The 72089-nt window shown below is 43.2% G+C and overlaps 1 protein-coding gene and 1 long non-coding RNA gene across 2 annotated transcripts; one reads left to right on the top strand and one right to left on the bottom strand.

Annotated features, from left to right (window-relative positions):
- Positions 1-19821: 19821 nt before the first annotated feature.
- LOC309548523 (uncharacterized protein) lies at positions 19822-52706 on the top strand. The gene is made up of 8 exons (XM_082248485.1): positions 19822-19950; positions 26017-27867; positions 28225-28669; positions 29099-29252; positions 30715-30839; positions 37364-37452; positions 49450-49526; positions 52065-52706. Exons 2-8 carry the CDS (start codon positions 26017-26019, stop codon positions 52261-52263), a joined length of 2940 nt encoding a protein of 979 aa, XP_082104611.1. The 5' UTR covers positions 19822-19950; the 3' UTR covers positions 52264-52706.
- Positions 27766-28835, bottom strand: LOC309548524. The gene is made up of 3 exons (XR_014224995.1): positions 28736-28835; positions 28232-28381; positions 27766-27877 (listed from the first exon to the last, which is right to left on the bottom strand). It is a non-coding gene; the product is annotated as an uncharacterized lncRNA (long non-coding RNA).
- Positions 52707-72089: the final 19383 nt, after the last annotated feature.

Here is a 72089-nt window from a genome sequence, read left to right as displayed (position 1 = left end):
AACCCAAACTTTTAATGCCCTGGGTTCACATGTAATGGTTCGAAATACACTGAGCTCAATTCAGCCTGGAAGACTGGAGACATCTTGTGATGGAGAAGAAGTACTATGGGACTGAGCATTGTCCCCATTGCATTGTACACTTTCAAATGTTTTTGTTTTAACTAGGTATTAGTGTCGTTATTTTCTCTGTGCTATTTGTATGCCTTACCTTGTAAGTATTTAGCGGCATAGCTGATCAGTTCCCCCATGTTCATGGCCTGTGTTTAGTTCTTACCTGCATAAGCACTATACTGACAGTCCCAGGGACTGTGGGATATGTAGTTTCATCACAGGAAATGCTAGTTCTCACACTACCGACAGAGACATGCATTAACCTGTGCAGTGCCACTCCACATGCCTCATGTTTCTACACACACACACACACACACACACACACAGAAACTTCTGACACAAGAATGTGAGGATTTACAGTTCTATAAGCTATGTGTACAGGACAACAAAGATTATTATGAAAATACATGATCAATGCACAGCCTTTGGAGGTGCAGGTAGGAAGGTTTTTAATGCCTTTAAAGGGAATCTTTGTCTCCCCCCCCCCCTTTTTTTTTCACCCCTGCTTACCTGGTTGCAATCTCTGTTCAGATTCTCACCCATAGGGAGCACAGTACACATGCAGGGAGGTGGTTCAGGACCAGACGTTTTAATTGAAGAAAAGAGTGATCTTTGTGTAACGGAGGGGTGGAGAGGATTTTTCTTTTCGGGGGGAGGATCCTCTTTCATTTTGTCTAAAATTAAATTTAGTCCAAACGCTGGTGTTTTTAGATTTTCATGCAGCTGGAGCTGGCTTTTTCAGGTATTCCGAGAAGTTAATTTATATGTAGCGCTCACCTCCGCAAGAGCCGCTGAGTTGTGTCTCAGGTTCTTCTCCCACTAGTGCAGCAGCCAGACAGCAACATTCACTCCTCTGGCTCAGAAGACAGTCTAGATGTTGACTTTTTAAAGTTTATTGCAGAATAACTTGGATGGGGCCTAGGGAAACTGTAAGATATGCCACAACACTAAACAGGATTGTGAGGACACTCTTTTCTTTGCAGCTACTTCATAACAAAGTCCTTTGAGCAGTAGAACATAACGTGGACAGCACTGGTACACCAATACCAATGTTACATAGTTACATAGTTACATAGTTACATAGTTAGTGAGGCTGAAAAAAGACACAAGTCCATCCAGTTCAACCTATGATGTGTGTGTGTGTTTGCTTTTAACCGTACATTGTATACCCCTGTATGTTGTGGTCTTTAAGGTGTCCATCCAATAGTTTTTTGAAACTATCAATGCTCCCCGCTGATACGACTGCTTGCGGAAGAGAATTCCACATCCTTACCGCTCTTACAGTGAAGAACCCCTTACGCACTTTAAGGTTAAACCGCCTTTCCTCAAGTTTTAGTGAGTGGCCACGTGTCTTATTGTATCTCCTTTCTCTGAATAGTTTGTTCCTTATGCTAGGGTCGCCAGTACAGTATTTGTACATTGATATCATATCCCCCCTCAATCGTCTCTTCTCCAGAGAGAATAGGTTCAGTGCTTGTAGTCTTTCCTCATAGCTGATGTCCTCCATTCCCCTAATTATTTTTGTTGCCCTTCTCTGGACTTTCTCCAGTTCCAGCACATCCTTCCTGAGGACCGGTGCCCAGAACTGGACAGCATACTCCAGATGTGGCCGGACCAGAGTCTTGTAGAGTGGAAGAATAATCTCTTTATTTCTGGAGTGAATCCCCTTTTTTATACAACCCAGTATTCTGTTGGCTTTGCTTGCAGCGGCTTGGCATTGCATGCCACTGCCAAGCCTTTTGTCTACCAGTACCCCCAGGTCCCTTTCCATCCTAGACTCACCCAGAGGTTCCCCCCCTAGTGAGTAGCTTGCTTTCTGGTTTCTGGCCCCCAAGTGCATTACTTTACATTTTTCTACATTAAATCTCATCTGCCATGTAGTTGCCCACCCCGTTATTTTGTTCAGGTCTGCTTGCAAGATTTCCACATCCTGCATAGAAGATATTGGCATGCCTAATTTAGTATCATCTGCAAATACTGAGATTGTACTAGATATCCCCTCCTCTAGATCATTTATGAATAAATTAAACAGGATTGGTCCCAGGACAGAACCCTGGGGGACCCCACTTTCCACACCCGCCCAATCAGAGTACTCCCTATTAATCACCACCCTCTGGACTCTCCCCTGGAGCCAGTTCTCTATCCAGGTACTCACCCTATGGTCCATACCTACCTTCCTTAGTTTGTACAGTAAGCGTTTGTGGGGAACGGTGTCAAAGGCCTTTGCAAAGTCCAGATACACCACATCCACAGGCTTACCTTTATCTAAGTGGCAGCTCACTTCATCGTAGAAGGTTAATAGATTGGTTTGGCATGAACGATTTTTCATGAATCCATGCTGATTACTACTTATAATACCGTTTTCATTACTAAAGTCTTGTATGTGGTCCCTTATCATCCCCTCCAAAATTTTGCAGACTACTGATGTTAGGCTGACCGGCCTATAGTTACCCGGGATATATCTCGGCCCCTTTTTAAATATTGGTACCACGTTGGCTTTTTTCCAATCAGCTGGCACCATACCTGTCTGTAAACTATCCTTAAAGATCAAGAATAATGGTCTGGCAATCACCTGGCTGAGCTCATTAAGAACCCTTGGGTGCAAGCCATCCGGTCCCGGGGATTTATTTATGTTAAGTTTCTCTAGTTTAGCTCTAAGTCTATCCTCTGTTAGCCATGGCGGCACTTCCTGAGGTGTATTATTTAGTTCGGCCTTACAGGCCAGGCAAGCCCTAAAATTAATGCACCAAGTGTTATAAGCAGCAACAGTCACTAGGATCCCTCTCTTTCAGGTCTGAACTCAGTGTCCCTGGGACTTGAATGTCTCCCCCAGACAGTTTTCTCATTGGAGCCTTCAGACTGGATCCTCAGTGAAACCTCTCTTCCAGCTCTCAAAGAATTAGCAGCAGGACAGCCCCCACCTTTCCACAGCTGGAACCTTAATGAGACAGGCAGGATCTATCGCTGGGCTTCCTGGAGCAGCCTTTCTGGCTGGTAACCTCTCCTCCTGGGGAAGAACACTGCTCTGTGGGGCTCCAAACTATTTATACACTCCCCAACCACCATCTGGCAACACCTCCCCAAGAATCGGCTGGAGCTGCATAAATATTCAGGCTGTTCATTTGACTCTTCCACCCACTACAATCTGAAAACTTGCAGAAGAAGTAGGGAGAAGCAATCAGGCTCGCAGCCTGCAGGGCCCACAGCAGCCTAAAGTAATCACCTGCTGTTCTGCTGATTACAGGAGAGCTACAGAACCTAATTTCCCCTAACAAAACCTAGCAGCCTATCTGGGAGGGTGCTACATCTATACAAAAATAATTTACCTCCAAAGCATATGTAAATAAAAGATTAGCTGAATACATACAGGCCAAAGCCTGCTTACCAGTTAACACCAAACACTAAAAATGTTTGGCTTGACATACACTTTAAAACTTACTACAGTAGTATTTAAAAGGTGTTACCAATACTGTTTGAGCCCACTTAAGCTGCTATTTGCTGCTGTGGTTTTTTATAGCATTATAGTGCATCGGAAACCAGTATGCTCACATGCAACATGTTCTACCTTTTTCAGCAATAGGACTTAACCAAATTGTCTTGTTCTAGCTTAGGACTGCATGGGGCAATGGGCCCTTACTGGCATCAATTTCTTGCATTATAGTTTTGCATTGAGTTTAAATTGGTGTTGCAGAGATAAAAAATCGTATCCCATGGGTGCTCAACCTGTGGCCCTCAAGCTATTGGGGAACAAGTCCCATCATGCCTCTTGTTTTGGGAGTCATGCTTGTAACTGTCAGGCATGCAATGCATCGTGGTACTTGTAGTTCCACAACAGCTGGAGGGCCACGGGTTAAGTACCCATGTATATGCAAAAAGAAAGCCTTGTGATCAGGGTAGAGGTAAACCTAAAAACATATATTACAGCTCACCAATCCTTAAAATGATTGTAAAGTCTAATTTATTTTTTGTTTTGCTAAAAATAACAAACATGTCATATTTACCTGCTCTGTGTAATAGTTTTTCACACAGCAACCCGGATCCTCCCCTTCTCTGGTCCCCTGCCGGCGCTCCTGGCTCCTCCCTCTTGTTGAGTGCCCCACAGCAAACAGCTTGCTATGGGGACACCCGAGCCGAGCCGCTGCTCCCTGTGTCCATTCAGACACGGAGCCACGGACCGGCCATGCCCTCTCTCTCTCCTCATTAGCTCACTGACTTTGATTGACAGCAGCGAGAGCCAATAGCGCCGCGCTGCCATCTCAGCCAATGAGGAGGGAGAGTCCTGGGAAGCTGAGACACTCCTACAACTTCGCTGGATTGAGATGGGCTCAGGTAAGTATTAGGGGGCTTATCGGGCTGCTGCACATAAAGAGCTTTTTATCTTAATACATAAAATGCATTAGGATAAAAAACCTTCTGTCTTTACAACTACTTTAAATGTGGTGGCTGCATTTGTTTTCTTCTTTAGGGTTTTTCTTTTCCACTAGGGATCTGGTCAGTAACACTGTCTTAGGGTGTCTCCACTCCAGATGGAGGAGAAATGGAGACACGTTTGGACAGCAGCATTGTCAATCTGGGGGTAGGGTAGTGTTAGATGCAGTAGCAGATTAAGATGGTCTTAACTAACAAATTAAACCTGCCTTGGCAAAATGCTTTAAAATGATATACAAGCCAGCGAGTGGATGAAGCCACAGATTTTCATTGTGCACCTTTACAACCTTTTAGCCACTGGCGTCCCAACAACCATTGACATCAATGGATAAGGAGGATGTTGGGCACCTGCACAGTATCCTTGTTTGCCCCTCCCCTACCCCTCTCCATCAGCACTGGGGTCACATTAGCTGAATGAAGGAGAGATACGGGGAGACGAGAAATGCTGGAATACTAGTCAGTACCAGTGTACAAAGGTGTGTTTGCTTTGGAAGAATAAATCACTTCTAATGTTGGGTGTCCTACGTGTGTGTAAGTCCTGCTTTATGTAAAACTATTAATTTTGTTTTTTGCATTTTGGAATAGGGGACCTCGTACAGAATATTAAAGGGTGCCTTGACTGAAACAAAGGCTGAGAAACATTGCTTTAAATTTATATGAATGTGCCAGAAGATAGAGGGTGCTATTGTTATGATCATAAAGCACTGAGGATGATTTACATGATCAGGAGGCTTTTTACAAGCTCAGGAAAGAAAAATGATTGCCATGTAACACTGATTGGCTTTGAGATAGAGTTAATGGCTTTACCTATAGGAGCTAAGCTACAAGGGGGATATTAATCTCTTGCTACTGAATGACTTCACCATTTGCAGGGAGTCATCTCATTATTCTAAGACTACAGAAGAGACTTTTAGGGCTCATTTACATTTTCAGTTAAGGGCAGTATAAAGTGGATTAGCTGTGTGGCTTAGCCTAATAGAATGGACCGTGCTGCAACCATCCTGCATGCAATGCAAGCAGTTGAAGGGCATTTGTAAGGGCTTTTAGGGGGTAAAACAAGCGGCAAGGAGGCCATATAACATCCCCTATCTGCCCGTCAAACTTCCCCTGGAAAGCGATTCACTTCGGATCGCTCTTCAGAGGGACAACACAGATGTAAACCAGCCCTTAGTAGCTCAGCTGTGCCAATAATTCTCTAGATGTCAGTAGCAATTGGGTCACGTTCGCACAGGCAATGAGGCCTGTGTGCTGTAAATCACATTTTTCTCTGTATCCCGACAGACAGTGTGTGTTCAAGGCCCCTTGTCACATTAGGATTAGCGGCTGTGTCCATGCAGCCACTGCATCCTAATAGACTTGAAAGAGCTGCCTGCATGCAGCAGCTGCCAGCTAGGGAACGCAGAAAAAACAGTCCGTTTACAGTATACGGGCCTCAAAACCCATGTGAACGAGGCCTTGGTCACTAAACAAATCAAATATTGTATATAGCACCCTATGGAGAAAGCTACACAAGTAACATGCAGTTGTACCCTGTAGCAATCATTGTTTTGATTAGAACACAAATTAACACAAATTAAATAAAAAAAACGGGCGACTAGGCAGGATTTTTAATGCAGAAGAGACATGCTTTGTCTCTTCTGGATTAAAATTACTCACCTACCTGTCCACCCCTGTGCAGTGGGCTGTGAACGCGAAGCTCGCTGTGGAAATTTGCCAATACCGAATCTGACTAACCTCCAGCACATGCTCAGGAGTGATGTCATATCAGCCTGGCCAAAGAAAGTGGCCAGAAATTAATACTCAGGAAAGCAGACACTCAAAAATATTAGCAGCCAATGGAAGGGCCCTGGGTCTGGGCAGGATGCCTATCGAGTTCTTCAAAACTCATGCAAACATCTTATTTCCCATCCTAGCTGCTACCTACTCCACCCGTATGGAGAACAATGTACTCCCTCCATCCATGAGGGGGTCCTTGTTATTTTATTCCATAAACCCTCTAAGACCCACCCCTATGTGCATCTTACTGGCCTATTGCACCCCTAAACTGTGACCTAAACATTCTCACAAAACTCCCAAACACTAGAATCAGTCAGCTGTTACTTAGTCCCATTGGCCCTGACCAATTTATTTGCCCAAAAATCTTTGGATATCATTATTCGTAAATTTACAAACATTCAGACACAGCACATTAACACTGGCACCAGGGTTGTAGCATACCTAGATATAGAAAAGGCCTTTGATACTGTGGAGTGGCCTTACTTGTGGGAGGTCTTGAGGAGAATGTGATTTCCTTTGCGTTTCATCACATGGTTACAATTGTTGTACTTAGGGCCTGCTGCGGCTATGCATCTGGGGGGTCGGCTGTCTCATATCAATTTGATTAAAATAAAGGTTTTACCCAAATTCACTTACGTATTTAGAAATTCAGGTGATTTTTGTGGGGATCCCAAGCTCCACGCTACAAAATCTCAACATTGACCAGACCAGCCCTGCAAGGTAGACTAGTCATGCCAGACTTCTATAAGTATTTCATAACCACTCAATTCATTACTACTCACTGGTGGCTAGTGCCAAACCTAAGTAACTCCTCTACTATAATCGAGGCAGCCACCCTAAACTCTTTTTGGGATTTCTCCAGCACCTATTATTTTGTGGTCCTAGAGCCCCTTACTCGCCTCATTAAAACCATGATCAGAGCTTGGTTGGTGGTCTTTAGTAGAAGTGGAATCCCCCCCCCCCCTAACCTTCTGCCCCTTCACCCCACTGTAGAACCACTCCCTTTCCCATTTTCAAATTCTTCGCCAGCCCCCACTGCTGGGCCAAGATTCAAATGAAGACTCTGGCAAATATTTTTTGAAAACGGGTGGCTGATGTCTTTCAATCGCCTTTTGTTAAAGCTAAAACCTTTCATTTTACTACCGTAATTAGTAACCTGCAACCTAGTACAGGCGGTCCGACTTACAAATGACTTCCACTTAGTGAGGTGAAATCTAGCCCTAGGAAATTCACTCCTGTAAGAGTTCTCATGGGACAAAGGTGTCTCCACTGGAACTTTATCACCAATCCTTGTTTCCACAACAACCTTGGGATGCACCTTTCCATCAGGTGGCCTCTATTAGCAACAGGTTGATTCCATGTCTATCATAACCCTGTTGGAGATGTGGTCACCTGGACAGGAATTTTCTCCATATATTTTAGACTTGTCCATTTATTTCTCAGTTTTGGCTGGAAGTTCCTGACACAATAAAAATGGTGACTCAAGTTCATCTCACCCCAACACAAAAGAATATCCCCGTTGGCCTTGGTCGAAGACTTGGCCCTACTGTGGCCAAACGGACACCCCTAGGTCTGCTACATTTCTATGGTAGAAAATCAATTACCATGCACTGAAAGTAGGTTTTCTGTCATCTTGTTTTTCTGTAAACATTTTGTTAACTCAAACGTACCCCTCTACCGGGACACTTAAGAAAATACGGGAAGTAATAGCAAAGTTTGTTAAAGTATGGGAACAAAAGCGCAACGACTCCTCTACTCCTGTGGATTCAGCCCCTTAATGCTTGTCTATGTTTCTTTTGAGCCCATCTGCGTTCCCCTCTATTCCCAGTCCACATGGATACCTCTGATATGAGAAGATGGTTTGCTACACATCCATGGAATTGTGAACTGGTAAATGAACCAGCAGCGAGGATGAGCTCCAGGACACTGCATCCCTCGTCTGAAGGTGAGTATAGTTCAGCTTTAATTCAAGGTGCTTATCAAACAACTTCAGGACCGAATGAGGATCACATGAGAATGTAGCAACATTTACTAAATACAGAAAAAAAAGCCTATTAAAATATATTCACAATGCATGAACTAAAGAACCTATTTACTTTATACTGGAACTACATTAGATACTGGAGTGTTTGTCATGTTGGTTGTCATGGTGATCATGCTCTCCAAGCTTCTTGGTCTAGGTAACAAAGAAAAAAAATGTCCCTTTTGTTCTTTAATAACATCAGAGGACTACACACCTTGAGCCCTTACATTCAAGTGAAACTCGAGGAATTGCAGCACTTTTAAAAATGTGGTGGCTTGTAAGGGATACAGTATAACCAGGTGTATGCCACCTCCTGAATGCATCTTCCTAATTTACTATTTATATTTTTACTGAGCACCAGTGGTACATCTATCACTGTACTCCCCATTCTCTAACAGGAGAGATGTGCTCTGCTACACAGCAGTCACTCTGCCCGCCCCTTGCCTCCATAGGCCATTCACACAATGCTTTGTATCTTGTGAATAGGTTCACATAATTCAGAGTCCTTTGTGATTGGGTAGGAGGAGAGAAGGGAAGGGCAGAGTGGCTGCAAATGGCTATGCAGCTGCAGGCTCAGAGACCCAAAAATCCAGTGTTGGAGTTCTGGAAGTATAACGATAGTTGCATTCTCATCACTCAGTAAAAACGTAAGTAGTAAATAAAAGAGGTAAGTCCACACGGTGGAATACATTGGACTTAACCCTTTATAAACCAGCATATTTTTAAAAGTATTGTGATTTCTGGAGTTTTTTCTTAGCATCAATCTTTTTTAGAACTAACCCCTAATGGAGGCAATATTTCCTAGATCCCCTGCTTCCTGTGCTCATGACGCTGCATGTAGCACCACGCACTGACACACCTGGGCTGAAGGGGCAATATTTTTGGAAAAAATTTGCAATAGCCTAACCATTAAAAAGAAACAAACATTAGTAATTGCTCAACTCATATGTAAAACAATGGCAGCTAAGATAAATGAATGGTGACAACAAATAGACAATAGTTCAGCAGTTTATATTAAACCCTTTGCATACTGTGACATCAATCCGTTTCGCCGTGATTTGTGGCTAGATAAAATCACTTACCAGAACCAGTGGGTCCTATGTGCTTTACAGCACTAGGACCATTCGCGCTTAGGTGCCCCCTGGGCTGGGATGGGTTCCCCCTTTTTCCTCCTATAGGCTGGTCTGGATTAGTAAGCTGGGTCCTCCTCACATCATGGTGGTATGGCAGGAAGATTGTTTAGGTCATAAAAATTGTTATTCATCCATGAAATGACTGCATATTGGCCACATCAGATTTTACGTTCTCTCTCTCTCGGTGATGCTCCTCCGCCGCCTCCTCATCCCCCTTCACACACCACAGCCTGGTGAGAAAATGCCTGAGGACTCAGTGACCACTCGTTCGACAAAAAATTCAGACTCAGAGAATTGGCTAGTTGGTTCTCTGTCACTGGCACATATACTGAATTTAGATCTGTTAGGTGTACCTGAGCTCCTGGTACCCCCTTGCCTCTGGATATACGCTACTGTTTTGTTCAGGTGCATGAGTACACTCTTCTCCCTCAATGAAGGGTCAAAGTTTAGCAAAGCTTGAATGGCAGCTCTGAGTTACAAGATATTTGAGACTAGCCCCTGGGGTTTGAACGCTACGACCCTCGGCTGCCTAGTCCCCTTAATGCATGTCCCAGCCTTCCAGACTGGCGCCTAAAAGACTATCTCTGGTTGATTGATGCATCGATTCTCCATCCCGCTGCGTGAGGAACAAACTACAAAATGTTCTTGTATGCCACTGAATCATTGGGAACATGGCAGTCATTGAGTCCAAAATACTGAGACAAGTTCTGGCAGCCAGTGTTTTGCTCACAAAGCCCATTTTAGTTTGTGGATCAGTGAGCCTCCTTTTTCTTTGGAAATTGAACCATGTTGGCTTGGGTGTCCAGCAGTGCAGCCAGAAAGACCATCCTCTGGGTAGGGCATAGATTGCTTTTCTTCCAATTTATCAGCCATCCAAAGTTCTGGAGAGTATAAATTAATAACTTCCAATGTTGAACAACAGTGCTCCTCGTGCTGGCAAGTAGAAGTATGTAGTTTGTGAGAAACTGAAGATTGCCTGAAGGGCACCAACATTTTATACTACAAACGAAAAAAAGGAAAAAGAACAAGATGAACTTCTAAGGTGCCAGCAAGAACACACCAGTAAAATCAATACATTTTATTATTCCAAATGTGTAGAAAAACATTGTAAAAAACAAAGCCAATAAAATGAACCTACCTCAGGTACTTCCCACAAAATAACAGACACCTAGAACATCAATTAGGTAAATAGTTCACAACTGAATTAATACTAATAAATAAAGAGTCTACTGTGGGTAGGCAGTCTTGCTCAATCTCAACACGTTTCACATGAGTACCCTACTTCTTCAGGAGGTAAGGGGAGCTAAAAAGTAAAGCATAATAAATCACAGTACAAGATTATTAAACATAATTGGACATAATACACACTAACATCATAGTAGTCTCACCAAGCAATATAGATCAAACCACAAACAAGAGACAGTGCGAAACGGTCAGAGGAATGTACTATATCTCCCTGGGGGCAGATGTGGGAGTCAGAGCAAAGCAGCAAAACTCTTATCCTATCACAGCATAAAAAAAGGGTTCCCATGAAGACATTAAAAAATAGAAAGGTAAATCAACGCCAAAATATCAGTGGGTATACAGTGAAAATATAATATCCACATAGCATCAAAATCGATCAAAAAGACCACAAGGAGAAACAGGTTTGTATGTAATACTAAACATCCCCAAAGTCCGTGATAAAAGGATCAAAAGCCAGACACTCACCAGTGAGAAAGATATCTCGCAACTCAGTATGATTCAGTCAGAGATTATCAAGCACTGATTACACAGGTGCAAGTGTTGCAGACTCACTCTCCCAAGGCTGCCAGTACCAAAAGGTAGTCAACAATATCTGTCAGGGAGAAAGAGAGGAAACAGGAGCCCAAAACCTCTAAACTTATAGACGTAAACAAGAAAAACCATAAAGATGGCAATGTGTAGCACCAGTAGTTACACTATAACCAGCCTCACTTTGAATAGCTTAGACCTCAGTGTCTCACTAAGGGGCCAGACAGATGTGACAGATATATCATCTAGATAATAATGGATTCTCCTAATCTTTTGTGGCGTTTCTTCTACCTCCTCCCAACCAATCGCCTCCTTTAACGATTTTGGTGAATGGTTTCAGCAAAGTAAAGTCAAACCCCATGGGATAATTCAGTTTCCTTGTTCTCTGATGAGCTATCCGATTTATGCAGTACTTGAGGGGCTGAAGTAGCAGTGCTTTGGGCTGTTGCATCTAAATCAGGAGCAGACGCCTCCAAGATCGACTTCCTGAAGGACAATCTGATTAATGTCTGCATGCTTTTCTTTGGTTGCTTCCTCAATGCAGGAATGGCAGGCCAGCTTGTTTGGTAGTGCTGGTGCCCTGCATACCCAATAGGCGTTATCCCCCGGGATGGTGGCCACGAAAGGACAGACGGTGATGAGGCAATGGTGACCTGTGCCGAGAGGACGATGCATGGCCAGAATGTTCTCTCTGTTTTGATGTGGAGGATCTTGATGACCTGGGAGGGCTGTCAAATAGTGAGAGCATTAGTAACATGGTTCTCTTTTTCATCCATCTAAAGTGCTTTCTCAACCTCTTACCTTGTAGGCTGAGGATGGTCTACTTGAGCAGCGGTCTGCAAGGGAAAAGGACAGCAACCCCTATATACCTAGAACACATAGCCCGTGAGATAGTACAGGATACCCAGGCTGAAGCACTGGAAGCCACATGCAGGAACATACAAAGACAGACACCTACATGCAGGGTGTCCAGGAGAGTCACAGTAAAGAGGAGCCAGAGAGGTGAACAGTTCCAACCTGCTCGAAGTGAAACTACCAGTGCAGCAAAGGCAGAAAACCTAAAAAAAAAGCTTTTAAAAACACTGCCAAAGTGTCGGAAGTGACACCACCGCCGCGCATCCCCAGAAGCTATACTGCGGCGTCGGGCGAGGATTGTCAAAAGAGAAGTTGACATAATTTCTGGTTGCGCATGTGGGGAAGCCTTCGGGACGCGCCTGCTATTTTTAAAGAGGGAACTGGCAGGAGGAGGACTACAAGTCTCACAAAGGCAAAATAACATAAAAAAAATAAATAAATAACATAAAAAATAAATAAGTAAGGAACAAAAAAATAAAGGAGAGACAGGAGAACCGCTGCAAAAAGATTAATCGTAGTAAAAAGCTTTTAGTGCCTTATTTCAGGCACGTAGATTATTATTGCTCCTTTGGACCTCACAGAATTCCCCTACACCACATATGTGCCTAGAGTTTATGGACATGACATTACGATATGAGAAATTGATATATAAATATTGGGTAACCCACATAAATATGAGAATATTTGGGGAAGCTGGCTAGCTGCTCCAGGTTTGGCTCCAGTGGATCTGGTAATGGATAGACTATTGCTCTAGAGATGCATTTGGTTTATAGGTACAGGGAAGGAGGTGCCCCCTGTATTTACTGTGTATTTGAAATTATTTTGATCTGATGGAGTTGTGAGTGCAGTTCCTTGATTATATCTTTTATTTTTTCATCCATACATGGTATATTTTGAGTAAGCATTTGTGTCTGAGTTTTGTACTGAAGCTTTTTTCTGATTGAAAAAAAAAGGAGCTTTTAGCGATGTTGGCCAACACACCACCGAGACCACCAGATAGGGGTTGTAATGGTATCATGCGTTGGGACCCCAGTTTGTCAGGCAGCCATTTCGTTAAAGCTGTCGCAAGCAACCATTTTGTGTTTCAGCTGACAGTTTTAAAAAACCAAAAAGGTCATTCCTTTACCCGCCCTTCACCCCAGCTCCTTTTGGCAGTGTTAATTAACTCCCGGGGTCACCGAACATTAGTATGCACAGCTTCAAAGCAGCCTTATCTTAACACATTCCGGCCGGGTCGTAAACGAAGCAACCCTTATCAGCACAGATGTTCACTACGGCTGACCAGGCTGTGTGGAATTCCACCAGCCAAATTGATCATTAGGAAAATGACCACAGTTACACACAAAATGCATAACTTTTTACCTGAACATAACATATTAACACAAAGTAAATATCTGAATACTGAATAACATACTGGACGTAACAAGACCACACATGGTCACCTTGTCATACAGGGAATTGGAACGAGCGATAAGATATTCCCTCTGTGATAAAAGATTCTCATGTTTGATATTGTTTGAAAGCAAATGACATGCTTAGTTATAAAATATCAGTTTCAAGAATGTAACCCTTAGATATGTCGAGATATTAAGAGTGGTATGACTCTGTCCACAAAAGTACATTTGAAATGGTCATAAACCACTGGACAGCCCTTTTGCCACTCTGTTGTAATTGGTCAGGGGTGTCCGTCACCGCCCCTTTGATCTCAGAGAAAAAGACAGGATCTCATGGAGCTCTCAGTCTCATGTAACATCAAGGAAAGGAACATCTACCCATTGGAGACCGATCACACATGTTCAGCTTCTGAAACTAAGATAATACCAGGACTTTTTGAATGCAAGTATTTCCATTTCTAATTCTTATCTATTCTTCTAAATTGCTGAATTGTGTCCCTATTTCTTTGTAACTAATTTTTCTGTAAATATTTTTATTTGCACCAATCTTAATCTTTCTTATAATTAAACCTTATTTTGAAAAGTGATAATTTTGTCTCTAAGCTCTTAAACGCAAACTGACCCAAAGAACCTGCCTCCTGAAAGAGTGCTACTGTTTAGGATAAACATCTGAACATTCCTGTCTGAGGTGACAGTGTGTGTGTTACAGATGGTTATTCTAAAGTCATAATTGGTATTTCTAAAATTACAAGCGTCCTCTGGGCTCATTATAACCTAAAGGTAATGGCAGAGAAAAGGTTAATTGTTAATTAGCCCGGTGACAATCGCTCTCAGTCTGCTGGCATCTAGATTGTGGTCCCGCAAGCTGGACAATCTGTGTGTCGGGTGCAGCTGAGAGTGGCATTGTTACGCAAGTGACGGCAAGGTGTGAGATTGCTTGGTCTTTGGTCACGAGTTGGATGAGAAGGCCAGGGGTCTGATACCCGCCACCGTCACAGGGGTTCTCTTCATTTAGCTCATTTAGAGGCTGCACAACACAGGACTTTCACCCAGGAGAGGCTGTACCTTGCTGGGGCGAATGCGTTAAGGGGTACTATGTGATCCATCCAGTCCCAAGCAGGTGAGGACAAAAAAGAGAATGTTGCAGTGGGTTCCGGCAAGAACTTATAGTTAACCAGTCCTATCGGGTTGCAGGGATGGAGCCACAACCCAGAGCAACCCACAAAGCATTGCTGTGTAAAATTTGGGGTACTGAAGTTTGTTGCTATTTCCCAGGTGAATGCAATGATATGGCTTGAAAGTGGGGGATTCTCTCCCTGCACCCGCTGTCACATCATGAAATAGGGTGGCTGTGTGGGGCTCCACCCACACAGCCACAACATAAACATCAACAAAATAATAAATGCACATTTTTTCACCAGCAAAATTCTGTGCATTGATTTATTTTTTAAGCCTTTACCACCTCAGTTCAGACCAATTTTCACCGCTGTCTCACTTTGAATGACAATTGCGTGGTCATGCAACACTGTATCCAAATGACATTTTTGTGATTTTTTTTCACACAAATAGAACTTTCTTTAGGTAGTATTTAATCACAACTGGGTTTTCTATTTTTTGCTAAATAATTGTTAAAACACCAAAAATGTTTATTAAACAAACCATGAGATTCTTTTTGTTAGAAAATTGTGCAAATAAATAATTTTTTTTCACTAATTTAGGGCAAAATGTATGAGATGTACGTTCAACTAACACCCATCATACCATAAGAACATACACTACCTAAAATTTAAAATAAACCCACAACAATGATTGTGGAAAGGTTTAGAACCTTTTATTGGGTTCTAAAAATAATTTATTTCAATGGGTTTAATTGAAAAGTTTTCAGAGTACAAATGTAAGTAACAAAAACATCAAACAGTGGTATAACAAACCCAATAGTCGGCCGCAGTAGCCTTAAAAACATTGAGAATAAATACACCAAAGACCTTTACAGCTTGTCACAGGAGAGATCACAATGTGTTTTGATATCAAAAGCCTGCATTCAGTTGGCTACTTCGGGGCGGCAGCCGGTATTTGGCTATAATTCTTGGTGCGGATGCTAAGGCCAGTTGCCGCCAACTAGCTATATAGTCTGCTGCGAGAGTTCCGTGGTATAAATGGAACAAGTTCTTGTGCAGCAGCATGCAACCACTTAGAATACCTTATGAAGACATTCATCAATAAGGTAAGTATAAGAGAGAGAGAGAAAGAGAAAGAGAACTCATAGAGGATGAAAGAAGTAGAAGTAAGAGAAAGAAGAAGAAGTGGACCCAACCCCGTGCCCCTCACCCCGCCCCCAGACCTGCTCAGACTCCTCAGGTGCTTCCAGTAAGATAGCTGAACCATGGTTCCCATACTTTAGCAAACTTGTGCATTTTATCGTCCAATTGGGCCAACAGACGTTCGTTCACCATAATCCAGGATAATTTGTGCCTAAATTGCTCAAATGGCAAGACAGGACACCTCCACGACCTAGCAATCGTAAATTTCGCTGCTGTAAAAATAAATGTTATGAGCCGTCTCTGTGCTTTCGTTGCCATGTCCACCTTTCCGGCCCATTAAGGCCTGTTGTGGGGACTTGGTTAGCTTAACTTGCGTAAGGAAGTATATAAAATTATACACTCTAATCCAAAAGCGTCTCACCTTGGGGCTTTGCCACCGAATGTGGAACATAGTACCTTCCTGGCCACAGCCACAAAAACACCGGGGAGACGCCTCAGGCATAAAGTTTGCAATCCTTACCGGTACCATATACCAACGTAGTAATACCTTATAGTTGGCCTCAATAATAGAGGTATTGATTAGCGATCTGGAGGCCTCCTGAGCCATATTGCGCCAGTCCGCTAACTCAAAGGTTTCCTGGATATCAGCTTCCCAACGTTCCATATAAGGAAGTTTCAGAGGCGAATCTGACAGCATGCCATAAATTATGGAGATATAGCCCTGTAACTTGTCATACCTGCGGCAGAGATATTCCATAGGAGTCATAGTGGTCATGTCCGAAAGGCGAGACAGGGTGCGCAGATAATGTTCAATTTGAGTGAACCGAAAGTATTCAGATGTAGGCAAAGCATGTTTGTCAATCAACTGCTGTCGCTTAAGGATACCCCTATGATCACAAAAATCAGCTATGCGGATAAGTCCCTTCTAAAAACTATTTTAATTACGAAATGAACTTTAACCTTTAATACCAAACAAAACTGCTGTTAAATATTAACAGACCTACATGTTTAGTCACTAAGACTCGGGCAGGAATATACCAACCAAATAACAGCGTACCAACCACTGTCCACCCACAAAGTGGGTGACATTACCCACATAAAAGTGGACCCTGACGTGGGGAAATAACAAAGGGGGAGGGAGGGTGGGAGAACAGGTCAAAATATCCAAAAGAAAGGCTGAGGAGAATCCAGAGGTGAGTAAAGCTGACAGATCTGAGGTAAATGCTGACTCCGCCCAGTGACAGTAGAGGATATACTGTAAGTAAAAGATTACACTCATTGGCTAGAGATTTCCACTTCTCCATTGTATTCTTTTGTGGCCCTGACATTCTGCTACATTTCTTTGGTAAAAATAATAACCCAAATCAGTGTATATTATTTAGTCTGTGTGAAAGTTATAGAGTCTACAAACTATAGTATATATATTTAACCTCTTCACACCGACAGTACGCAAATATGCGGCCACACTGGACTGAGCTTTTTTCTGTGGGGCCTCATATTTGCGTACCTCCCTTTATGCTGGGAGCGCGCCACATGGCGCACTCCCAGCACGGAGACCGGGGTCTCACCGAGAGCCCTGAGCCCTGTTCTAAAGATTGTGACCGGGAACGGCCGGTTCCGGGCACATGATCGCTCTGATAGCCTCTAATTGGCTATCACAGTGATCAGTCACTGTGAAGCCCACCCCGGTGTCTTCTGTCTCTGTGAATGGTTGAGAGAGATACTTCGTATCACTCTCTGTCCTTGAAGAGATAGAAAAACAAAGCATGTGAAGATAAAAAAAAAAAATAATAATAATAAAAAAAAAACAAAGAAAAAAACCTAGATCAAGGTTTGATCTAGGTCAGTGCTAGGGTTAGTGTTTCGGTCAAGGTCAGGGTCAAGGGTCCAGGTCAAAGGTCAGAGTTATTAATTTTTGGACAGGATTTTTTTATTTTTAATTAGTATCAGTGTCAGTAAGGGTCCTTTCACACGGGCTTTCCACCCAGTGGACTTCGTTTTGCCCAGCGGGGTCGATCCGCCGATCCCCGCTGAGCAGGTGGATGACAGCTCCATCTCTGCTCACTGTGCTGAGACGGACCTGTCAGATCCCTGCTCTCCTCTATGGGAGATCGGATTAAAACGGACCGCCTGATCCTCCAGATGGAAAGTAGGGTTTCCATCCCTCTGGATTTCACGGATCGGATCAGATAGCAGCGAGTATCGGCGGACATGTCACCGCTGACATCCGCTGTTCCACAGGGGTGCATGGAGCATCCGATCAGGTGCGCCTGAAAAACTGACAGGCGTACCTGATCGGAAAGCCCGTGTGAAAGAGGCCTTAGGGGTTTATTTAGTAAAGCTAGAGACGGCAAAATGAGTCACAATTCTGCAGAGAAACCGAGGTTAGAAGGTGATTGGTTTCTCTGCAGAATTGTGACTCATTTTGCCCTCTCTAGCTTTTGTAAATAAACCCCTTAGTGTCCATTCACATTGATCCGACTTGTCAGGCGACTTGTCAGCCTGACAAGTCGCGGTCCTCACGCTCCCACTGTGTAGTACAGGAGCCATTCTAATAGGAGCGACACAAATCGCTCCGACATAGAAAAAGGGTCCTGTACTACTTCGGGGCGACCTGGAGGCGACTTGCATAGACATTCATGTTATGAAGTCTGTGCAAGTCGCACCGAAGACGCGCTGCACGCGACTTCACAGGTCGCCCCCTAAGTCGGAGCGACCTAATGTGAACGGGGGCTTAGTGTCAGTGTCGGTGTGTTTTAGGGAGGATTCAAAAAAGCAAAATGCACACAATTGATTTTGGGCTGTACTACGGGTACAAATAACAACTACCATACACATATGTGGTATTGCTGTAATCGTCAGGAGCAGGAGAATATATTTTGGGTTGTTCTTTGGTGGTAGATTATGGTAGTAGCAAGAAATATACAGTTACATTTAAAAAATATATTTATTTTACTATTTTGGGACAGTTTTCCTTTGATAAAAAAAAAAATCAGGAGATATCCATTACCATTTACCACCAAATGAAAGCCCAATTTGTCCTGAAAAAAAAACAAAAACCAAGGTATAATCCACCTGGATGCACAAAGTAGTTATGATTAGAGATCGACCAATTATCGGCAAAGCCAAAATATCGAGGGCCGATATGCACTTTCCCCGATATATCGGAATCGGCCACCAAGGTGACTGATATTGCCGATATTTCAGGGAAAGTGCTTGTACCGGAGTGATGCCTGCAGCTAGAGGCATCACCCCGGTACCGGTGTCCATAGCCGACGGTTGGCTGTCTTGTAATGACAACTGATGCGGCGGAGAAGAAAATTCCATAAAAATATCCCATAGTTTGTAGATACGATAACTTTTGTGCAAACCAATTAATAAACACTTATTGGGACTTTTTTTTTCCCAAAAGCATGCAGCAGAATACATATTGGCCTAAATTGATGAAGAAATTAGATTTTTTTTATTAAATGTGTTTTATAGCAGAAAGTAAAAAATATTGGTTTATTGTTTTTTTTTTTTAACTTTTTTTGTTTATAGTGCAAAAAATCTAAACTGGAGAGGTGATCAAATACCACCAAAAGAAAGCTCTATTTGGGGGGGGGGGGGGGGGGGGACATAATCTTTATTCGGGTACAGCGTTGCATGACTGCGCAATTGTCAGTTAAAGCAACGCAGTGCCAAATCACAAAATATGACATGGTCACTAAGGGGGATAAATGTTTCGGGGATGAGGCTGTTAAATTTTGTTGTTTTTTTTTTACATTAGGCTGTGGAGGAAAATGAAGGCCACCTTCCATCTTAATATGACAAGTGTCCACAGTAGGACAATTCACTGGTGACAACGTACGATGTGACAGGTCTACATGTACAGTGCTCTATACACATGATTGATAAGGACGGACTAGCGCAGTATCCAGGAGAATAGCCCTGCGCTATCTCTAATTGAATAGCACATACACGGAGCCCCGCCCACTGCAGGAGAGCAGCGAGCCGAGGCGCGGAGCATGCCGGGAACCCCGGGAGTGGGAGGAGGCACATCTGACTCTGGGACTACCGTTCCCGGCATCCTTTTCGTCTTCCGGTGTGATGACGTCAGAGCGCTGTGGCTGGGAATGGAGTAGGCCTGTTGTGTGTTTTTCTCTCTATGGACGTGGTGGCCTGTCGGGGGCTTCTCTCTGGACTCCTCACCTGAGGTAATGTGATACAGCGAGGCCTCTGCTGAGTCCTCCGTACGTCGTGCCATGTATGGGGGGGGCCCTGTATGGGGGGGGGGCCCTTGTTCTTGTATCCATGGAGAGGGGAAACTATGCTGCTAGTACTGGCACTGTCCTGTCATGCTGGAACTTTTAGTTCCACAATCGCTGGAGGGTAGCCTGTGAGCCTCTTTCAGTGGCAGTGCAGCTCAGGTAAAGTGTATCTTCAGGCCAGACATTTTATTTCCAGTTTTGGTTAGAGCAGGGAAGGATTAGAAGCTCTGTCAGGTTTTTCTGCCATTGGAGAGATTCCTTCACTTCCTGTCAGAAAGAAAAGGTGTCCCCAGGACAGGAAATGAGGGGAAATCTCTCTAAGGCTGGGTTCACACTGAATGCGGGTTTAACCACTTAAGCCCCAGAAGATTTTACCCCCTTCCTGACCAGGGCCTATTTTGCGATTCGGCACTGCGTGACTTTAATGGACAATTGCGCGGTCGTGCGACGCTGTACTTAAACGAATTTGGCGTCCTTTTTTTTTTTTCCTACAAACAGAGCTTTCTTTTGGTGGTATTTGATCACCTGTGCAATTTTTTTTTTTGATCATGCGCTATAAACAAAAAGAGAGCGTAAATTTTGAAAAAATAGCAATATTTTTCACATTTTTTTTTTATATGAAATTCCCCCCCAAAAAAAAGTAAAAATCAAAATTTTTTTAACATTTTTGGCCAATTTGTTTTCTGCTACCTATGTTTGGTAAAAAAAATCGCAATAAGCGTATTTTGATTGGTTTGCGCAAAAGTTATTGCTTTTACTAACTAAGGGAAAGATTTTTGTCATTTTTGTTGTTTTTTTTTTTTAACGAGTAATGGCGGCGATCTGCGACTTTTTTTTTTTTTCTTTTTTGCGGGACTGCGACATTGCGGCGGACAGATCGGACCCTTGACTGACATTTATGACACTTTTGGGGGTACCAGTGACAATGATGTGTGATGGGCACTGATGAGGAGGTACTAATATGCCGCACTGATGGGCACTGAGAGTTGGCACTGCTGGGCACTGATGGGTGGCACTGATGGGCAGCACCATCAGTGCCCACACTCTGTGCCCATAGTGCTGCTAGTCAGTGCCCATCAGTGCTGGGGGGCACTGATGGCGGGCACTTATGGCATTTTTTCCCCTCTTGTGTAATCAGGGCACTGGTGATCAGTGCCCTGATTACATTCCTCTGTGTCCCCTTACCGCCGATCGGCTCTGCTCCTTCCTCATACTGCAGTCTCTGTGTGAGGAAGGAGAGCTGGCGATGAGAGATGATCTCATATGTTTACATTTGAGATCATCTCTCATTGCACGGTCCGATCACATGGTAAATGGCCGCTGTGATTGGCCATTCACCACGATCTGTGATTGGCTGTGTCCAAGGGACGCGGCCGACACAGATTTTCCCCGATGCGCGCTCTCGGGAGCGCGCGGGGAGCCTGTTACTGGGAGACCGTTTAAAGACGGCCTCCTGGAAATTAGAGCCCGCGCTGTAGCCGTCTTTCGGCTATAGTGCGGGCCGGAAGTGGTTAATATCCACACGTTGCACATACATGTCCATGACGCATGGGCTTTCTGTGCTGAGAGTGCACGGACTGCACACTCCCAAGCGCAGTGACTGTGCTGTCAAGAGTGTACCATCAGGCCGTACTAATGATTGGGAGTTGGCGGTACTGGCTTCCTATCATGTGACCACTGCGGCAGCCAAACACAGTGGTCATGTGATCGGCCAGTCCCTCCCAACCCCTAGGCATACAGACCCTGTTAAGGCAAAACCTTTTTTTTTATTTTTCATTTTGGATAGAGTGAGGGAGGGTTATAACCCCTGTCTGTTTTTTTGCCATTGGGGAGATTTACCTTCACTTCCTGTCACATAGGCAAAACAGGAAGTGAAAAGAAATTCCTGCAAATTAAAGGAATCTTAGTGGCCCTCCAGGACACCAGAACTAGTGTCCCTATTGGAAGATTTCCTCTCTATTACTTTTCTGAGGACAACCCAAAATTTAAGGGATAAGTTCACCTTTTAGCAAACAATTTCTACACTTTTTTTTTTGCATTTACTATTTTTAGTTTCTGGAGCCTGTAAAGCATTGCAGCAGTGATCAGCAGATTGCTGGCGCAGTGCACGTCTCCTGCAGACCTGTCAGTGTATCTGTGTGCCCATATGGGCAAGCGGATACAATTTTACAGTAAAGCCCCGTACACACGTACCGATTGTCGGCCGAACGATCGGCCATCTTTTGTCCGGTGCTGTCCTGTAGGTTGAAAAGTGCTAACTGAGGAACAATCGGCCGTTCTGGTGTTGGCCAACAAAAATTTATAGCATGCACACCAGATTCTGTTCGGCCGAAAAGTCGCAGTCGGTTGTCGGAAGCATCATACTAACAAGCCGACAATCGGCCGGTGGCCGAATATTTACGGCCGACAATCAATACGTGTTTACGGGCCTTAAGAGAGAATGAACTACTACTGTGGTCCACAGCACCTTGAAAGTTCATTGAAAACTACAAGCCGACATCCGCAAAGGCTGCTGGACCTTGTGGTTTTCCATTTACAGAACATTGTGAATGAGTGACGCGGCTAGGCAGAGCCCTGCCTGGTCACATTTTTATTTTTAAAAATGTGACAGCGAGCAGGATGGAGAAGATCCCTGCTAGTTGTTGGAGCAGGGGCTGGAACTTTTGTAACATGTTACACCAGGGGTGGGGAACCTTTTTTCTGCCAAGGGCCATTTGGGTATTTATAAAATCATTCGGGGGCCGTACAAAATGATGAAATTAAAAATGTGCCTGTTGTTATATTTGGTTAAAAATTTAATTAACTCACCCCTAATGTGATGGCTGCAACTGCTTCTCTTTGGTGAGGTGTGTGATGTTAGCTGGTATTGGTGATGTTGCTACTCGCAACTGGTTTTCCAGGTTTGCGTCGGTCAGTCTGGAGCGCAGTTGACATTGTGGTGTTAAGTTTTGAAAAGAACTGCTGGTGGGTATAGCTGGCTGGTACTGCTGGTGGGTACAGCTGGCTGGTACTGCTGGCTTGTACTGTGCTGTGGGTATTGCTGGCTGGTACTGCTGGCTCAGGCTGGTACTGTTGGCTTGTACTGTGCTGTGGGTACTGCTGGTTGGTACTGCTGTGGGTATTGCTAATTTAGGCTGGTACTGTGCTGTAGGTACTGCCTTGTGTACCGCTGGCTCAGGCTGGTACTGCTAGCTGGTACTGTGGGTACTGCTGGCTGGTACTGCTGGCTCAGACTGGTACTGCTGGCTGGTATTGCTGTGGGTACTGCTGGCTGGTACTGTGCTGTAGGTACTGCTGGCTTGTTCTGCTGTGGGTACTGCTGACTGGCTGGTTCTGCTGTGGGTACTGCTGACTGGCTGGTTCTGCTGTGGGTACTGCTGACTGGCTGGTTCTGCTGTGGGTACTGCTGGCTCTGGCTGGTACTGCTGTGAGTACTGCTGGCTCTGGCTGGTACTGCTGGCTCTGGCTGGTACTGCTGTGTGTGCTGCTGGCGGGAAATGTTGGCTAGCAGCGGTGCCTCGCTGGAGGAAGAGGCGATGCTTCCTGTATTGGTCACAGGCGGAGTGCATTTGATATCACTCTGCCTGTGACTCACTCAGACTGTCAGAACGGAGCCGGAACTATACAGGAAGAATTGGCTCCGTTCTGACAGATCAGCTGAGAGACACAGACTCAGCTGCACGGGGGGGGCCAGACCAAATGACTTTGAGGGCCGCATACGGCCCCCGGGACGTAGGTTCCCCACCCATGTGTTACACCCTGAATATGGTGAACTTATTCCTTATTGATTTTCTTTTACTTTCACTTTAAATGTGAATGATAAACAGGGCTAATAGAGAGGGTGAATCTCCCTAACGGGGACACACAGCAATAAAAATTGACAGGGGTTCTATGCCATCTGTCCTCTACCCAAAACTAAACTGTCTTTAGTTGTACTTCAAATAAAGGGATGCCAGGCAGGAACGGGATTAACAATCAATGCTGCAATCAGGGGTGAACTCAGGTGAATTCAGACACAAGGCTCTCCCATCAGGAAGAGGTCAAAGCAATTCCTCACCCCACAACCACATGTACACGAAATGACCTAGCTGTATTACAAAATCTTTATAATAGAAGAAATTGCATATAAAATTTAAAGTAAGATCAAGAATTACTTTAACCACTTCAGTACCGGCCACGTTCATCGCCTTCCTACCCAGGCCAATTTTCAGCTTTCAGTGCAGTCGCACTTTGAATTACAACTGCGCGGTCATGCAACACTGTACCTAAATGACATTTTTATCATTTTGTTCATACAAATAGAGCTTTCTGTTGGTGGTTTTTCTTTTTTTTTTTTTGTTAAACCTAAAATTTTGAAAAAAAAAGTGGTGATGTATTACTGTTTTATAACATTTTGCAAATAATCTTTCTTCATAAATTTAGGTAAAAATGTATTTTCATTCATTTCTTTGGTTAAAATACCCTAAATCAGTGTATATTATTTAGTCTGTATGAAAGTTTTAGAGTCCACAAACTACTCTCTGAAAATTGATCAGTCCTGATGTACTGTCGACTGTACAAATATCCCCTTTTTTTGGAAAGTAGACAGTCCAAGGTATTTAGTAAGAGGCATGGATGTTTAACATGTTAAAGATTTTTTACATACTATCACCATTGCAGTACAGAGTCATCACATAACTGGTGTATAGGTGATCATGGACACTGACTGGTGACAGTATGTTAAAAAAAGTAAAACAAGAAATAAACAATATTTTAAAATATTTTTTTTCTTATTAAATACTTTTTTTTTTTTTTTTTACAGATACAGTGACCATTTTAACACTGTATTAGCCCCCGTTCACACTGGGGCGACCTGTCAGGCGACCTGGTCGCCTCCCATAGGGAAGCTGCGGACCCGTTCTAATAGGAGCGACACAAGTTGCTCCGACTTAGAAAAAGGGTCCGGAGCTTCTTTGGGGCGACCCGGAGCGACCTGCATAGACTTCAATGTTATGAAGTCCATGCAGGCCGCTCCGAGGTCGCGGTGTGAGCAGCGCGCCGCGACCTGTGAGGTCGCCCGGCAAAGTAGCGTCGCCCCAGTGTGAACGGGGCCTTACTCTACGGAGGTGATCAGTTTTTTTTTTTTTTTTTTAGACACACAATATTGCTTATAACTGAGTTTTACTGTTATTAGCAGTAATTTTTTTCTGAATGAAAACTATTCATTCAAGGTTTACTATTGTGTTTAGCTGTGATTGACCTTTATAGTGATCACATTGTACAGTCATCAATAACATAGCTCATTACAATAGTACACAATGAAAAGCATGAATCAAAGCCTTTCATTGTGTACAATTGTCATGTGATCTGCTGTGATTGACCACAGCGATCACATGGTACCGTCAGAGGGCCGGTACAATGAACTGTCATTGGCTGTGTCCGGAGGACAAATCACGCCGGAGCAATCTGTCATATGACATCCTCCCAGGATAACGGGGCTCCCACTAGGCTGTCATTTATGACAATGGGCTGGGTGGGAGGGGATTAAAGTATTGTAAATGTAAGACAAAAATGTTTTATTTTATTTTTGGATAAAGTGGAGAAAGGTTGGAACACCTGTCAGGTTTTTATTGCTGTCTGTGCCTCCATTACTACAGAGATTCACCTTCTCTTATTTTTCCTGTTTAGCATTATCAGTGAAGGGTAAAGAAAATTCCACATTTTGGATTGTCCCCAAACAGGGATAGAGGGGAAGTCTTCCAATGGGGACACTATTTCTGGTGACCCTGTTTAAACCCGGGATTCCGTCACTTTGAAGAGATTTCATTTGATTTCCTGTTTGGGCTATGGGACAGGAAGTGAAGGGAAATCTCCGTAAGAGGGATACAGATGGCAAAAAAACTTGACAGAGGTTAACATCCTCCCTTACACTATCCAAAATGGAGAAAAAATGCTTTGGTTTTATTTCTACTTTAAGATGAGAATTGATTTAACTCAAAATAAACTGTACTTCTCTTTTAATGTTTTATTTAGATGCCTTATGTTGAAAGGTATTTTGCACAACGACACTTTGATTCCTCCTTTGAGCCTTGTTTGAAAAAGCCCAAACTCGACTATTCAGCATTGTGCAAAAAGAAGAAAACTGAGGAGTTCATACCACTAGATGCACCATCAGAAAAAGAGAGTTCATCAGGGTTCTCAGAGACCAGGCACTATGGATCAGTCAAAGGTCAATGTGAAAAACCAGGAGTCAATAAAGATTTCGTAAATGGTTTAGATAATGAAGCAAAAGGAGGATCATCTAGGAATTACAACTCTGAAACTCATATTAGTAGGAAGGAGTCCAAACTTGACTATTCAGCATTATGCACAAAAAGGAATTCTGAGGAGTTCATACCACTGGGAACACGGTCAGAAAATTCGAGTCCGTCAGTGTTCTCGGAGAACAGCTACTATGGATCAGACAAAAGTGAATATGGAAAAGAAAGAGACGGTGAAGATGTCCTAAATGGTTTTGGCAATGAGGAAGAAACAGGACCATCTAAGAATTACTCCTCAGAAGCTCGTTATTCTAGGATAAAGTCTAAACCTGACAATTTAGCCTTAAGTAAAAAGAGGAATAATGATCAGTACATATCATTGGAAACACAGTCAGAAAATCAGAGTCCATCGGGGTCCTCAGAGACCAGATACTATGGACCAGATAAAGGCGAACATGAAAGATCAAGATTCGGGGAAGATTTCCAAATTGGTTTTTACATTGATAAAAAACCAGGACCATCTAAAGATTACTCTTCTGAGCCTCCCCTTAGTTGGAGAGAGGACAGCAATAAAAACCAGCAAATCTTGGGACTTCCTAAAACAGACAAATGGCAAAATAACAATTCTGAGGCAGCATTTTCAGAAACCAGTACAGCTTTTATAGGACCACTTTACCAGCCCCCTCCTCAAGTTGATACTGTATCAAGAACCACCAATAATGAAAACAGTAAGTCTCCCTCCTTTAGGATTACAACTGTGGTATCGGGGAAAGAAGCAGGTAGAACAAAAAGTGAGGGTGAGATGGATTATGAGATGCAGCAATTTTACAAAGAACTTCATCAACTTGAAGCTGCTACTGATGACCATAATGTCATTCAGACAACTGCTAATAGTCCACAGAATTGTAGCTCCCACCAGAGCAATGCACCAACAATCCAGGAGGTCAGAGATCATCCTAATCAAAAACCTTCCTCGCAACTTTGTAACCCTTTACCTTGTAAACCATCAGCTCTCAATCCTCCTAGTTATCCTACTGAAGCTCCATTCTCACCAGCTGAGTATCCTACGTTACCTCCTTTTAATAACCAGGATTCTTACGATAGACCAGTGCCAATTGATAGAACCAATTCTTCTTTTGTAAGCCGGTCATTGCCACCTCCATGTTTTCAAGGTCCTCCTCCACCTGCTTTTGATAGAACAAATTCTTCTTTTGTAAGCCAGTCATTGCAACCTCCCTGTTTTCAAGGTCCTCCTCCACCTGCGTTTTATAGAACCAATTCTTCTTTTGTAAGCCAGTCATTGCAACCTCCATGTTTTCAAGGTCCTCCTCCACCTGCCTTTGATAAAACCAATTCTTCTTTTGTAAGCCAATCATTGCAACCTCCATGTTTTCAAGGTCCTCCTCCACCTGCATTTGATAGAACCAATTCTTCTTTTGTAAATAGGTCATTGCCACCTCCATGTTTTCAAGGTCCTCCTCCACCTGCCTTTGATAGAACCGATTCTTCTTTTGTAAGCCAGTCATTGCAACCTCCATGTCTTCAAAGTCCTCCTCCACCTGCCTTTGATAGAACCAATTCTTCTTTTGTAAGCGAGTCATTGCCACCTCCATGTTTTCAGGGTTCTCCTCCACCTGCTTTTGTTGGAAATCATAGTCCACCTCCTCCAAGACACAACTATCCATTGATTTTCGAAAGGGAAGATGATGTACGAAACTCACTATATCATGAAAATGAGAAAAATCTCAGTGTGAATGATGACCATCCACGGCCTACCGCTCATGCTCCATGGCACAGCTCACATGTGCTGCCTGAAAACAGGCTTAGCCCTCAGGGTAGAAGTTTTACAGAGCCAGTTTCTAGACCTCCTTTTGAATCCTCACAACAAGAATATCAGCGGGAAGACTTTTATGAACAGAAAGGTAGATTTCCACCTGCCTTTGATAGAACCAATTCTTCTTTCGTAAACAGGTCATGTCCTCCTCCACCTGCCTTTGATAGAACCAATTCTTCTTTTGTAAGCCAGTCATTGCAACCTCCATGTCTTCAAAGTCCTCGTCCACCTGCCTTTGATAGAACCAATTCTTCTTTTGTAAGCGAGTCATTGCCACCTCCATGTTTTCAGGGTTCTCCTCCACCTGCTTTTGTTGGAAATCATAGTCCACCTCCTCCAAGACACAACTATCCATTGATTTTCGAAAGGGAAGATGATGTACGAAACTCACTATATCATGAAAATGAGAAAAATCACAGTGTGAATGATGACCATCCACGGCCTACCGCTCATGCTCCATGGCACAGCTCACATGTGGTGCCTGAAAACAGGCTTAGCCCTCAGGGTAGAAGTTTTACAGAGCCGGTTTCTAGACCTCCATTTGAATCCTCACAACAAGAATATCAGCGGGAAGACTTTTATAAACAGAAAGGTAGACTTCCACCTGCCTTTGATAGAACTGATTCTTCTTTTGTAAACCGGTCATGTCCTCCTCCACCCGCCTTTGATAGAACCAATTCTTCTTTTGTAAGCGAGTCATTGTCACCTCCATGTTTTCAGGGTTCTCCTCCACCTGCTTTTGTTGGAAATCATAGTCCATCTCCTCCAAGACACAACTATCCATTGATTTTCGAAAGGGAAGATGACGTACGAAACTCACTATATCATGAAAATGAGAAAAATCACAGTGTGAATGATGACCATCCACGGCCTACCGCTCATGCTCCATGGCACAGCTCACATGTGGTGCCTGAAAACAGGCTTAGCCCTCAGGGTAGAAGTTTTACAGAGCCAGTTTCTAGACCTCCTTTTGAATCCTCACAACATGAAAATCAGCGGGAAGACTTTTATGAACAGAAAGATAGACATTTTAATGAACTTTTACCCCAAGGTGGTAACGTGTTAAATGAACAATATCCTTCTAGATTCAGGGATGAAGCTAAATATACAGATTCAAAAAGAAAACTGGTGCTTTTAAGGGGCGTCCCAGGCTCAGGGAAAAGTACACTAGCAAGGTTAGTATTGTACGTACGAATAGTTGGGATTATACAGTATGTTTGTGCACGCGTGCATATATATATATATATATATATATGTGTGTGTGTTCTTTTTTCATATAGGTTATTTTTATAAGTATGGCCTCTCTAATGCAATACATAAAGACGAACTATGAGTAAAATAAAATAAAATTACCGGTTTGTTACATGATTGTTAGAGCAAAAGAGACCCTTCAGACACTCCTATATGCTTTGTTAGTGGAATAGATAATCCTTTAAGCATGTATGGTATAGAGTGATTTACAGTAACACTGCTCTGAGCTTAAAGTATATGTATAGCCATTATAGGGTTAAAACCTGTCGGGGTATATTTTTATCTCAGAGATGCAATAGAAAGAGAAAATCTCTTTAAAGTTAGAGGAATTGCCCTCCATTCAGTTGTCACAAGAACGGGTGTCCCCATTTGAAGGCTTGTTGCCTCCTCTTGTTCTGGTGACATCTCTAAAAATTTTAGATTTCCCGTGACATCTTGTCCCCGTGACAGTGATCACCAGTACAGATAGGGTGAGTCTTTCCAGCAGGGACGATGCTAAAAAAAATCCTGACAGAGGCTCGAACCCTCCCCTAATCTATCTATAACTAAAAAATGTTTGCTTTTACCTATGCTTTACAAAGGTATGTGAATCTTATTAGGCTGCATTCACATGGCTGCAAGTGTGGTGGTCAGGAGTGGCTGCCAGTGAGAATCAGTAGATTCCTGCTGGAGGTACTAAACGCTGCATGCATCCTCTGTATGTGACCAGCAGCAGTTGTTCGCGGCAGCTGTCAGTTTATTACTCTGTGGTAATCAATGGCCATAGCAGCCGCTGTTTGCATGTAGCCGTTCATCTGAGAGGTTATGTGCGAATAAAGCCTCAGCCAATTCTACAGCCAGTTTGCATGCAGCCATAGTACAGAGTGTTGCTGCTTCTAGAGCCGCCTCTCAATGCAGCAAACTACTCGCACCAAGCACCGTGTGAATGTCCCCTTAAAGTATTTTCTAAACGTTTTACTGTTCAGACAAGCAATTTAAAAGCTGACTTAAAAAATGGTGCTGTGTACTAGGCATAACCCTACATTGTCTGGTGGTTTTAATACAAGAACCTTTAATGTGCTGCTAGACGGCTTTTAAATCCTTAGCTTCACTCTGCTTGTCAGCGAGGAAAAGGATGCAACCAATATGCATTAGAAGGTGCTTGTAAGGTAATTTGTTTTCAAAATGGCATGCTAATTGTACATGTATAAGATATGACACTTGACAGCCTGCTTATCACACCCGAGAGAATGAAGAACAGGCTCAAATCTAGAAAACTTTACTCTTCACTTACTGTGATATTTTAATTTAGAAAATGCACAAATAGTTATCAGAAATTGATTTGTTCATGAAAAAAAAACATTGGTTTTCCCATGTTACACGTTTTAAATTTACCTAATTTCACAGTGTTCTGCTTGATGAGTGTCCTAATGGCATTGTCTTCAGCACTGACGATTACTTCTGCCAGGAAAATGGATATACATATGATGTGAAACTGCTAGGAGATGCACATAACTGGAATCAGAACAGAGGTGAGATAAGTGACTGGCCTGAAATGTCCTAATGTGCAGAAATGAAATAGAGAAACGCACCAATGCCAATGCTACATATGTGTTGGTTGTGTGATGTTTATTTATAGCATGGTACTACATATATGTGTTGGTTGTGTGATGTTTATTATAAAATGAAAGGATTAATGTAGTTGAAATTTTTCTACCCTCCCCAAGAATTTTGACCAAAGCATATATCCACCCTACAACCCACATATACATGGTGTCTTCTACTCTCTTTAACCACTTTACCACCGGAGGATTTTGCTGTCTTACGTCCAGGCCACTTTTTGCGATTCGGCGCTGTGCGAATTTAACTGACAATTGCGCGGTCGTGCAACGCCATACCCAAACGAAATTTACGTCCTTTTTTCCCCACAAACAGAGCTTTCTTTTGGTGGTATTTGATCACCAGTGCGCTTTTTACTTTTTGTGCTATAAACAAAAAAAGAGCATTTATTTTGAAAAAATAACAATATTTTTAACATTTTTTTTATATGAAATTCCCCCCCAAAAAAATGTAAAAATCTAATTTTTTTTTTTAAAATTTTTGGCCAATTTGTTTTCTGCTACCTATGTTTGGTAAAAAAAATCACGATAAGCGTATTTTGATTGGTTTGCGCAAAAGTTATTGCGTTTACTAACTACGGGAAAGATTTCTGTAATTTTTGGTGTTTTTTTTTTTTTTTAACGCGTAATGGCGATGATCTGCGATTTTTTTTTTTTTTTTTTTTTTTTTTTTTTTTTTTTTTTTTTTTTTTTTTTTTTGCGGGACTGCGACATTGCGGCGGACAGATCGGACCCTTGACTGACATTTTTGACACTTTTGGGGGTACCAGTGACATTACTGCAGTAATCGGTGCTATACATATGCACTGTTACTGTAAAAATGACACCGGCAGTGAAGGGGTTAATTTTATTGGAGAGGGAGGGGTTAATGTATGCCTGGTGCTTACTGACGTGTGGGGGGGAGGTGACTGAGTGACAGAAGTACAGATCGGATGTTCAGCTATGCTGAACACTCCGATCTGTCAGTCCCTGTCACTTAGGAGATCCGCCCGCTCTGTTTACACAGGCGCGCGGATCTCCTCACTCGATTCCCCGACGATCGGGGTAGAGCAGCGGCGATCGCCGCCGCTCCTCCCCTGGCCCGACTCCCGCTGTGAATGAAAACAGCGGGAGCGCGCCTACAGGGGAAGGAGTCCAGCGACGTAGGTCTACATCGCTGGACGATAACGAACCACTTTGCCGCAGTACGCTCAATGTAAGCGGTCGGCAAGTGGTTAATTAAAGCTTATTCACAGCCATTACTATTGAAATAAATAGAAGCGGCAGCAGGCATGCACCATACCAGAAGTTTTTTTTTTTTTTTTTTTTTTTTTTTATATTTTAGCCAGATTTTTGGTACTCGACTGGCTGCAGTGTAAAGATTCTGGAGATGGCAGTGTTGTAGGTAAAGTATATATTATAGTAGGTGTTGGGGAGATGAAGGGATAGCAAAGCATAAAACACACTTATCCTTTAGAATACATAAGCAGTTTGTCATGATTGAGTTAGACTCAGAGGCCAGTGGCTATAGCAGTGGAAAGGCTCACACAGAAAGAAGATGGATATTGACACAAGCAGATTCCCCAGGCGGGTCACGTGGGTTCACCTGAGGTGCGGGGTCTAAGCACTAACTGATCTTCACCAAAGCTCCCGATAGTAGAGATGGGTTTCGCTGTGTGCTAGTGCCAGCTGCGCAAGCTAGGGTGTGATAGCAGATGGTGTAGGGATCAAGCAGAAGTATAGTCTGTAAACAAGCCAAAGGTCTGTAACAACCGGTTTACGGTTAGGTTCAAGCGGAAGCATAGTCAGGGAACAAGCCAAAGGTCAGTAACGAATGTTAATAAAGATGCGGATGGCAGCAGGAGCATAGGGGCAAGATATTGCCTGGAGAAGAGCACCATAATCTGGCAAACAGGGCTAAAGTAAGACTTGCAAAGGAAGAGCATGTTCACCAGAAAAAAGATAGAATGTTTAAATATATCAACAAGCTCTACATAGACAAAAAATGTTAAATCATAAAACCATTAAAGTGCAATAAACTTAATATAACAAATTAATAAAGTGCTTGTGCAACCTGGTGTCCTGTGTTGCAAAACACAGCTGACCGGTCATTTCACAAGCCTATGCCCCGTACAGTTAGAAAACACTCCCTTAGGCTCACACTTAACCCTTTGATCACTACTGTATTAACCCCTTCCCTGCCAATATCATTATTACATTAACAGTGCAATTTTTTTGCACTGATTAATGTAGTAATGTCACTGGTCCCCCCCCCAAAAGTGTAAAAAAAAAATGTAAATTAGGGGTCCAATCTGTCCGCCGAAATGTCGCAGTCCCGCTAAAAATCGCAGATCACTGCCTTTACTGGTAAAAAAAAATAAAAATGACATAAATCTTTCCCCTAGTCTGTAGACGCGATAACTTTTGTGCAAACTAGGGCTGCAACTAACCTTTATTTTCATAATCAATTAGTTGGCCGATTTTTATTGTTTCGATCAATCGGATAATAACCTAAAAAGAGTGTAGTGTATAATTTGGGTAATATGTAAAAGTTAACAAAAAAAAAAAAAAAGGCAATTTATTCCTAAACATCTCTTTGTAGTGGTGAATATACATAACCAACTCTATGGTTAGGGAGCAAAATCCCTAATCCACTGTGAGAATAACAGGCAGAAGAGATATACTGTATATACTATTAGAGGTTGAATCTGGTAAATATCATCAGACCCAGAGATCACATTTTTTATTTAAAGAGAAAAAATTAGACAGATTTTTGCAGATTTTCAGATGGAATCGTAATATATTATGTATGACGGACTCCCTTGTCATAGGCAGGTGGATTCATAGAAGCTCCCTGCCCCTGCTGTCACTTAAGCCGGCTATACAAAAACAATGTCTTCCTTCAAAAACACGTTCATTTTAAGAACATTCGTTCAATTTTCTATTTGTTAGTGGGGTCAAATCAATGTTCGTTTTTGACCAAAGTGACGAAAAAATTTGAAGGAACAGAATAAAAAAAAATTCTTGGTCAAAGGAATTTTAGGACTGTATGTGGTTTCCGTTGAGAAATTACATTCATTTAAAAACTGAATGTTCAAGTGAATTTTTTCAAATTACATTCTTTCATTCAGTGAATGTGTAAAGATTTTTCGTATGAATATTCTCATCCAAAAATCGGTGTATGGCCAGCATAAGGCTCGGTTCACTCCTATGCAGTTTCCTTTTGATCTGTTTCTGCAGTGCTTTTTGCTGTGATTTTGTGTTTTGTGCTTTTGCACATGCGATTTTGCTGCGATTTGTGTTTTGCAAAACGTATGTTTTTTTTTTTTTGGGCAGATAAAAAAACGCAAATCGTGGCAAAAACGCACTACATGCTTTTCTGCAGCTTCTCCATTGAATTCTATTGAACCAGAAAAGCAAAAAAAACACCGTTTTGGGTTGAAAAAATTCCCTGCCCCTTTCCATATACGCAGCAGCTGAAAAAAGCATAGATGTGAATGTGTCCCATAGGAAACCTTGTTAAATGAACTGTAGTGCGTTTCTACAGAAGCACCAAAAAACGCATAGGTGTGAACCAGAAGTTTAGTAGCAGCAGCATGCTTTTTTGTATCACCTGTCATAATGGGGGTACAAAAGGAGCAGATAAATCGCTACTTTAAGGGGTTCATTTATACTGTGGAACAGTGAAAGTAAATAATATTAAAAAATAAGTAAAATAATATTTATTACTTATATCATAGTTCTAAAAATAAATACACCCAGAAGTAGGATTCATGGGCATTTTAAGTAGACCTCAGACATGAAGCTATTTGACGGGTGGAAGGGAGATATAAATGTTTTATATTAAAGTAGTACTAAAAGCTGAAACTTTTTTTTTTTCATGGATAGAATAATTTTAAATATAATGCACACAATGCTGGTAAAAGTTTACTTTATATGTGATTGTAATGCCTTTTATATTACCCCCAGTCTATCAGCCTCCACCTTCTCTGAGTTCAGATGCTCATCTTCCCTGCACAGAGTCTTTAAAGTGATTTTTCTTTTAACACAACAAACATGTTATACTTACCTGCTCTGTGTAATGGTTTTGCACAGAGCAGCCCAGACCTTGCTCTTCTGGGGTCCCCCACCAACGCGTCTGGCTCCTCCTGCCTTCAGAGTGCCCCAATAGCAAGCTGCAATGTATAGTAGAGTGCCCCTATAGCAAGGTAAAAACAACTTCTGCCTTTAGAACCAATCACTTCCTGCCTAGGACTACATGTCCCATGAGGCATTGCTCCTCACGCATTCACAAGTTCTCAGGCACTTACTGACATGTATGAACAGTGTACTGAGCTGTATGTGTGCTGCACTGTATTTCCTGATATGTAAACAAATAATGCATTCTGTATGCAGGCCAGCTAATCAGCTGACCAACTAATCGGTTATGAAAATAGTTGACGACAATTAGTTGTCGATGAATGGATTTGTTGTTTTGGCCCTAGCGCAAACCAAAATACGCTTATTGCAATAATTTTTTTTTTTTTTACCAAAAATATGTAGCAGAATACAAATTGGCCTAGAAGGATGAAAAATTTAGATTTTATTTTTTTTTTTTTTTTGGGAATGTTGTATAGCAGAATGTGCAAAAAATATAGTTTTTTTCAGAATTGTCGCTCCTTTTTTTTTTTTTTTTTTTTTTTTTAGTTTATTGCGCAAAAATAGAAATCGCACAGGTAATCAAATACCACCATAAGAAAGCTCTATTTGTGGTGGTACATTTTGGTACAGTGTGGCACGATTTCACAATTTCCTGTTAAACTAACACAGTGCCAAATCGCAAAAATGGCCTGGTCATTAAGGGGGCAAATCGTTCCGGTCCAGAACTGGTTAAAGTAGTTCTAAATACAGGTTTTTTTTAACCTTTTAAAGGAGAACAGCCAAAGCTGAGAGCCTGAGCTGGCTGCTCCTGCCCCTCCACAGCCCAGGCTCCAGTGAGTGCGGGGAGACAGAGCAGAGAGCTGGCGACTGGCAGTGAGCGGTGTTTGATCACTCGGTTCTCTGCTTAGAGCCAGTGGTGGACAGAGGCAGCATTGGTCTGATGCTGCATCCACCTAGGTAAATATGATTTTAAAAAAAGTATGTTTCCCATACTTTTTTTAACCACTTGCCGATCGCGCTATAGCCAAATGACGGCTACAGTGCGGCCGACTAGTTCTGGGATGCCGTGATCGCGCCTGCTGCGGGGTGCGGGTGGCGTACTCTGTGATCGCATCGTGTGGTGAACACTGCTGATCAGTGAATAAGGTAACGAGCCAATCATCGGCAGCGTGACAGCATAAGAGAGCCTGGCTTTTGTAAAAGGGACATGTACACTGATAATCAGGGCACTGATTATTGGTGTCCTTATTATCAGTGCAGTCCCAACAGTGCTCATCAGTGAAGCCTCCTCAGCACACATCAGTGAAAGAGAAAAATTACCGGTTTGTAAAATTTTATAACAAACTATGAAAGTTTTTTTTTTTTTTTTTTTTTTTGTAAAAAAAAAAAAAAATTTCAGCCTTTGTTTATTTAGAAAAAAAAAAAAAAAAACCCAGTGATGATTAAATACCACCAAAAGAAAGATCTAAAAATTTAATTTGGATACAGTGTTGCATGACCGCGCAATTGTCATTCAAAGTGTGACAGAGCTGAAAGCTGAAAATTGGCCTGGGCAGAAAGGAGGTAAAAGTGCCCTGTAGGCAAGTGGTTAATGAATTCTCTGCAATAAGGTAAAAAACCTGGGTGCAGCTCCCCCCTCCTGAGCCCCATCTCGATCAAGCTATATGCATGAGAATGGCGGCTCCCCTGTGTCTTTCTCCTCATTGACTCACACAGCAGTGTGAACCATTGGCTGCTGCTGATGATAATCACAGCTATTGAGTCAATGAGGAGAGAGCGGGGGCGGGGCCGGGACGCTCTCTGTGTGTGGTATGAGCAATGTCCAACCTTTAGAGTTCATGCTGGCTTAAAAAAACGCTGCTCCTAGAGGAATTTAGCGCTTTGTCTGTAGAAGCAACTAATATGCCCCTAATTGACCTAATGTGCGTGGACACATATATTTTAGGTCCGCATTTGGAGGCAGGAAAAAAAACCCTTCTGTTTTGCGGTTTTTAAAGTTGTTTTCAGGCAGAAAAAAAAAAAAAAAACGCTGGACACTAGTACAAATGACACTCAAAATGTTTTATTGTTTTTTTTTTTTTCTGCCAAGAGCACTGGCGCTTTTTTTTGAGCCAGTGTGCATGGACCCTTAGAATCACTTTAACACAAAAAAATAGTGTTAAAGTGATTCTAAGGGTCCATGCACACTGGCTCAAAAAAAAAACAACTGAAAAATAGTGAAGACCACCCAATAGGCGCAATAAAACTTTTTTTTCCATATTAGGACTATATCTTGTGTGTTGTATTTAAAGTAATGTTTGTTTCTGTTTGTACCCCAGCCCAGAAAGCAATGGATGATGGGAGGTCACCTATTATAATTGATAACACCAATATTCAGAGCTGGGAAATGAAACCGTATGTACAAATGGTAAGATTGATAAGCTGGAGATAAGGCAGAGATTATGAAATGTGTAGATAAACCCAGCATATTGAATTTGCTTATAAGGTAGCACTACTATCCAGAGACACTGCTGGTTAGACATAAATACCAGCTGGGTTGTTATATTTTGGAGTTTGTTTTCCCTTGGCTTCCACATATTGCCTCCCATGGCTTTTTCCAAGCAATTGCATTGGATGGAGTTTTTTTTTTTTTTTTTTTTTTTTTTTTCAAATAATTGTAGTTTAGACAGAAATCCTGTGTGTGTATTTTACTAGCATATAATTGTAATAGTTCACACAGGCATTAAAAGGCAGTCCTTTGAGAGGCATTAAAAATGCCACTAAAACGCCTATACACAAGATACCATAGACAGCACATTGTGTTGTTCAAACTGTCAAAACATGAAGTGTTAGCATTGCTCCGCTTCAAAATTAAAGCCTCATGTTGAGTCAGAAGAGTTTGAAGCCTTTCAGCGCCTTCCATTCAAGTCTATGGTAACGCTTAGCAAACGCTCTGGTAAGCATTTGTGGTGCCATATTGGTGTGGTTGCGGCACGTTAAAATTAGTTTATTTCTGTCATTTTCCGTTTGTGGAGCAGTTTAACTGTCATCAAACGCACCGAAACCGCGCATAGGGCTTTTTATGGAGAGTTTTTAACACTTGTAAAACGCCCCATACTAAAGCTCATTGACGCCCATGCTAACGCAATACAAACGCTATAGGAGCGTTTAAGCATTAGAGATTTAGTCAACAAGCCCTTTCTGAACACAATTTCACTTTATTCTTTTAGTAAATCCATCAAAAACCTTTTTTCTTTGTAAAGTATGTAATTATCAATGTACAGTGCCCCCGCATTTCAGGCTTCAACCATAAAGATATAAAACTGTCATTTTTTGTGAAGAATCAACAAGTGGGACACAATCATGAAGTGGAACGAAATTTATTGGATATTTCAAACTTTTTTAACAAAAAACTGAAAAATTGGGCGTGCAAAATTATTCAGCCCCCTTAAGTTAATACTTTGTAGCGCCACCTTTTGCTGCGATTACAGCTGTAAGTCGCTTGGGGTATGTCTCTATCAGTTTTGCACATCGAGAGACTGAAATTTTTGCCCATTCCTCCTTACAAAACAGCTCGAGCTCAGTGAGGTTGGATGAAGAGCGTTTGTGAACAGCAGTTTTCAGTTCTTTCCACAGATTCTCGATTGAATTCAAGTCTGGACTTTGACTTGGCCATTCTAACACCTGGATATGTTTATTTGTGAACCATTCCATTGTAGATTTTCCTTTAGGTTTTGGATCATTGTCTTTTTGGAAGACAAATCTCTGTCCCAGTCCCAGGTCTTTTGCAGACTCCATCAGGTTTTCTTCCAGAATGGTCCTGTATTTGGCTCCATCCATCTTCCCATCAATTTTAACCATCTTCCCTGTCCCTGCTGAAGAAAAGCAGGCCCAAACCATGATGCTGCCACCACCATGTTTGACAATGGGGATGGTGTGTTCAGGGTGATGAGCTGTGTTGCTTTTACGCCAAGCATAACGTTTTGCATTGTTGCCAAAAAGTTCGATTTTGGTTTCATCTGACCAGAGCACCTTCTTCCACATGTTTGGTGTGTCTCCCAGGTGGCTTGTGGCAAACTTTAAACTACACTTTTTATGGATATCTTTAAGAAATGGCTTTCTTCGTGCCACTCTTCCATAGGCCGGATTTGTGCAGTATACGACTGATTGTTGTCCTATGGACAGAGTCTCCCACCTCAGCTGTAGATCTCTGCAATTCATCCAGAGTGCTCATGGGCCTCTTGGCTGCATCTCTGATCAGTCTTCTCCTTGTATGAGCTGAAAGTTTAGAGAGACGGCCAGGTCTTCGTAGATTTGCAGTGGGCTGATACTCCTTCCATTTCAATATTATTGCTTGCACAGTGCTCCTTGGGATGTTTAAAGCTTGGGAAATCTTTTTGTATCCAAATCCGGCTTTAAACTTCTCCACAACAGTATCTCGGAGCTGCCTGGTCTGTTCCATGTTCTTCATGATGCTCTCTGCGCTTTAAACGGACCTCTGAGACTATCACAGTGCATGTGCATTTATACGGAGACTTGATTACACACAGGTGGATTCTATTTATCATCATTAGTCATTTAGGTCAGAGATCCTCACTGAACTTCTGGATAGAGTTTGCTGCACTGAAATTAAAGGGGCTGAATAATTTTGCACGCCCAATTTTTCAGTTTTTCATTTGTTAAAGTTTGAAATATCCAATAAATTTCGTTCCACTTCATGATTGTGTCCCACTTGTTGATTCTTCACAAAAAATTACAGATTTTATCTTTTTATGTTTGAAACCTGAAACGTGGCAAAAGGTCGCAAAGTTCAAGGGGGCCGAATACTTTCGCAAGGCACTGTACATGGGAGCAACAATATTTGCTCATTACATGCACTGCTTTCTTTGTAAAAAAAAAAACAAAAACAGAAAAAATATTTGCGCTCAAGACAAGAGATCAACAAAACATACATGTACAAAAAGGCAGCTAGCTCGATAGGTAGATCACAGTCCCACATAGAATTAAAAACAGATTTGGAGCTGCGCCATATGTATAAAAAAAAAATAAAATAACAAAAACAATGAAGTCCAAAACAGTCCTTTGATAAAGCAGGAGAAAAAAGGAAGGGACCAGATCCCAGCCAGCCAATCACCAGTGCATAGCAGGAAAGCCTATTCACACCCTGTGCTGACACTCGTAGCTCCTTACCAGAAGGTTTGACCCTCTTTTCACAGAGCGGTCAAATAGGCACCAAAGGATAAAACACTTGGCGTGATTGATAAATCCTAATTGCATTTCCCAGCAAAGTCAGGCTTCATGGTTTGGGTAGATGGTACATGTCACAGAATCCCGTAACGCTGTCTCTAGCAAATAACCTCAGGGAGGGACAAAGGGACAGCCAATAGTGAAGTACGTAAAACCATACAAAGTTTAATTAAGGTATTGCACTTACATGGATATCATCATAAAATCAGCATTTTATTTAAAAGAACTGCGGTGTGTGGCGTGCTCCACATCGATACATCCGCCTTACGCGTATCGTCAAATATCTGACATCAGAGGCGTGGTTTAGCGACGTGAGCACGCATAATAAAGCCAGACACCCGGAAGTGACATACCAGGAAGCAGTCACCCCGTGCGTTCCTCCCATTGCAATGCCGTAACCAAGCAGACAGGAAACAACAAAGCTCTAATCGGCCTATGTTCCAGAGACCGCCGGAAATGGGAGACACAGTGGAACAAACGAGCCGGACAAAGGCTAAAAAATTAATCAGGCAAATAATCGGTTTATGAGACCGATAGCTGCCAGAAAAATTCACTTACTAAAGCTGATAAGACATAAAAGATTAAGAAAGACTTATTAAATGAGGTAATATAACATACATAAATATATGAAAAAAAAGGGCCACAAAAAATGGCCCACACTCATCTAGACGCAATATACAACACTAGAAATAAATCAATGTTAAAAAGCATAAAATGCAAACAATGAAGCAAGGTCAGGATGAATTATTTTAGCGATTAGTGATGTGGCAATTAACGTCCCACTCGACATTCATTCCCCACGATGAGTATGTTCTCATATCAAATATCCAGCGGGTCTCAAGCCTGGAAATCTCCCACCGGATATTGCTACCTCTCCAGTGGGGAGTGAATTTGTCGATGCCCCAAATCTTGGTGCCAGTGGGATTTTTAGCATGATATTTGGCATAGTGCTTGGATACACTATGTTTAAGGAAACCCCTTCTAATGTTTCCAAGATGCTCATTCACTCTAACCGCCAGAGTCCTAATAGTGCGGCCTATGTATTGTAGGCCGCAGGGACATTCGAGCAAATAGACCACATTAGTGGTGGAACAACAAATGAAAGGTTTTATCTGGAAGTTCTTAGATGTAACAGTTGACTGTAACTCACATATTCTCCTGCCAGGTAGGACATTGACCTGGCATACTGCACACTTCCGACATGGAAAAAAAACATTCAAATTTTGAAAAAAAGAAACACGATTGGGTCTGTCTAAAACATTAGGGGCAACCTGTAGGTGCAGAGGGGGAACCCCTCTAAAGACAACTGGAGGGGCCTCAGGTAGGCGGGGACCCAACACACCATCATATCTGAGGACTCCCCAGTGCTTTTTAAAGATGCCTTTAACATCTCGATATTGTCTTGAAAAGGTAGTGACAAAAGAGAAACCAAACCTATCAGGATCAACAGGGGCCTTACTTTTAGCCTCCAATAAAGAAGATCTATCCCGTTGGCCTATATCATGAATGATGGAGTCTAGAGTAGTTTCATTGTAGCCCTTATCCAGAAATATGCTTTTAAGGACATATGCCTGTCTCGTATAGTCCTCCCTCTCAGTACAGTTATGGCGTAACCTAAGAAACTGACTCCTGGGGACTGTACCCAGCCAAGAGGGGTGGTGGCAACTGCCTTGTTCAATGAAACCATTGCGGTCAGTACTTAAAGTACTGGTCACAATGGAATCATTCCTAATCTCAATCTTAAGGTCTAGAAAATGTAATTTCTCTTACGTCCTTCGACAGTCGCCGCCCACTCAAGTCTTCACCAATGGGTATTGACCTTTGCTCCGCAGGAGTAGCTAGGCACAAGATTTGTTAATAACAAAAGCTTTTAGCATAGACACACCCCTAGGGGCTGTCCCCTTAGTCAATACCTCCCTGCACCAGCATTCCCAACTCAGTTTGATCTTGCCTAGCTTAGGAGTAGCAGGCTTTCCTGTGCTGGGGCTTCTCAGCCTTCTACCCTTTTTTTGATTTTATTTCAAGTATTTTTCTTTTCTTTACTAGCTGTTATTTTGTCAGCTTTAGTTTAGGGATCTTCGGATGAAGATGATCATGCGGAGCTGGGTCTCGGACTGGCCGCCCTGGATCCCAGGGCTGAGGGCCAGATGGATCCCCAGCCTGCCATCGAGCGTTCAGCTACGGTTCGCCCTGGCGCCATGAACGACCCATCCCAGGGATGCTGCCTGTGAGGTGGCTACCTCACTGGACGCCATTCTGCGGTCTTGTGCTGCAGTCCACAGCGTCCTGGCTGCGGCACTCCCTGTCGTCTTGATAGCGGTTTGTCGCTGGAGACTGCTCCCCACGCCATCCGGTACGGTAAGCACCTTCTGTGTGGGGACCATCTGTGTGGGTGTCAGTCTGTGGCTGTGTGTACCCCCATGTCTGTATGAAGTGCGGGCTCCCTGTCAGATCCCTGTATGGGTTAGCATGCCTTTGTGGGCTGCGAGGGGGGGGGGGCCCTCCCGCTCTTCTGTGAGTTCTGTCTGGGGCAGATTGGGTGCAGACATGCTTGAGCGGCAGCCGCTGTTGCGGGCCGCCATTTTTTTGCAGAAATGCTATGGACGGCCCTGTCTCTGTACAGCGCTGTGTTTTGGCGCCACTCGCCGCCATTTTGGCGGGCCGCGCTCGTTCGAGCACATGTCGGCGCCATTTTCTTGTAGCCTCTATCCCTCAGCCGAGCGGCCATTTTTGCGGAGCCTTCATAGGCTAAATCAGTCAGCCTGTTATTAAATCACTTCCTCTCTCTCTGGAACAGCGATCGGTGGCAGCAGCCTGTTTGTGCTCTCTCCAGGTTTTTCCTTCATTGTCCTGTCATTCCTTGCTCAGTGTTCTCTATCCCTGCGGGATCGGTGCATACAGTAGTGTACGGTGGGCTGCGCTCGCCGTGGTGTTAAAGGGCCAGTACCTTTTTTTCCGTTCATTGCTGTGGGCATGGATTCTCAGGATAGCAAGTTTCCCCCCGCCCTGGTGGGGGACCAGGGGGCTGTTGCTCCCCCCGAGGGGGCTGATCTGGCCACGGTAGTGGCGTCCTTAGTTTCTCAGATGCATGTGCTGATGGCTGAACGATCCGCAAAAAGGGCCAGGTTATCCATTTCCTCTGATTCAGAGGGCGATGTGGCTGCTGTGGCTGGCGTGCCCTTCTCAGGGTCTCGCTCATCTCTGGACCTTATGGGGTCTGAGGGGGAGGCGGAGGTGGAAGGGGTTGATGTTTCTCCCCCTGGCTCGCCTGAAGAGCTTGCACTCATGGATGAGCTGATTGCCTCCATTAAGGATACGTCGCACCTGGAGGAGGAGCCGACTCCTCCTGCTAGGGTGTCCTCCTTTGGGACGCAAAGAACCCGCAAATCAGCACAGGTTTTTCCCTGCCCTGCAGAATTTCTTCATACTGTTAATGAGCAGTGGCGCAATTTAAAGAAGCCCTTTACAGTGCCGAATAAGTTTAAACTGCTTTATCCGTTTGCGCCCTCCACCGACGAGCGTTGGTGTGTGGCGCCTCAGGTGGATCACGCGGTAGCCGTTTTAAACAAAGCTACCCCGGTTTTCCGGGACCCTACGGACAGGAGGTTGGAGTCTCTTGCCCGTCATGCCTATATGGTTGCTGGTTCTATGCTAAAACCTATTTTTGCTTTGGTTATGGCGGCCCAGGCGGTTGCCGATTGGACGAAGGTGCTCAGGCGCACCCTGGTGGCTGATTCGACTCCGCCTACCACGTTAGCTATGGTGGATCAAATCCATCAAGGAGTCATGTACTTGTGTGATGCGGACTTGAATTTAGCTCCTTTGGCTGCACGCCTGTCCAGCGTGGCGGTGCTGAACCGTCGTCTGATATGGCTGAAAAGTTGGTCGGTCAACCAATCTTCTCGCAAGACGTTGGCGGACTTTCCCTACGTGGGATCTCGCCTTTTTGGCGAGGCTTTGGATACTCTGATCAAAGGAGTTACGGGGGGCAAGAGTACTCTCTTACCCCAGAATCCCAAGCACAAATCTTTCCGTGGCAAACGGAACTCCTCGTTTAGGCCCTCTCAGGGGTCCTTTCGTGCCTTTCGGTCGCAATCCAAGGGCAAGCCCTTCAAAGGCCAAGGCTGCCAGAAGAAGCCGTGGGCGGGTAAGCAAAAATCCGGCCAGTCCGGTTCGTCAACCCACGCCAATTCCGCCTGAAGGGGCGCCCTCACCCGTTTCTGGGGTGGGGGGACGTCTGCGCGGTTTCCTCCAACCTTGGCTGTTCCGCATTCAGGACAGATGGGTTCAGGAAATCGTTCGATCTGGTTACAAGATCGAATTTCTCTCTCGGCCGGGTGGCAGGTTTTTTCCCTCAAATCTTCAGCTGTCTCCGGAGCGCTTGCAGGATCTGCACCTGGCGGTGCGGGCCCAAGGAGTGGTGGTTCCGGTGCCTCATCGGGACAGATTTCGGGGGTTTTACTCCAATCTGTTCACTGTGCCCAGAAAGGAGGCCATTCCCACTTTGATCAAGGCTAGAAAAGCCTCTTCGGGGAAGATTTACTACCGTACTTGGAAAGCATACTTTGCCTGGTGTGAGTCCAGGGGGTATTCCCCTCGCTCGCACTCGGTGTCGAGAGTGTTGGCTTTCCTCCAAACTGGAGTGGACCAACGTTTGGCGCTGGCCACGATTAAGGGCCAGATTTCTGCGCTAGCCGTTCTTTTTCAGCTTCCTGTGGCGTCAAATTCATTGGTCCGCACCTTTGTTAAGGGGGTGCGATATTTGGCCCCTCCTAGGAGGGAGCCTTTGCCTCCATGGGACTTGAACCTAGTTCTGTCCGTGTTGCAACATGCTCCCTTTGAAAAGATCAGGGAGATCTCGTTGCCTCTGTTGTCCAAAAAGGTGGCTTTTTTGGTGGCGATCACTTCGGCTAGCAGGGTGTCCGAGCTGGCGGCTTTGTCCTGCAGCTCTCCCTACTTGGTGGTTCATAAGGATAAGGTGGTCTTGCGACCTAACCCGTCCTTTCTGCCGAAAGTGATCTCGGATTTTCACCTTAATGAGGAAATTGTCTTGCCTTCACTCTGCGCGAAGCCGAATCATCCTAAGAGGTTGCCTTACATTCCTTGGATGTTGTCCGGGTGATCAGGGTTTACCTGTTGTCCACTAAGCCTTTTCGCAAGTCGGATTCCCTCTTTGTCCTTCCTGAGGGACCTCGGAAGGGCATGGCGGCGTCGGCTGCGACTATCGCCAAATGGATTAGGCAAACCATTGTGCAGGCCTATGCCTTGAAGGAGAGGGTTCCTCCCTTCCCTGTAAAAGAGCACTCTACCAGGTCATTGAGTACGTCTTGGGCTTTCCGGCATCAGGCTTCTGTGGCCCAGGTGTGTAAGGCGGCAACTTGGTCGTCCGTTCACACCTTCTCAAAGTTTTATAAGGTGGATGTTCAGGCATCGGCCGATGCCTCCTTTGGCCGTAAAGTTCTCAGTGCGGCAGTGCCTTAGGGACCCTTGTTTTGGGTCCTTGGCTGTTGGGGTGTTTTACCCCTGGGTTACTTGTTTTTCCTGGGTTGTTGCTCCTGTTGAGCACGTTTTTCCTGTTGCCCAGTTGGTTCTCTTACTGTGTGTAAGGTTCCTTTCTCTGATGTGGGTACTGCGTTGCTTTTTTTGCGGCTACGTTTCCCACCCCTCAGGTCTACACTGCTTTGGGACATCCCATTGGTGAAGACTTGTGAGTGGGCGGCGACTGTCGGAGGACGTAAGAGAAAACGGAATTTTTGTAAAATCTTACCGTAAAATTCCTTTCTCTTGAGTCCTCCGACAGTCGCCTCCCCCCGCCCCTCTTTTGGGGTTTTTGTGTACTCTTACTGCTATGCTACCAAACTGAGTTGGGAATGCTGGTGCAGGGAGGTATTGACTAAGGGGACAGCCCCTAGGGGTGTGTCTATGCTAAAAGCTTTTGTTATTAACTAATCTTGTGCTTAGCTACTCCTGCGGAGCAAAGGTCAATACCCATTGGTGAAGACTTGTGAGTGGGCGGCGACTATCGGAGGACTCAGAGAAAGGAATTTTACGGTAAGATTTTACAAAAATTCCGTTATTTTGGTTGCCAGCTTCGTGTTGCAATATTATGCCCAACGAATTAGAATTGAGTTCCTCAATAAACAGGTCAAGAGATGTTCTATCGCCATCCCAAAGGAGGAGGAAGTAATCTAAATAGCGCTGCCAGAGAACCAACTGGGGTCTCTGGTGGGCATAGATGACATCCTCCTCCCATTTGGCCATAAACAAGTTTGCCATGCTCGGCGCAAATTTTTCGTCCATGGCGACTTAGGAGCCACCAAACCAAAAATAATTGTGCTGCATGGCAAACAGCAATAAAGACCAAATAAACTGTCATTGGATGGGTATGATAGAATCATCTTTATTCAGGAAAGTCTCTACTGCACCATAGCCGTCTTCATGGGAAATAATAGTGTACAGTGAATTAACGTCCGCTGTAACTAAAAGATAGCTTTCTTTCCATTGTACACTACTCAAAAGATTAAGTACTTGTGTAGAGTCCCTGAGATAGGAGGTAGTATTTGTGATCAATGGTTGCAGGTACCCGTCAATATACTTCCCAGTTCGGCTTGTGACAGTCGATTCCACTAATGATGGGTCGACCCGGTGGATTGTTGGGATTTTTGTGTACCTTGGGAAGATAGTATATGACGGGTACCCGCGGGGCCACAGGGACCAAAAAGGCCTTCTCTTTCTTGGTACGTATGTGATCCCTATAACCCTTATCGACCAGCAATGACTGCTCTTTTTTGTATTTATGGGTGGGATTCATAGACAAAGAGCGATAAGTATCACTATCAGACAAAAGTCTGTGCATTTCCGTGTTGTATGCTGTTTTGTCAAGAACAACAATTCCCCCACCCTTGTCCGCTGGTCGGACAACTGTCTTCACGTTTCTTTAAGGTTTTTAGACCATCATTGAATCTGAACTCGTTCCTATCATTCCTAATATGAAGGTTTTCTACTTCTTTAATTACCAAGTCCTTGAAGACTTATAGAAGGGGCAATAAAGCCCGGAGGGTTAAATAAAGAAACCTTAGATAGTCCTGAATGCCTTATTCCATCAGCCACCAACCGGTGTGGTCTCTAATGTGGTTAGACATAACATACCATCTAATATTAATCTTACGGATGTACTTCTGTACATCCATAAATAAACTAAACCTGTTGATTGGTTTTGTTGGAGCATATTTAAGACCATGATCTAACACTAACTTTTCATTATCGATGAGAGGGGCCGAACTTGGGTTGAAGATGCCGGCATCTATTTTGTCCCTTTTTTTTCTTTTTTTTGTTGGTTCCTCCTCCCCCCTCTGGTCCTTCTCCTTATTCTAAATCCTGAAAGTTGTTATCCCTGGGTCTGTGAAAACCCCCTTGTCTAGTGGAGTGAAAGGGATCAGGACCTAACCCTGACCGATTAGGTTGGTCATGATGATTAACCCTTCGTGGAGTATTATAAGGGTGGTTGGTGATGTACCTGTTATCTTCCCCATCACTGTAATACTCATCCCTATCAAGGGGCTCAAAACGGTTATAGGAGGTGCCACCATCTCTCCATGGGGAGCTATAACCTCCATAACCGCCGTAATAATTCCCCTAATTATGTTGATTATCCCCATAGCCCTGATAAAGGCGAGGGGGATAATGGCAAGGTCTACCACCTTTACCATTATTGGCAGGTTTACGTTTATTCCTTCTCCCTCTGGCTTTATTCCACCTCCTTTGGGTTGGTGTTCCAGATACTCTATCGTAGGTATTCCCAGATTGGGAGGCATTCCCAGATTGGGTAGCTAGGTTAGAACCAGATATTGAAGGCTGATTCCCTGCATCACCTCGTGGCTCATCTTTGTACTGCTTTCTTTGTACCCTGGTGAGCCTCTTATCTCATTGCAAATCTACTGGAAAAGGTCGGTCTGACTGGATGTAATAGACTCTGCAGTGTCTGGTAGCCAAAGATCATGTGCTATGGACCAACAGCCTTTGGCCCCTTACACACGAGAGCGTCTAGCTGCTATTTATTCCTCCCAGCATTTTAAAGGCAAAGATTCAGCATCCAGACTTGCAGCTCGTTAAAATCTACAGCAGGCTGAAATATGCTGTAGCTGGATGGGTTAACCAGTGTACAGAGTGGTACTTACATTTAGGAGCCTATTTGTTCAGGGACGAATGCCTTGAATGCAGGTTTTCTGCATCCTGGGCATTCGTCCCTGAACCCATAGGGCCCAAATGACAGTACCATGCGATACAGCTTTCAGCCCTGTCCAGCTGTAGCCTGCCATAGACTTTGGCCAAGAGGGACAGGCCGAAGCTAGATGCCCCCCCGTGTACCCCGTTTGGACACAAGGGATGCACAGCAGCTAGATGCTCCCCCGCATATTTGTTAAGCAAAATGTACTTTTGCTCTAAATATTGTATTTATTTGGAAATGCTGACAAATGTCATAGCTAGTCATAATGTATATCAAAGGCTGTTATTAGAGTTGCTAGCATAAGTTAGTCTCTAGAAACATGTATTGGTTACCACGAATACTTTATATATAAATTATATTTTATTACTATTATCTTTCATTCTTTCTGCATTACTTGTGTTTTCAAAAGCTAGAATGTTAGGGGGGATTGTGGGGGAAGAAGCCTGACATCAGTCTTCCAAGATGCTTTTTGATGGCCTAGGCTCCTGGTCATTGGGAATTCATAAAAAATGGTATTTCTTTATACTGTACACTACTTATCTTTCCTGTGTTAAATGTTTTTAGATATTTTGTTACATTTAGGCTTTGTTGTGGGGCCTGATACAAAATGTCTGAGGTCGTGTTTTTTAATCACAAGACTCTCGGTGCTGGGCATGTAGAAAGAAAATCTCTACTCAGAATCCAGGCTGAGACAAAGACCAGGCAGACTCAAGTTTTAGGATCCTCTGTGCTGAAATGATGCTGGAAAGTTATTCTTCGTGAGGGATGAAACTGCATAATTTTTGTTTGTATTTTTTGTCTAGTTGAAAGAGAGAATTCTTTTTAGGAATAATTATTAAGGAGATGTTTTTAGCTTGAAATAACAAGGACCTCATTGTTTCAAAATACAACTTCGTGCAGAAAAAAAAAAACCTTTCTTCCCATTTTGTCATTTTGCTATTTCTTTTCCAGGCTTTAGAGAGCGGTTATGCTGTTGAATTCCTTGAGCCGGATACGTGGTGGAAATTAGACCCACATGAATTGGAAAAGTAAGAAGCTGTATATGGTGGAATATGCAATCTAAATATAGATTAGGGTTTCTTAACGTCAGTCCTTGGTGGCTTTCCACCTATAGGAAATAGAAAAGGAAGAAGTTATTTATGGTGAAAATTGCTATTTCAATATACTGTATGTGTTTGTCAACTTTGGTTCTTGGTGGTAGACAGCTGTGCCTTAAGTGTCACAACTTTGTAGGCCTTTTACATATGGGCTTATTTTGTATACAATATTTTTTGCATCAGTGATCTTTTAAACCTAGATTGTAATGAGTGCTGACTATTGGGGTGAATTCACACACAGTGTAGTAACAGGCGTTTTTACTGCATTGTAAAACACCCTTCACTGCAAGGACACACAGAAAATAATTTATTTTCTGTGTGTCCTTTTCACAATGCAATGCAGTATAGAGATGTGCTAAAATGCAGGTATGCTGTATTTTATCGCAGTGCACTGTGCAGCATCGCATGGTGCTTTATAGCAGCGCAGGGAATCACATCGGCATACAGCGATATGAATGAAGTGTAATTTTGTTTAGCAAAAAAAAAAACACAGTGGTTATTAAATACCACCAAAAGAAAGCTCTATTTGTGTGAAAAAAATTATAACAATTTCATATTGTTACAGTGTAGCATGACTGTGCAATTGTCACTCAAAGTGTGACAGCGCTGAAAGCTGAAATTTGGCCTGGGCAGAAAGGGGGTAAAAGAGCCTAGTAGACAAGTGGTTAAAGCCCCACTTCTGGGCACCAGAAAAAAAATACCATTAGAGTGGGACCTCCCCATATTGAGAGGTTTAAATGCCTGGTAATTCTAGGGGTAGAGGAAAAGCTGTAAACATTTCTTATCTTGGGCATTGGCATTCTTTCTCCATACTGTGTCACTGTGTGAAATTTCAGCAACTCAAAATGGTATTCAGTAGTTTGTATGGCCCCCACGTGCTTGTATGCATGCCTGACAATGTCGGGTCATGCTCCTTTTGAGATGATGCATGGTGTCCTGCGGTATTTCCTCCCAAATCTGGACCAGGGCATCACTAAGCTCCTGAACAGACAGGTGCAACCTGGTGGTGTCAGATGGACCAAAACATAATGTCCCAGAGCTGTTCTGTTGGATTTAGGTCAAGGCAAGTGTGGTGGCCATTCAGTGGTATTAATTCCTTCATCCTCTAGGAACTGGCTGCATACTCTAACCACATGGGGCCTAGCATTGTTGTGCACCAGGAGGAACACTGGACCCCCTGCATTAGTGTAGGGTCTGACAATGGGTCAAAAGATTTAATCACAATACTTAATGGCAGTCAGGGTGCCATTGTCTAGCCTGTAGAGGTCTGTGCTTCCCTCCATGGATATGCCTCCCCAGGCCATCACTGACCCACTACCAAGCTGAACGATGTTACAGGCAGCATAACGCTCTCCACGGCTTCTCCAGACCCTTTCACATCTGTCACATGTGCTCAGGGTGAACCTGCTCTCATCTGGGAAAAACACAGGATGCCAGTGGCGGACCTGTCAATTCTGGTGTTCAATGGCAAATGCCAATCAAGCTCCACATTGCCAGGCAGGGAGCACAGGGCCCACTAGAGGGCATTGGGCCCTCAGGCCACCCTCATTCACACCAGTGGCCTGCTGGAGGTCATTTTGTAGGGCTTTGGCAGTGCTCATCCTGTTCCTCCTTGCACAAAGGAGCAGATACCAGTCCTGCTGATGGGTTAAGGACCTTCCTTGGTCCTGTCCATCTCTCCTAGAGTAACTGCCTGTCTCCTGGAATCATCTCCATGCTCTTGAGACTGTGCTGGGAGACACAGCAAACTTTCTGACAATGGTACGTATTAATGTGCATTCTCGGAGAAGTTGGAATGCCTGTTCAAACTCTATAGGGTCCAGGTAACACCTCATGCTACCAGTAGTGACACTGACCCTAGCCAAATGCAAAAATAGTAAAAAACTGTCAGAAAAGATGAGTAGAGAAAATAATTTCAGTGGCCTGCCACCTGTAAAACTATTCTGTTTTAGAGATCATCTCATTGTTGCCCATCTAGTGCCCCTGTTTCATTAACACCAAAGGAGCTGAAACTGATTGCCTCTTAACTGACCAAATCAATATCCCAGGAGTTTAATTGACTTGATACTATACTCTGATTAAAAAGTGTTCCTTGAATTTTTTTGAGTAGTGTATGTATGTGTATGTATGTGTGTGTATATATATATATATGTGTATATATATATATAATATATATATATATATATATATATATATATATATATATAATCTCTATTGCACACACTTCTATGTAGTAATACTGCAGCAATACGGAACATAATGTAGGAATTTAAATATTTCTGTTAAGGCAAAAGCAGCTTAGTCTGTGGCATACCATAAAGACACGAGGATCTTTTCAGAAGACCAAAATATTAAAATAAGTGAAGGAATAAAGGGGATTATGAAAAAAAAATGAAATGCAATCTTGCATAAGGCTGAGAATTTTGAAATGTAAAATCAACATTGTTGAATTATGTGCCTCTTTTACAGGAGGAATACCCATAGAGTGCCCCGTGAGAAGATTTCACAGATGTTGGATCGCTTTGAGCATAATATGAATGTTGGCGTAGTTATGAACTCTGTTGAACCCCGTCGTGTACGCCAGAGACGCCCCCCTCCAGAGAACAGGCAGAGGTGGGGAGCCTCTGTAGACTATACATCACACAGCTCATCATTCCAGATCAGATAGCTCACGTGCTCTATAAATGCAATAGCATTTAGAAATGATGGACCTATACTAACTCAGTATCGAGGAGAACATTAGGGCAACATTTTACAGAAAACTCACATTCTGCCTTTTGTGTGCAGAACCTTTCCAAAGCGTGAACAGTGTTTTTATACGTTGTTCCTGGACAATAACTTTTTAGTTTATTATTTTAGTGTATTGTTTTTGTCTTTGTGTGAATATAACTTTAAGTGACCGACCTAATATTTGTTTTTTATGAAGGATCTCAGGGTAAGTCTCCCCGTTTTCTTTGTTTTTAATATGGAGATAATTTTTTTTTTTTTTTTTTTAATCTGTAAATAATTTATTTCCGTTTTTTGATTTAAGGAGACAGTTTTTCTGACTCTATACTTCTCCAGTAAATATTTAACTTTGGGGGTAAAATAAATCTGTTGTATTCCTTAACCTAATAGTCATCACTGTAAAACATTCAAATTGCTCAAAATGTATTTTTTTTTTAACCAAATATTAACTTTATCACCTGTACATTGAAAAGAAAATGTATCATTTTAATTTATGCTTAATTATTTGCTTTAAAGTGGATGTAAACCCTCTCCTATATCCAGTGAAGTGAACAGCCTCAGATGATATACAGAGATTAAACAAATTTCCCTACATAAGTTTTACTTGTATATCTGCTGTGTTCAGCTTTCTGGACTGTTTAGAAAGTGCACATCCTGTTAGTATTTTCTCTTCTTGATTCACCTGTGGGACGGAAGTTTGGTCATACACTGTGAGACTGCTGATTGGAGGAAAGGCGCACACACCCCCTCTCCACTTAGGCAGAAACATAAAGAGCTGTGCTGTGAATAGACCAGCTCTCTGCTAATCTATTTATAGCACCCACCCCTACACAGAATTCAGCCTGGTTTAATCTCAGTTGACGTAGAACTTGTCAGAAATTGATAACAGAAGAACAGAGCAGGATAAAGCTACGGCACTTAGAGCTTTGAAGAGAGATAGGTAAACACTACAGATAGATGTGGTCAGATTTTATGAATCAGGTTTACATCCACTTTAAAGTAATTTGTAATCTTGCAACAGCAATTGCAAAAAAAAAATACCCTGTCAGGCTAAAAAAAATTCCTGTTGTTGCAAAAGGATCTGTATTATACACACCTCTCCGGTGGCCTGTCTCTTACCTTTACTCCATTCCTGTTGCTGAAGCCTCTGTCGGTCACTTTGGCATTAGACACTTAGGCCCTGTTCACACCTGAGCGTTTTTCAGCTTGTAAAACGCTCATCTCTGAAGTCTCAAAACGCTCAACAAGCAAAATCTCATTAATTTCAATGGCCCCTGTTCACATATGAGTGTTTTTGTCTCCTGTAGCAAAACACCTGAAGCTCAAAAAAGTACATGAGCTGCTTTTTTGGCAGATTACAAGTGTTTTTGTTAGATGTCAATGCCTGCCTCCAAAAACTTGCAAAAAATGCCCAAAAAAAGCCTGATAACCAACCATACGCTCAAGTGTGAAATGTCAAATGCCTTTGTCTGCCACTGCATGTTGTTGCCCCTTCCTCCAACCCCTACTTTATTACAGGACACAGGAGGGCTGCCAGAATTGTGAGTATACAACCAATTGGCAGGGTCTCTATAATGAAATGCCATGGAAAGTGAAATTCCTGTATGATCAGATATAATCAAGACTCTGTTGTGCATGCTGGGAAGTTTTCGTAGTACCAGGGCTAGATTTTTAAATGTGAATATGCTCTTTGACAGTAAAAATAGTTTTTCCTCTTATGACTACAAGCAATTTTTATATCTGCCTAGCTGATGACCTTATTATCTAGGAAAGTGAATACAAAGGGAACTATTCAGCTGTTAAACACAATGTAACCTAAGTCTACTGTGCTTAAATCAAAGAACAAAAAATAATAGTTTGCAGCTAATCGTTCCTTGTAGTGGGTTTCTTTTTTCGTGGGAGAGGAAGTGTGTTAGGACTACAGAATATGTTCCCCCTCGCCTCATCATCTAAAATTATAGTTTTGTAGTTTTACAGAGTGGCACTGGTTAGGGCTGTGACGACTGCAGAGTGCACAGGAAGTTAGAGGCTCCTGGCTTTACATAAGGATTGTGTGGATTGTGTGGTCCTTGATACCATAATCCTCAGATATAGTGTCCCAAAAATGTAGATTCTTAATTCAATAATTGTTCTCTAGGGGGATCTCCTGTTATAGCGCCAGGCACTGTTCATCTTAATGTTAACTTACAATCCCCTTAATCAAAGTTAATTTCTCTTTCGTTCATCGATGGACACAGCTCCTGATTCTTCCTAACCACAGGGTTATACTGCCCCCTACAGGAGTAGGACACTAGGCAGGAAAAAGCTTGACTTTGCCTATGGGCAGCCCCAGCATACGACCTGGCCTCGGCTTGAGTCACAGCGTTCTCCTGGCCAACAGCCACCCACATCCTGATGGAGCGGTGGTCTGTCAGGAGCGGTGCCCACCCTGTTCCTGGTATAAGTAGCTGCCCCCCCCCCTCGACCCCTGGAGGGTTTTGGGGTAGACATGGCCCCCTCCCTGGGACGGTGAGAACCCCCGAGTACCCCCCCCCCCGCCCCCCTCCTAAAATTCGGTGGTCACTGTGGGTCTTCAGGCGCCCCCCCCCCCTTTCCCTAGGTGAGGTAATGAGCTGGCTTTTGCCACTTGCTCCCAAGAGGGGGCTTGTTTAGAGTTGCTGCTGCCTGGGTTTTTCCTGGTGCACAGCGAGAGTCTGGGGGGTGGTGACTAGGGCAGGGATGTCCTGTGCTCTCTTCTGCAGTTGTTTGGCTGGGGGAGTGGATGGTTTGGCATTTGCGGGTCCGTGCCACACGCGACCAGATTTAGCCCTAAATTTAGGGCTTTGTGGTCTACTGGTCGGGAGCTATGTGGGATGGCCCCAGTGAGGGTGGCTGAAGCCACTACCCTCTGTTTGGGCATTCCCCCTCCTCCCCGCTGCACCTGGGTGGTCTGCTTCGCAGAGGCTTACGCCCAGGTGACTGGGCATTCACAATAAACAAAAATTTAGGCCGCGGCTTGCGGCCTACTAGACCATGTGGCCAAGCCAGCCTTCGTTGGGGGGTAGCTCCAGTGAGCCTGGCTGGGATGAGTGCATTTTCGGCTGGGCCTCCATACAAATTGAGGCCGCGGCCTACTAGGCTATGCAACCAGCTTGGCACCTCCCTTGGAGGGGTAGCGCTGTAGCGGCAGTTACATTTTTGATGGCAACCATGCCGCCATTATTGTGGAGGGCATCTACTCCTTTTAGCACTGGCGGACCATCTGGATACACTGCCTGCGTGTCCGCATCACGGCGGGCGGCCCCCTTTTAAGGGGGCTATTTCCTATTGTGTGTGCCTCCATTGGGGGGCTCGGAGGGCAACCCCCTTGTTTTTTTTTTTTTTGCGGGGTCCAGTAGGTGATCCATTCGTGGACCCCGGGTCCACGTCCACCTTGCAGGATTGCAGTCGGCGGCCCTCCCCTGATTGTTATATTTTTCCAGGTAACCTTAGTCCACCGCTCTCCCCTGCTTCATCTGTCCATCAGATCCTGAAACAGTTTTGGCCGCCGTGGGCGCGAGTCACCCTACTGGGTCTGCGCCCTCGCACCCTGAGTGCTTAAACAGTGAGGATGTTTCCTCTGCTCCTCTAGCCGTGCATGAAAATGCGCTGGTGGATGCACTGATTGTGTCAGAGCATGAAATTTTAAACATGGCGGAGATGCTGCGTCAGAAACGCCGGTCCCTTTTGACACCACAGGTCCTCCACTGTGGCGGTAAATTGCCTTGTGCGGGTACAGAAGTTTCGAATGGAGTCCATCAGCATGGTAGTAGCATCCCTACATCTGGGGGATTTTCTTGCATCTATCGACATCAAGGATGCCTACCTTCACATTCCAATATGTGCCGGTCACCAGCGCTTCCTCTGCTTTGCCATGGGTGAGGAGCATTATCAGTTTATCACATTCCATGGAAGGTACAAAGGTATGTGGCATGGTCTTAGGATTCTCTGGCAGACGCCGCAGGTTCATTAGTGGCTCCTTGGCATCAGTATTGTCTGATTTATGCCTTTCTCCCTCTCAAACTTCTGCCAAGACTCCTGTGCAGGATTGAGGCAGCAAGGGATTTTGGGTCTTTTTAGTGGCTCCAGACTGGCCTCGGTATGATGATCTGGTACGGCTGGTCGCCGGTGCTCCTTGGAAACTTCCTCTTAGGAAAGATCTGCTATCCCAAGGGCCAATCTTCCATCCTACCTTACAGTTGCTGGTTTTAACTGCTTGGCTATTGAAAGCCAGGTGCTAAAGGATAGAGGTTAGTCTGAAACGGTGATTCCTACACTGATAAAGGTTAACAAAATCTACCTCTAAGAAGATCTAACGTTGTACTTGGAAGACGTACGTTGTGTGGTGTGAGTCTTTTGTTCTCCCTCGCTCCTTTTCAGTGGCTCGGATCTTGGCTTTCCTTCAGCTGGCGGGTTGAGAAGCACCTGGCCTTGAGTACCATTAAGGGCCAGGTTTTGGCCTTGGTGGTCTTTTTTTCAACGTCCACTGGCCACACATTCCTTGGTGCGTACCTTTTTATCCAGGGAGCTCGACACTTGGTTCCTTCAGTGCAGTCTCCATTACCGCCGTGGGTCCTCAAATTTATGTCTCCAGTTATCCAGGAATCTCCCTGTAAATATATTGGGAGGTTTCCCTGCTTACCTTGTCCCAGAAGGTGGCCTTTTTGTTGGCTATTACTTCTGCATGCACGGTGTCGGAGCTGGCGGCGTTGTCTTGTTGTTCACCTTATCTGTTTGTTTACACAGTTCAGTTGATTCTTCGTCCCTGTCCGTTGTTCCTTCCAAATGTCGTCTCTGATTTCCATTTGAATGAAGACATTGTGTTGCCTTCCCTATGTCCCCATCCTAGGGAAATTGCTCTGCTTTTCCTGGATGTGGTTTGGGCAATCGGGGTGTACCTGGCAGCTATGGAGTCTTTTAGGAAGTCAAACTCACTATTTTTACTCTGGGTTGGACCTCAAAGGGTTGTCTGCTTCCTTTTTTTTTTATTTTTTTTTTTAATTCCAACATTTTTGTTTTTTTCCACATAATACAGTTGCATACAAAACATGCACAACATTCATGGTATTCACAAAACTTCTACCACAAGTGTCCATCCTATTCAACATATAAATCCCTATTGGAGATTCTCCCCGGCTTCCAAGGTCCCAAGGAGAAGAAGAGGAAAAAGAAGAAAAAAAAAAAAATTTTTTTTTTTTGTTTGGACAAATCCCACCTCCACATCCTCCCACAACACTTCAGTGATTAACAGTGCAATCCAACCATATGTCAACCCTCCGAGGAGGGATATAAATCATAATGTAGTGCCCTGAAAAAAAAAAAAAAAAATTTTTTTTTTCTTAAATTTCAAATGTGATTAAATTATACACAGTGTAAATTATCCGACCCTATCCAACCCACCACTTATATCTACCCCCCCAACTCCAAAAGGATGGGGATAACACCAGCATCAAATCCACCACCTCCATCTAGTGAGAGAGAAAAAAAAAAAAAAACCCTGTATTCCCCTAGGGCCTTATGCCTTTTGAATCTCCTAACCACCATATCTATTTCCCGGCTTGATATATCCCCTCCTGTCTGAGCGACAAAAAAAAAAAAAAATTCCCCCCCCTCCTATCCCCCATTTCCTCCCTATTCTCCTTCTCCCTGCATCCTCAGGTACTCTTCCGAAGATACATAATTGGTCCAGGGCTGCCAGCAGACACAGGTTTTTTCCTCCCTACCACTGCGTGCTGCTATCAATGTCTCCATCCGATATATTTCATTTACCTTAGAGATCCATGTTTGTAAGGATGGAGATATGGTTTGTCTCCATACCCCAGGAATACTCGCCTTGGCCGCATTAAGCAGATGAATCAGAAGGGAATTCCTGTATTTCATAATTGATAACTTTGTCGAATGTAAGAGACATAAAGCCGGATCTCCTCCCACCTCAATTGTAGTGAGATTTTTAATCACTTTCGCTATCTCTGACCAATAGCCCTTAATCCGGGGACAGGACCAGAAAATGTGAAGCATCGATCCACCCACTTCTCCACATCTCCAACAGATGTCAGGGTTTTTTTTTTTGTCCATCTTATGTAATATTGCTGGAACTCTGTACCACCTCACCATAATTTTGTAGCTAATCTCCTGATATTTATTGGCTATTGAAGTCTTGTGTGCGAGTGTTTAATATTTTTTTTGTTTGCTGTAAATTAAAATTAATTCCTGATTCCCGTTCCCATTTAAGCATAAAGGTCAATGTTTGTTCATCTTGTTCTTTAGATAAAAGGGAGTAAAAGAACGATAGGGCGTGTGGAATTGTATTTCCTCCTCTACATAGAGTTTCGAATGGTATATCCCTGTTTCTGTAGATCTACCAGATAATGTCTGATTTGAAACGCAGAAAACATGTCTAAGGTTTCCTCTGACCAGGTCATGATCTCTCTCACGGTGGGGGGGTTCTCCTGAGTCCATATATCTACCAAACGTATTTTCCCTCCCCGTGCGAGGTTTCTTATCTTCCCCTTATTGTATCCCGGCAGAAACTCCATATTTCCCACTAATGGTAACATAGGAGAAATTGGGGGTGCGATCTGTATTTTTTTTTTGTATACTTCTACATACCTTTATTGTAGTTCCTGTCGTCGCGTGTGAATATATAGGATCGTCGAGAGATATCGGTACCCAAGGGGCCATGGGGACTGGACCTTCTGTCAATGCGTTTTCCACACTCACCCATTGTTTAGCTTTCGCGTTACAGTGCCAGTCCAGTACCCGTGTAAGATGTATTGCCCTATGGTAACGCTTAAGGTCTGGCAAACCTATCCCCCCTTGGGATTTGGGCCGAGTAAGAATATTTATTCCTATTCTTGGAGCTTTATTGGCCCACACAAATGTTCTCAGCAAAGTTTTCATTTGCGTAAAAAAATATTCTGGTATTTTTATTGGCAGAGCCTGTAATAGATATAACACGTGGGAGTACATTCATCTTCCAGGAGCTGCTTCTTCCAAACCATGTCAATGCCAGGGTCTGCCACCTCGCAATATCTTTCTTGAGCGTTCTCAAGAAGGGGGGAAAATTAGCCTCAAACAGATCTTCTGTTCGGGGTGTGATATGCACTCCTAAGTATATAAATGACTTTATTGCCCATTGAAAGGAAAAAAAAGGTTGTAATTCCCTCCAGTCCGCAGCTGGGATTGTAATGTTCATTGCGACTGATTTTGCTAAGTTTACTTTGAAGTGAGAAAGCTTCCCATATTTCTGTATTGCCCCTAAAATTAGAGGCAACTCTTGTGCCGGTTTTGTTGTAAAAAAAATTAGATCATCGGCATAGGCTGCTAGTTTATGTTGCGCTCCCCCCCATGTGTAATCCCTTAATCTCTGTATCTTTCCGAATTGTACATAAGAGGTTCTAGTGTCAAGATAAAAATTAATGGGGATAGCGGGCATCCCTGGCGTGTACCGTTTTTGATTTTAAAAAAATCTGATCTCCATCCATTTATGTTTACTGCAGCTGTAGGTCCCGAGTATAATGCCATAATGCTCGTTCTCATCCATTCCCCCAACCCAATATGTGACGGGGTGGCCTCGATAAAATCCCAGGCCACCCTGTCAAAGGCCTTTTCTGCGTCAACAGAGAGGAGCATCAGAGGTTTTTGCAATCGCTGGGCGTGAAATATGAGATCAATTACTCTAGTTGTATTGTCCCTTGCTTCTCTTGAAGGAACAAATCCCACCTGATCAAATTGTATCAGTTGCGGGATATATGTTATGATTCTATTCGCAATAATTTTAGCAAATAGTTTCGCGTCCAGGTTCAATAACGCAATAGGACGGTAGTTACCACACAAAGAGGGGTCCTTACCCTCTTTATGTATTAGTGAGATATAAGCCCGTAGGCTGTCTGTAGGTATCGGGCTTCCTTTAGCGATATTATTAAAATGAGCTAATAAAGGGACTTTTAACTGTGGCCAAAATTGTTTGTAATACGACAAAGTTAGGCCATGTTGAGGTTTATTTTGGTTAATAGCATATTCTAATTCCTCCTCTAGAATGTCTCCTTCCATTGCCTCCATTTGTTCTTTCTTCAAAGAGGGCATCCCAGACGTTTCCACATATTCCCGCGCTTTTGAGACCTGGCCTCTATCCTCTTTATCTACTTCTCCCCCTGTATTTATGTTATAGAGGGATTGATAAAAATTGCTAAATTCCTTCACAATTTCCTGTCTCTACAACTTTCTTGCCCTTCTTTGATTGTATCTGAGCAATTGCTGTCTTTTTCTGGGATCCCCGTAGCGCCCTGGCCAACATGGCCCCTGGTTTATTGGAGAATTCATATATTTGCCTCCTCATGAATGTTAAACTTTTAATTGTTTTTTGATATAGAAGTGTATTCAATTCTTCTCTAGTCTTGATAAGAGAATGTAAGTGTTGCTTCGCTAGTGATTTTTTATGTGTGGCGCTCAGTTTTTCTAGCTGTATTGTCAATTCCTTTACTCTCTTTTCGTATTCTTTTTTACGACGAGATCCCAACATCATTAATGTCCCCCTTATAACACATTTATGTGCTTCCCACACCATAGATGGTGAGGTCTGCGGTCCATTATTTTCTTTAAAATAATTTGTCAAGGCTAATTCTATTTCTGTTCTCGATTCCCGGAGACTGTAATAACGCTTCATTCAGTCTCCAAGTTGGAGGTTTTGGTGGTACGAGTCCAGATCCATCACAATATGTACTGGGGCATGGTCTGACATAATTGGTGTTCCAATCGTGGTAGCTTTGACCCTTCCCAGTTCAATCTGAGGGATCATAGATCTATCAAACCGTGAATACGTGTTATGAGATGCGGAGAAGTACGAAAAATCCTTTTCACCTGCATGCATGATCCTCCACGGATCAATCAGGTCAAGGAGGGAAAGTTCCTTTCTAAGGCCGCTGAGTTTTGCGTACGACAGGTGGGAGGAGCCTTGTGATGTGTCTAATAAGGGTTCAGCCACATAATTCCAGTCACCTCCCGTTATCAATGTTCCTTCTCGAAAATCCAATATCAGCGGCAATAGCTGCTGTAGAAATGCTAAATGATTCACATTTGGGAAATATACATTAACCATCGTTATTGTCTTTTGTCTTATTGTACCCTTTATCATAAGGTATCTTCCTTGTGGGTCTATCTTTGATTCCCAGTGCGTCCAATCTACTTCCTTTGCTATAACCATACTGACCCCTTTTGATTTCGGAATTGGTGAGGGGGCGTGATACGCCCATGGGTAATTTCTGTTGCACAATTTGGGTATACTATCGGATTTAAAATACGTTTCCTGAAAGAAAGCCACCTGTGTGTGGCCCTTTCTTATATCATTCAGTACCCGCATGCGTTTCTCGGGGGTAGTTAGTCCCCTTACATTTAATGAGGTCAGCTTCAAACCCGTTCTAACAGCCCTGGCCATTTTACCCTGCTCTCCTCAGTCCCTAATATGTACTATTCCCACTCCCTCAGTATGAGGGGAGGGGGGAGGCGGGGAGAAGAGGAAGAGACACAAAAACCAAAAAAAAAAAAAGGGAAGCGTTTCCCCCTTTCTGTGTCGCTCTCTAGGGGGGGATGTATCACCGCTCGATCCTCTCTGCTATTCCCCTCTATTCCCTAATCGTCAAACCTTGACCAAAGTGCGACGACGCATTTATCTATTTCAGGGGCTTGTGGGAGGGTCGCTCCATGAGACTTTTATTAATTATACGAAGAGAGAAAGACAAAAAAAAAAGAAAAAACAAAGCAATAACTTTCTCAGTTCCAACTATAGGCATTGCTCCTTGGGGCCTGGCGAGGCACCGCTCCGACTTTATTTTTTTATGAGAAGCGGGGTAGCACGATAGGCACTTATATTATTTAGGGGATTCATTTTGAGCTCATTACTTATGATCCCTTTCGCGGGGGCATTTTATTTATGTATCCAATAATTAATCTAACCAACCGGAATATGTCCACCCCTTTTTTGATCATTGCAGGTTTGCACGTTATGGCCTCTTCGTGCTATCCCCGGTCCCCAAACTATATTAACTATTCCCTCTAAACAAAAAGAAAAAAAAGAGAAAGAAGAGAACAAAGCAGCATTATTATTTAGGGCCCCCATTTTGGGAGGCATCTCCCCCCAGGTGTGTACCATACTTCCACAACCCGAGGTAGGACCTCTCCCCTTTTGGGGGTCTTCCCCTCCCTATGGGTCCTTTCCGGCCATGTGAGGCCCCAGGGAGTTCTTATACCCCTGTAACCCCAACCAGTCTGGAACCAACACAGGGGGGGGTTTTAAGAAATACAAAAAGACCTGGTAGCTGGTCCGGCCACCTCAGGGTATATGAACCATCTTTTTTAACCACAATTAAATGGAAGGGGTGCCCCCAATGATAATTTGCCCCAGCATTCTGTATAACTTCCAGTACTGGTTTTAAGATTGCTCTCATCCTGAGTGTCTGTCTTGATAGATCCGGCAGTAACCGAATGGTTGAGCCTTCAAAATCAAATGGGCCTTTTTTCCATGCGTTTTTCATAATTCTGTCTTTAATTGAAAAAAAATGGATCCTTATTAGGACATCCTGGGGGAAGTCTGTTCCCATACTCCTGGGGGCTTTTACCCGATGTACTCGGTCTATTTCTATCGCTTCGTTTTGGGAAGTTTCTAGAAGTGTGTTTTAAAATAGCCGTTACTTTGGGTTTTAGGTCTGGGCCTTGTATTGCGTCTGTTAACCCCCGGAGACGTATATTGTTCCTTCTACTTCGGTTCTCCCCATCATCTTGTTGGAGTTTTAAAGTTACTAGTTGCCTAATAAACATCTTGTGTGTGTCCTCCATATGATCCATTCTTATGCCCCATACACACGTGCAGATTATCTGCAGACTTTTGTCTGTAGACTTACCAAAACCATATAATATGAGGTCAAACCTAAACACTTTCAATTTGTATGCAATCCGGCAGGCCCTTGCACTACATAGAAAAGGTAAGTCTGAAGACAAAAGTCTGCAGATAATCTGCACGTGTGTATGGGGCATAACGCTCAGAGCATTTGTCTCTACTTCCACCGTTTCTATTTTTTTAGACATTGCATCCATCTGTCCTTTAAGAGAGTTAATTTCTTGTGTCAGTGCCATAACAATTGAGGATGCCATTTCTGACATATCTTGTTTTGTAGGGATAACCGCCAACATATCCTTCAAGTCCGAGTTTAAGTTGTACTGTGTTTGGGAGCTCTGGGGAGGGAGCGAGTCTGGTCTCTGTGTATTTTTATCTGTCCCTTGCTGGTGTTGGCTCACTAAGGGGATTTCAACAGCATCCCGTTGATTGCTGCCAACTTTCTTTGAGGCATTAATATTAGCCGACCCTGAGCGTGTCTGCGCCATTTTGGGATAAAAAACACTTTCTTCTTGTGAGGGGGGAGTTCGGATAAAATACTGTGAAATGTCTGAGTGTCTCACCGGCGTAATGGCAGCCGCTCTCTCCCCCTCACCACTCATAGACCACAATATGGCTTTTATCCTGGCAATATATAGCTTCGGAGTCGGCTCCCCACTCTTAGCGGGGTATTGTTTTTACTTTCACAGATATTAACTCACGGTTCCGAAGCTCTGACTGCATCTGACCGCATTAACTGCAGGCTCTCTTCTGCCAGTCCTCGGTTCATTGGAGTCTCCAGGGATCGGTTCACCTCCGCATTTAGGATCAGAGCAGTACGGTTCCCGGTCTGCAGTGCGATTCCCAGTCTGCTCCCCAGTCTCCAACCAGCTGCCAAGCTCCAACTCTCTCCCCTCGCTCCGCTAGGACGACCGTCAGCAGTGTCTCGCAGGGAATGCCAGCTTCCTCAAAGCGATGACTCGCCAGCGCCTCGCTGCAAGCGGTCTCACGGCGCCATAACCACGACCACGTCCCTTACAGGGAGGATCCTCCTAAAGGGTTGATTTACCGGGTTGGCTGCTTCTGATGCGACCATTTCCAGATGGATCAGACAGACAGTGATTCAGGCCTATTCAATTAGGGGTCAGTTATGCAGGTTTGCAAGGTGGCCATCTGGTCGTCTGTGCACGCTTTTACAAAGGTTTATAAAATGGATGTGTTGGCATCTGCGGATGCTTCTTTTGGGCACAAAGTTTTGGAGGCTGCTGTTTAGAGGACTTGGTCCTCTTTGAGGGTGTATTGTTTTTTTCAGGTGAGCTCCAGTTGTTATGGTTGAGCTCCAGTTGTTATGGTTGAGCTCCATGTTACCTGGTTGGCTATGGTTAGCCTCGGGGAATTTTTTTCTGCTGTTTTCCCACCCCTCATGTTTAACACTGCTTTGGGACGTCCCAACAGTTAAGAAGAATCAGGAGCTGTGTCAGTCATTCAACGAAAGAGAAAATGGGATTTTTGACTTACTGTAAAATCCATTTCTCTGATGTTCATTGACGGACACAGCACCCACCCCTCTGTGGAGTTGGCTTTCTTCTGACACTGCTTCTAACAAAACCAAGTGCCTATAGCTGAGTATGGGTGTAATACCCCCTGGGACTGCCCATAGGTGTAGTCAAGCTTTTTCCTGCCTAGTGTCCTACTCCTGTAGGGGCAGTATAACCCAATGGTTAAGAAGAATCAGGACCTGTGTCTTTAGTAAAAAATGCCATTATGTATGCAATTTGAGCCTTTCTTTAAAGTAACCATTCATAATGGAACACACACAATTAAAAATAACATTTTATTTAACTTGATTATGGGAAACAGAAGTAGCAGTCTCAGGTCTTGTACAGTCCACTGCACAGCAGGGCCTAACCTTTAGTCATGTTGCCATGTAGGCCATTGAGTTTCAGTGGTCAAGTTGGCAACAAAGATGTTCCCTTCAGTCACACTTTTGAATGTGGTAAAGGCACCAACTCAGCAGTGAAATGTGAATTACAAGTGTGGTATATAAAGAAAAAAACCCGTGTGCTGCCAAAAAAAATGTGATGAAACTAAAGTGTTAACAGCTGCTGCAATTACTGAATGTGTGTTCCTCACATATAGTAAACAAAGCAGAGTGCTGTGATATACAAATGTGTGCAATGAAAAATACTACATGTACATCCAAAAAGTGAATGAAATGTACTATTTAACCGGTTGCCGACCGCCGCACGACTATATACTGCGGCGGTCAGCCCCGGGCAGGCAGAGTGACGTAGGGGTACGTCACTCGCCTGTCACTGACTTGCGAGCCAATTGCGGGCGGGCGCGCCCCCCGCCCCAGCTCGTACACTGACAAGTCAGTGCGTGTGACCGGCGGACCCGATCGTCCGCCGGTCACTCACGATCGCTCCGGTGAAGGGAGAAAGGCGGACGGCTTATGTAAACAAGCCGTCTGTCATTCTCTCCTGTGTAAAAATGAAGATCAGACGGTTCTACTATGTAGGACCGTTGATCTCTGTTTTTACACCAATAGCCATGTCCCTTTACAGTTAGAAACACGCCCCTAGGACACACTTAACCCCTCCCTCTCCAATACAGTTAACCCCTTCCCTGCCAGTGTCATTTTTGCAGTAACAGTGCATATGTATAGCACTGATTACTGCAGTAATGTCACTGGTAACCCCAAAAGTGTCAAATGTCAGTCAAGGGTCCGATCTGTCCACCGCAATGTCGCAGTACCGCAAAAAAAATCGCAGATCGCCGCCATTACGCGTTAAAAAAAAAAACACCAAAAATGACAAAAATCTTTCCCTTTGTTAGTAAACGCGATAGCTTTTGCGCAAACCAATCAAAATGCGCTTTTTGCGAATTTTTTTTTTTTTTTTTTACCAAACATATGTAGCATAAAACAAATTGGCGGAAAATGTTAAATTTTGATTTTTACATTTTTTTGGGGGGGAATTTCATATAAAAAAATTTGAAAAAAATTGTTATTTTTGCAAAATTGACGCTCTTTTTTTTGTTTATAACTCATAATCAAAAAATCGCACAGGTGATCAAATACCACCAAAAGAAAGCTCTTGTTTGTGGGGAAAAAAAGGACGTCAAATTCGTTTAGGTACAACCGCGCAATTGTCCGTTAAAGTCACGCAGTAAAAAATTGCAAAAACCCCCTGGTCTTTTAGCAGCCAAATCCTCCGGGGCTTAAGTGGTTAAATAAAGTATTAATACTGTGGAAAAAAAACTCCAATAACATCCATTGATCCTAAATAAACAGAATAAATGTCCAGTGCTGAAAAGTCCAAGCAACACTATTAGGGAATTGTGTATTAAAAATGTTTGAATGTGCCTTCACCTGTGATTTCTTTTTTTTTTTCATACAATTTTCTACAGGTGTTTGAAACCCAAATCCCAGTATTGTAAGTGCTTACTGTATCTTCTTAAGTGCTCCACCAGCTAGTAAAAATTAGTGGCCCCCATACCTGTTGCTTAGACATACAGTTGTATTCAAAATTATTCAACCCCCAATGCTGTAAAGGGTTTTAGGGAATTTAGTGTACATTTGTAATTGTATTCAGAATAAAATCCTACAAGGACTTCTTAAAGAACCATATGCAACTAAAATGACATCAATTGGTTTTGTAATCCAGTAGTAAATGTTTATTTTGTGAATTCTTCTTGACACAATTATTCAACCCCTTAAAGACTACCACTCTGAAGAACAGAGGTTCATTGAAGTTTTCAATCAGGTATTGAAAACACCTGTGGATGTCAGGGAGCAGCAATAAAGCCTAATAAGCACCAATTAGGCAGCTTTAAAATGACTGTGATACTCAGCTCCTTCTAGACATTTACTGGTGTGGTTACAAACATGGTGAAGTCAAGAGAATGGTCCAGGAAGACAAGAGAAGAGGTGATTACTCTTCACAGGAAGGGCAATGGCTATAAGAAGATTGCAAAGATGTTAAACATACCAAGAGACACCATAGGAAGCATCATTCGCAAATTCAAGGCAAAGGGCACTGTTGAAACGCTACCTGGTCGTGGCAGAAAGAAGATGCTGACTTCGACTGCTGTGCGCTACCTGAAGCGTAGAGTGGAGAAAAGTCTTCGTGTGACTGCTGAGGAACTGAGAACAGATTTGTCAGATGTGGGTACTGAAGTTTCTGCTCAGACAATACGGCGCACACTGCGTAATGAAGGCCTCCATGCCAGAACTCCCATGCGCACCCCCTTGCTGTCTCTAAAGAATAAGAAGAGTCGACTGCAGTATGCCAAAAGTCATGTGGACAAACCACAGAAGTTTTGGGATAGTGTTCTGTGGACTGATGAAACAAAATTAGAACTGTTTGGGCCCATGGATCAACGCTGTTTGGAGGAGGAAGAACAAGGCCTATGAAGAAAAGAACACCTTGCCTACTGTGAAGCATGGTGGGGGGTCAATCATGCTTTGGGGCTGTTTTGCTTCTGCAGGTACAGGGAAGCTTCAGCGTGTGCAAGGTACCATGAATTCTCTTCAGTACCAGGAGATATTGGATGACAATGTGATGCAGTCCGTCACAAACCTGAGGCTTGGGAGACGTTGGACCTTTCAACAGGACAATGATCCCAAGCATACCTCCAAGTCCACTAGAGCATGGTTGCAGATTAAAGGCTGGAACATTTTGGAGTGGCCATCCCAGTCACCAGACTTAAATCCGATTGAGAACCTCTGGTGGGACTTAAAGAAAGCAGTTGCAGTGCACAAGCCTAAGAATGGGACTGAACTGGAGGCTTTTGCCCATGACGAATGGGCGAAGATACCTGTAGATCGCTACAAGACACTTGTGTCAAGCTATGCTTCACGTTTAAAAGCGGTTATAACTGTAAAAGGATGTTGTACTAAGTACTAAGAATGAATGTCACTTGGGGGTTGAATAAAACTGATAATGATGTGAGCACAGAAAAGACATTTGTGGTTATTTCATTATAAATGTTATGTTATATTTGTCTGACCTACACGTGCCTCTTTGATTTAATTGTAAGCAGGATGACTGAATGATCAAAATCAATGTCAAACTGGCCAAAGCAATCAATTTCAGTGGGGGTTGAATAATTTTGAAAATGTGCACGTGCGCGCCCCGTGAGCCACGCTCCCGCTGTTATTAGACACAGCGGGAGCAAGACCGCGGGAGGAGCGGGCTCGATTACCGCCAGCCTCCTGCAATCTTCGGCTAGAATGACAGAAGAGCCACCTGCTTATGTAAACAAAGCAGGTGGCTTTTCTGTCCGAGAGGCAAGGAAAAATCGTGTGATTCAGCTAAGCTGAATCACAGATCTCGCTCTGCCTCTGTCCAACCCATCCCCCCACACATGAAGCACAAAAGGGAATACATTTAACCCCTTAATCACCAGTGTTAACCGCTTCCCTACTAGTGTCATTTATACAGTAACAGTGCATATTATTTAGCACTGATTACTGTAATAATGCCACTGGTCCCCAAAAAATGTAAAAAATGTCAGGTGTCTGATCTGTCCACCGCAATGTCGCAGTCCCAATTAAAAAAATCGCTGATCTCCATTACTAATAACAAATAAAGTCCATAAATCTATTTTGTAAACCTAATTATATGCTTTTTGGGATTTTTTTTTTTAATAAAAATATGTAGCAGAATACAAATTGGCCTAAAATTATAAAATTAGATTTAAAAAAAAAAAAAAAAAAATTATTGGGAATGTTTTATAGCAGAAAGTAAAAAATATTATTTTTTTTTTTTTTTTTTTTTTCAAAATTGTCACTCTTTTTTTGTTTAAAGTGAAAAATCGAAAAACCGCAGAGGTGATCAAATACCACAAAAAGACAGCTCTATTTGTGGGAATAAGGACATCAATTGTATTTAAGTACAGCGTCGCACGACCGCGCAATTGTCAGTTAAAAAAGCAACGCAATGCCGAATCGCAGAAAATGGCCTGTTCATTAAGGGGGTAAAACTTTCCGGAGCTGAAGTGGTTAAAAACACTTTTAAAATAGCATTTCAATATAGGATCAGCGCAAACTGATTAAAGACTTACCGTTACTCCTTGTAGCTCGTCTGTGACGTCGCCTCACTCATCCCACTTCATCAGGGATTACAGTGGGTACGGAAAGTATTCAGACCCCCTTAAATTTTTCACTCTTTGTTATATTGCAGCCATTTGCTAAAATCATTTAAGTTCATTCTTCTTCCTCATGAATGTACACATAGCACCCCATACTGACAGAAAAACACAGAATTGTTGACATTGTTGCAGATTTATTAAAAAAGAAAAACTGAAATATCACATGGTCCGAAGTATTCAGACCCTGTGCTCAGTATTTAGTAGAAGCCCCCTTTTGATCTAATACAGCCAGGAGTCTTTTTGGGAAAGATGCAACAAGTCTTTCACACCTGGATTTGGGGATCCTCTGCCATTCCTCCTTGCAGATCCTCTCCAGTTCTGTCAGGTTGGATGGTAAATGTTGGTGGACAGCCATTTTTAGGTCTCTCCAGAGATGCTCAATTGGGTTTAAGTCAGGGCTCTGGCTGGGCCATTCAAGAACAGTCACGGAGTTGTTGTGAAGCCACTCCTTCCTTATTTTAGCTGTGTGATTAGGGTCATTGTCTTGTTGGAAGGTAAACCTTCGGCCCAGTCTGAGGTCCAGAGCACTCTGGAGAAGGTTTTTGTCCAGGATATCCCTGTACTTGGCCGCATTCATCTTTCCCTCGATTGCAACCAGTAGTCCTGTCCCTGCAGCTGAAAAACACCCCCACAGCATGATGCTGCCACCACCATGCTTCACTGTTGGGACTGTATTGGACAGGTGATGAGCAGTGCCTGGTTTTCTCCACACATACCGCTTAGAATTAAGGCCAAAAAGTTCTATTTTGGTCTCATTAGACCAGAGAATCTTATTTCTCACTATCTTGGAGTCCTTCAGGTGTTTTTTTTTAGCAAACTCCATGCGGGCTTTCATGTGTCTTACACTGAGGAGAGGCTTCCGTCGGGCGACTCTGCCATAAAGCCCCGACTGGTGGAGGGCTGCAGTGATGGTTGACTTTCTACAACTTTCTCCCATCTCCTGACTGCATCTCTGGAGCTCAGCCACAGTGCTCTTTGGGTTCTTCTTTACCTCTCTCACCAAGGCTCTTCTCAGTTTGGCCGGACGGCCAGCTCTAGGAAGGGTTCTGGTCGTCCCAAACATCTTCCATTTGAGGATTATGGAGGCCACTGTGCTCTTAGGAACCTTAAGTGCAGCAGAAATCCTTTTTGTAACCTTGGCCAGATCTGTGCCTTGCCACAATTCTGTGTCTGAGCTCTTCAGGCAGTTCCTTTGACCTCATGATTCTCATTTGCTCTGACATGCATTGTGATCTGGAAGGTCTTATATAGACAGGTGTGTGGCTTTCCTAATCAAGTCCAATCAGTATATTCAAACACAGCTGGACTCAAATGAAGGTGTAGAACCATCTCAAGGATGATCAGAAGAAATGGAAAGCACCTGAGTTAAATATATGAGTGTCACAGCAAAGGGTCTGAATACTTAGGACCATGTGATATTTCAGTTTTTCTTTTTTAATAAATCTGCAACAATTATGTGTTTTTCTGTCAGTATGGGGTGCTATGTGTACATTCATGAGGAAGAAGAATGAACTTAAATGATTTTAGCAAATGGCTGCAATATAACAAAGAGTGAAAAATGTAAGGGGGTCTGAATACTTTCCGTACCCACTGTAGATCCCTTAATATCATTGGAGGTTTTTTATGAGTATTAGTACTTTATTTAAATAATTAACTTCATTCAGTTTTTGAATTTGTGTGTGTGTGTGGTAATATATACACACACACATATATATATATATATATATATATATATATATATATATATATATATATATATATATATATATATATATATATATATATATATATATATATATATATATAATAATATTATAGTATTTTTCATTTCACACATTGGCATATCACCACAGCGCAGCGTTCTTTATTTATATATAAATTACAAATTTAAGCTACTTCAGCTTTAAAGTATCATTAAACCCTCATTAAAAACTGTCTATACATGCTGTTCATACTCACTCAGTCACTATGGGATTCATTTGTGTATTCTGCAAAAAAAAACGGGTTGGACCTGCTGTTCACTTACCCCCCTCCCCCCTTGTTTGGGTCCTCGCTGCAGCTTGAGATTGTGTAGACCTGTTGTTGCCACATCTGTTGCGCATGCACCAGTATCTGTTCCCTGCTATGCTAATCATTTTCTCTTTTTTTTTTCTTATCTGTGCAGCCCACATGATTATGGAGTCAAACTTGTGGGCGTATAAATGACAGTCCCCTCCCTCTTCCTCCATGCCCACTAAAAAGCTAAACACAATAGGGGTGAGAACACATGTTGATTGATGGAGGCATCGCCTCCCTGTAATTCTAAACCCATACAAATAATAGACACAGGCTGGAGGAGGGGTGAAACGGGCTTTGATTGGCAGAATCTCCCCCTAGATAACCCACACCATGGTTTTGCGCTAAAAATAATAAGGATTTGAGTTCAAATATGTATTTGTATGACCATTTAAAACATTTATTTGATATAAATTATGTATTTTTCCTTTTTGTATTTTGAAAGCCTTTTTTTTTTTTTTTTTTTTTTTTTTGAACACGTTACTGGCAGCAGAGGACTAGAAGCTCCTCCCGCCGATGTTTCCCTGCAGATGGGCTAGGAAAAAGCTGGGTCACATTACAGTGCCATCATCCATATACATAAAGAGAAGGCATAATGTAAATTAAAAGGTGTATGTTTAGTATCCCTTTAATATAACCGTGAGCTACATTGCCATTTACTGAGCTTCTCT

Source organism: Pelophylax lessonae (genome assembly GCF_965119305.1).
Source record: "Pelophylax lessonae genome assembly, chromosome: 2".
Taxonomy (NCBI): Eukaryota; Metazoa; Chordata; class Amphibia; order Anura; family Ranidae; genus Pelophylax; species Pelophylax lessonae.
Note: the sequence above shows the minus strand (reverse complement) of the source record. Positions and strands in the feature narration are given on the sequence as shown.

Excerpts from the sequence above, each read along its gene's own strand:
- LOC309548523 (XM_082248485.1), top strand. The coding sequence starts at position 26,017 with ATGCCTTATGTTGAAAGGTATTTTGCACAACGACACTTTGATTCCTCC. Across the intron at positions 30,840-37,363 it reads TAACTGGAATCAGAACAGAG|CCCAGAAAGCAATGGATGAT; the intron begins GTGAGATAAGTG and ends TTTGTACCCCAG. Across the intron at positions 49,527-52,064 it reads GACCCACATGAATTGGAAAA|GAGGAATACCCATAGAGTGC; the intron begins GTAAGAAGCTGT and ends CCTCTTTTACAG.